At 32.2% G+C, this 72,089-nt stretch overlaps 7 protein-coding genes across 7 annotated transcripts; 4 read left to right on the top strand and 3 right to left on the bottom strand.

Moving 5' to 3' along the window:
* On the bottom strand, positions 10,593–12,383 carry LOC105159150 (cyclin-D3-3). Its single transcript, XM_011076106.2, has 4 exons — positions 11,689–12,383; positions 11,399–11,600; positions 11,166–11,296; positions 10,593–11,028 (listed from the first exon to the last, which is right to left on the bottom strand). Exons 1-4 carry the CDS (start codon positions 12,172–12,174, stop codon positions 10,756–10,758), a joined length of 1,092 nt encoding a protein of 363 aa, XP_011074408.1. The 5' UTR covers positions 12,175–12,383; the 3' UTR covers positions 10,593–10,755.
* On the top strand, positions 25,654–28,334 carry LOC105159149 (F-box protein At1g47056-like). The gene has a single exon (XM_011076105.2). It carries the CDS (start codon positions 26,019–26,021, stop codon positions 27,627–27,629), a length of 1,611 nt encoding a protein of 536 aa, XP_011074407.1. The 5' UTR covers positions 25,654–26,018; the 3' UTR covers positions 27,630–28,334.
* On the top strand, positions 31,826–35,332 carry LOC105159146 (protein RER1A-like). Its single transcript, XM_011076104.2, has 3 exons — positions 31,826–32,315; positions 34,717–34,897; positions 35,009–35,332. Exons 1-3 carry the CDS (start codon positions 31,951–31,953, stop codon positions 35,063–35,065), a joined length of 603 nt encoding a protein of 200 aa, XP_011074406.1. The 5' UTR covers positions 31,826–31,950; the 3' UTR covers positions 35,066–35,332.
* LOC105159145 (transcription factor EMB1444-like) lies at positions 38,118–40,402 on the top strand. Its single transcript, XM_011076103.2, has 7 exons — positions 38,118–38,641; positions 38,838–38,891; positions 38,974–39,105; positions 39,211–39,319; positions 39,408–39,449; positions 39,530–39,586; positions 39,686–40,402. The coding sequence occupies exons 1-7, from the start codon at positions 38,499–38,501 to the stop codon at positions 40,235–40,237; spliced, it is 1,089 nt and encodes a 362-aa protein (XP_011074405.1). The 5' UTR covers positions 38,118–38,498; the 3' UTR covers positions 40,238–40,402.
* On the bottom strand, positions 40,987–44,662 carry LOC105159144 (low-temperature-induced cysteine proteinase). Its single transcript, XM_011076102.2, has 5 exons — positions 44,085–44,662; positions 42,375–42,610; positions 42,137–42,277; positions 41,540–41,989; positions 40,987–41,453 (listed from the first exon to the last, which is right to left on the bottom strand). Exons 1-5 carry the CDS (start codon positions 44,569–44,571, stop codon positions 41,358–41,360), a joined length of 1,410 nt encoding a protein of 469 aa, XP_011074404.1. The 5' UTR covers positions 44,572–44,662; the 3' UTR covers positions 40,987–41,357.
* On the top strand, positions 58,235–60,428 carry LOC105159143 (probable WRKY transcription factor 7). Its single transcript, XM_011076101.2, has 3 exons — positions 58,235–59,077; positions 59,237–59,362; positions 59,869–60,428. The coding sequence occupies exons 1-3, from the start codon at positions 58,356–58,358 to the stop codon at positions 60,026–60,028; spliced, it is 1,008 nt and encodes a 335-aa protein (XP_011074403.1). The 5' UTR covers positions 58,235–58,355; the 3' UTR covers positions 60,029–60,428.
* LOC105159282 (uncharacterized protein At4g06744) lies at positions 68,572–70,212 on the bottom strand. Its single transcript, XM_011076293.2, has one exon. It carries the CDS (start codon positions 70,104–70,106, stop codon positions 68,802–68,804), a length of 1,305 nt encoding a protein of 434 aa, XP_011074595.2. The 5' UTR covers positions 70,107–70,212; the 3' UTR covers positions 68,572–68,801.

Below are 72,089 nucleotides of genomic sequence, written 5' to 3'. Positions count from 1 at the left end.
ACGCCACGGATTCAGAAGCTACATTTAATACGAATTCTTAATATAATTTTATTCTGCTCTTGGGTTACGGCTGGCGACTGCCTTCCCACAGTTGCGATGCGACTTATGAGGAAAGCAATTACTCGCCTTTTCAAAGTGTTTTTCACGAATAAAATCTAATTCCAAACGAATTTATTTAATATAAATATAATATATTTGTAATATAATTTAAAAAAATAATTAATTATATAATTAATATATTACACTTAGTAAATTATTAATTTGATTCAATCATAAACTTTTACTTTTCTATTGACTTAAGCACAATTTGTGAAATTAGAAAAATTCATAAAATCCTATAAAAGTTGTGTTGATATTTGAAAAATGATGTACATTGTCCCTCTGCCTAGGGGTTTTTTGTATTATTTTTTAAATACCAAAAGGTTTTATATTTCCTTTTTATGGGCATTTTTAATTTTATAGAGACATAAATTGCATTTTGTAACCTCTTTTCTATTTCACGATTCTTGTTTTTCTCTTTTAAGGAGAAAGGAAAAAATAAAAATGCATTTGCATTTCTGGGATTATTTTCACATCATCACGTGGTAAGAAAAGTAAGAAGTCGCATTCAAAATAATTTGATGAAGATACGAATTTGATAGTGGACAAAGGAATGGCCACTAACTACTTTCAAGTTTGTGTGTTGCCAACCTCATTTCCACCACCTTCGGAGGAATCTAGAGTTTGACTGACAGGGTTCTTTAGATTCTAAATCTTGTGTTCAAGACATCGTCGAATACAGCTCCTTAGTGCCCCCTTATGATAAATGTGCGTCAAATCAAAAACATTCGACATTCATGGTATCAGATGTAGCATGCAATTAGCCGCTTTGACAGAGCTAACGCCCCGAACTTTAGCATGCCCTCCACTATTTCATACTATTGATTTCAGAGTTTATTATCTTTACTTTTCCTTTTCTTCATAAAATTAGTTGTCAACTCATACTGTCAGGACGAGCATATAAAAAAAATATGATATAAGATGGAGAGAAAATAGATATAATCATAGTATGAATAAATTAATTAAAACGAAAGAAGTCCATGAAAAAAAGAAACGTGGAGTAAGGTGAAAAATAAATAATAAATTATAATTGTAGGTTTTTTAAAATATAAAAGTTTGTGGAAAAATAAATGGAGAAGTAATGTGGGAGAAAAATGTGGACTAATCATGGGTTAGTGAGGAAACAAATTGTAATTGTGAATTATTAAAGAATATCGACATTACTAGTTTGATCAAATTTTTTTAACGAAAGAAGTAAAATTAAAGGTAAATTTGGGTATTAAAAAATTGGCACCATATATATATATATATATATATACATATATTTATAATAGTATAGATATCACAAATTTCCTAAAATTTAATCCCACAATTGAAGAAATGTGTTATCCTACTAATTAACACACACTTCTGATTTCTTATGGCAATCAAATTAAATGAAAGAGTTCATTAAGATATTAAATATTAGTCAATGATTTTTTTTTCAAATAGTTTAACCTTTTTAGATGATTTATTTTAAAGTCGAGCTAAATAAAAAGTCTTGTATCCGAATACCACTATCATCCATTTATAAAATAAAGATTTTACATGCAGGATTTGCACATAAAGACAACATGTTATTTAATATGATATATATATTTAAAAAAGAAAAAAAGTTGTTAGTAGTGATGGTGTCCTACGTAATTAATTGGAGTAGAGTATTAGGATGGGATAAGGATGGTGATTGGTGGATTTTTTGTTAAGAGAATGATTAAGGTGCCACGCAAGGTTTTAATTATTCTTTTAGATGATGTCGGAATCGGTCCAAATTTTTAATATCATTAAGCTAAGGAAAGCGAAGCAACTTGCTTTATTGTTAAATTGGTGATGGGCAGTTGCGCATGGTACGTAGGCAGAGTTCTAATGCGAGTCTGCGTGCATTGAATCTTGAAATTTCGTGTAGAGATTTTCTTCCATTTGATGTAAACAGTTGGGGTTCTTATGTTATTATATGTGTTACTCCTTTTTTTCAAATTAATTAACAGTGACTTCTTGTTGTGTTCATGTTCAAATCGGGTGGTCCATATTTTAATATCAAGATCAACATCATTTGATGTGGTGTGAACAACTATGGTTCCATATTCTTATATTCAATCAACACATCATTAATTTTTTTTTTATTTTATGTAGAATAAGTGCAGAAAAACTTACATAACAAGACGCTACTCGTAAACACAAATGTTAATTTCATAATCAGATAATGAGAAAATTTTATATTTCTGTCGGATAAAAGATGAACCCATAACCTATTGAGAGAAGTTCAGATGAACATTTGTATTTGCTTTGTGTGTTTGATGGGTATAATACCAACTTTTTAAATATTAATTCAAAATACTTACAAATGATGGAAGATTTTTCTTTTTAAAAGTAAATTGTTTATAATTATATAGTAAATTTTAATCATATACATGTAAAATTAATAGTATAAAATATGTATCACTTCACTAAGTAAGTCCAAAATTTGGAAAGTGTGAACTTCAGTTTATCCTTTTGGAAATGGAGGAGGATGCAGAAAGCAGATATGAAGATGTCGGAATAGAGTTGGAGGAGGAGCAATGAAATGATGTAATCGTTGTAATGTTGAAATTCTTGTCCTAATTTGGTTTTAATGAATTAATTTAATTACATAATAAATATGATTATTTATTTTATAAATGATAATTTTTTAAAATTATATACTGATTACATAATAAATATATTGCATATATTATATAATTAATTTAAATTTAATTGAACTAAAAAATTTTCATGAGGTGGCTGTCAAATCAAGTTTGATAACGTGCGAGAAACTAGCATAGTGTTTGGTTTTGTTTTTAACTTGTTTTGGGGTGTTTTGTGAAGATAGAGAGAGAAAAATAAAGATAAATAAAAATAAGTTAGAGATAGTGTGTATGTTTGGATTTGTTTTTGGAGATAATATAAAATAAGTATGGTATGTTTGATGTTGGGTAGTGGGAAGACAAAAAATACTGTTCATTGTCAAATCATGTCTCTTTTATATATATTTATATATATAATTTATTTAGTTGTGAGTGATTAAAATAAATATTATTTTTTAATTAATTATATTTTTTGAACAAAAAGTAATTAAAACTGTTTTAAAATAATAAAAAAAATATATCCAAAACTTACAAAATCAAACAAGACAAACATATACTATATTTTGACCCATCTCAAAGACGGGCCAAAATTGAAACCTAACATACTGTAGGAATCTGGGTGGGATTCCTGGTGGGGTCCTGAGCTTGACAGAGACAGTATCCATCCATGTGCTTTTTAAGGTACCAATCACGTGCCCTTGCTTCTTCCCCTTCATCTCTGCTTTCTGAATCAGCCTCTTCAACTTGTTAAATTATATAAATTAACAAGATTTTGTGATTAAAAGCTTGCCGGGTTTTAAGCCTTATAACTTTTGGTATTTATTTCATTTTTACAGTAATAATTCGTATGTTTCATTTATATTGGATCTATATTTTATTTAAAAATTATTTATATTGTTTGTTAATTTTTAATGTTTTCGATACATATCTATCAAATAATGTAATATTACATTTATTGCTAAAAAGTTGCACGATTCCATTTGTTGTCCTTACACCAAATATTAGACAATAATGAATAAAAACAATTAGTATATATTTATATTTTTAAAACTAGAGGATACACTAGGAAAATAGATGCAAATTTTTATTATAGTTAATAATTATCATGATTAAAAGTTAAAAATTATAATAAATAATAATTAAATTTATAATTGTGCAATGATTATTAACTGTTGTTTTTGCAATTATAACTAAAACATTAATTATAACTAAAAGTTATAGTAAATATTTTGATCATAAGTATAACTATGACAAATATTCATTAATCATTGTCAAAACTTATTTTTTATGTCGATCTTATTTGGTTGATGATGAATAGTATTGATTAACATGATTTTTATACTATAGTGTTTTATATTGTAAGAAATAATTCATTTTTATAGTGATAGTCAATAATATAACCACCACATCATTGATACAATTAGCCGTAGTCGCATATCGTCCTTGTGTGCATATAATATAATAAAATTAGTATCATAGTATCATAACTGTCATTTGTGAGAGAAAACAAAAGTTTTCTTTTTATATTAGTACTAGTCGTCGTGGTACACCGTTCCTGGATGCATATAATAAATAATATTTTATGTTTTAAAATATATTATGAATAAGAAAAAATGTTTATAAACCAACACATCACATTTCTAACTTAGAGGTATTATTGAGATAATAATAAAATTGGTCTTGCGATGTCATAAGCGCTGTTTGTGAGAGGACAAAATACCTTTTTTTTTTATATATAGCATAGATATAGATAAATACAATATTACGATAGAGATTTCTCACAATAAAATGGGAATCATTAAATATTCGACAAAAGATGCATAATATTTGAAAATGATAAAGATGAAAAAGGAGGATAACAAAAACTAAAGTGTATTTAATGTTTATAAGGGAAAAAACTGAATGTTAATTAAAGTCTGGCATATTAAACTGCAAGAAATAATAATAATAACAACAACATATTAGGGAATTAAGGGCAGACAAAGCTGAACGTGCGATGCCAATGTATTTGGTCCCAATAATCTTCGTGATCTGTTGCTATACTCCTCGAATTTCTCCTCTAATTAAATTTATTTATATTATCTCATCAATTCATATGTGCAGGACATTTTGGTGTTGAATAAATATATGTTAGTGTCCAAAGGTTGAGCAGCCACTTGTGTCCAGCAATATACAATATTATCATTACCCTCATCCCAATATTAAATATAAAATATTTTTTATTATTATCATCTTTTTTTCTGTTTGGGGATGAGAATTTAGAAATTCGTGTTGTATTCTTGATTTTTGCATGTTGCACTTGTATATTCTATTCTAATTAACATATATATAAAAACAAAAATATTGATGTGGCAGGCTCTAGGTCGTAATTGGGGCATGGGGGGTCTCCGTCAGCCTGGGCTTTTTCACCTATTATTATCAATTATTGAGTGTGTAAAACCAAGTACTATAACTAGAAAGATAGAGAATGAGGAAGAGGAGTGGTAGCATGCGCAGGTATTTTGATTGTAGACGCAGCTATTTACCAGTAGGCTGGGAACTAGGACTATGCACCACCATTCAAATCTTAGTGGACTTCTCTAAAACATGTAAACGCCCCATTGGGCTGGACAAAATGAGAATCCAATCCACTAGTCTGGACTAAAACCATCCAAATTTAATTTTTTTGTCTCTTCACCAAAAAACCAACATGCCTTATTTACTTACTAAATATTAATTGCTATAAATACTATTACCACTATATGTTACTTAATTTTTTTTATCATGTAAACAATTTTTAATAATATACATTGACAAAATAAATTTAATCGCATAATTATTATGACATTTTTTGTTGTCATTAATCTGTCGTTAGCAATATGCCAATAATTGTTTTTTAAAGGACATCTCAATGGTTCCAGAACCAACATTTTATACGCAAAATTTATATAGTGTCTATGTGAGTTGATATTCACATATGTATGTTAACCGGCAAAACAAAACAAAAAAAAAAAAAAAAAAGAATTGTCAATATCAATTTTGTATTGCTAATTGTCCAAATGTTTTTTTTTTCTTTTGTGCATTTGCTCATAGTACCAACTGAAGCAAACTGGTTTGAGTTCCCATATATAGAACTATTTCTGCACAGTTTCAGTATTTATGTCTGAAACAAAGCACTGAAATTAAAATCCCATAACATTCAAAATTACAAAACGGGTACCCGACCCATGATCCAGGACCACACCCGATTGGACCACATGTACGGGCCAGCCCAAAACAAGAACTACATTGCTTTTCTCATGAAATTTGACCCACATTATTGTCACAAATTAAATCGTCTTCACAAGGTTATGTTTGGCATTACGTGAAGATGGAGAGACAAACAAAAAACCCATAGGATTCCCTAACATTTATCAATCGGTTAGGAAACACAACATATAGCAATTAAAAATTTCAAAAAAAAAAAAATTCTTTGTACACAACACACATAATAAAAAAATTGAGGAATTAATAAAAAAGAAAGGTGTCCTTGGATAATAATGGGAATCACGGCAGGAATGTGTATCCCCTGGCAAAAGAGATGGATGAAATTGCCTTATCTTTCCCAAAGTCTGGTTCCAATCAAATCATTTTCCGTCTGAGGAGATATGGGCCCTTTCTTAAATTCTTTTGCAGCCTCTGAGGTGTTTTTTTGGATTTCTGCATCTATAACACCTTCAGTTTTGGGTACTACCCTCTCTTTTGTCCACTTTGTTTTATTTCTCAATTCTCAATCACATTATGTCCTTCCCAAGGTTAAAAATCTAAATTCTATTTTTACCCTCTTTTCTTCAAAAAAAAAAAATAAATATCAAAAGACTGTCGATCCCGATCCCAAATAGAAATATGATCATTAGATTATAGGGATATTATTTTTTACTGTTGGTTTTCACTTTAACTCAATGATAGTGAATGAATTAAGAGTATCATTCGAGAATTTCGTTGATGTTTTTACCTTTGTATTAATGCCGAGATTCTTTTGGTATTGTAATGTCATATCAAAATCGTGCTATTACCAAATGCCAATAACGACTTGAGGTGAAGGCTGAATTCAGAACCAAAATTCCGTTCATCAATTCTATACGGACAACTTTGCAGTTGTTATGTAGACATTTAAACCAACTCTTAGTGGGTATTTGGTACAGAATTTGGACTTCATCATCCTCATTTTATATATAACAAGACCTACTCACCCCTTGTTTTATGTTTGGTTTGGACTGTACTTATAGAACAAAGTCATTTCTCCTATTCAAGTCACAAATCTACGTGCAAATGAATTTGTTTTTAAATCGATTCGATCTCTTAGTAACTCCTTTTATAAAAAATTCAAAGAAGACGTCCCACTTAAACTATTTCCTTGTTTTCACAACAGTCATGGAGTGTTTACGATAGTTTCTATAATGTGGTGAGAATAAAATACAGAAACTGTTGTAAGTCAAACTGTTACGAAAGTTTATTGTTTTTTAAAACAAAAGTGAAAAAGTTGGGAAATAATTTAATATTTATAATTTTATCAACAAATTGCAAAAGCTGGTAGAGAATTACTTATAACTTTTGATTTAAATCAACTTATCGAAAAACATAAATTCTGAACCAAACATATCTTTTTCAACATATTTTCTGATAATCGCTTAAAATAAGCTCAAACCCGCACCCCGACCCCCACCCCTAACACAGATAGAGACATAAATGTGTACATTAGGTGGGGATGAAAGGAAAGGATTGCAAAATTTGGTCCACAAACTCTGACTTCTCATAGGAACTATGGGAAGTGAAAAAGTTGGAAGTGGTGAGTGCAGGGCAAGTTGTGTGACTCAGAGGGAAGTGATGAAATCAAATATAGCTCATCTGCTTTCATTAACAAATTAGCAAATTTCAATGTACATGTACTCTCTGTAGCATGTGCATTGGCATCATCAATCCATCTTAATTTCTTCATCAATCTTGAGCAAAATAATCATTTCACAATTAATGCCTCCTTTCTCTAACTTATTTTTAAATTGCTTTTGCTTTTTGATCCATTTCATGATTACAAATAATTACCGGCTACCAATATTTATTTACTATCAAAATTAAGGTTTTTTTCTTTTTTTAGTTTTTTCTATCGAGTATAACAAAACTTTAACATTAAAAATAAATACATAAATCATACCAAAGTTAAATTTGTAAGGAGTGTTTACGTGCCGTCAGAATTAATTATAATGAAAGTTATAAATTTAACTATAGTGAAAATTTAGAGTTTTAAATACAAAAATGAAAAGCTGAAGCTAGAACGTTTTCGTAAAATATATTTTTTACTAAAAATAAAAATTGATAGAGAGTTGTTTATATAAGTGTTGAGATTGGGATAGAAAAAGAGGAAAAGGGAAAAGTGAGAAGCATGAGCAATGAGTAGGTCCAAAGCGAAGAATGAGCAAATAGAGTTAAACATAAAGAGGCAATAATATTTATAAAAGGAGAAAAATATTAACTGGAACCAACTCTCCATCTCATCTCAGACTCAGACATTGTCTTTCCCTCTTTAAATTATGTGTTTGAAAAAAATACACACTAAAGTCTATTCTTCTAACTACCAAAAGCAGTGTATAAAAGGGCCAACAAAGACATATTGCCCTAAATCAAAAGATATTGTCCCCCAATTTCAACATTTCTCTTTGCTTTTTCCCCTCTTTGAATCTAATCTTTTCTTTCTTATTTAATTCCCCTCTTAATCAACCTTTATTTATGCCTTTAATCCTAAAAATACTAATTCTTCCCTTTTCCCCACTAATTTTCTACTTGGATCCTTCTTTTCTTTGTGACCTCATTTTGCTCATCTTTTTAGCTTTTTCTTATCCATCTTAATAAAAAATTATTGTACTTGTCGCGATGATAATAAGTTTGAACATTCTTATTCTAACGGGTTATGGTACTAATTACTGCCTTTTATTCGTATCATACATTCTAGCACAACGAAATAATTATGTAAAAAGCTAAAGTTGCCCTTTGTCTCCTCATTATATTGAAATTTAAACTGCTACGAGAACTCTAAAATTTGAACATACGAAAAGAATCCAGCATTTATTTGAGGATGTTTCTTCTACTAGGGGCTTTATTAATAATTTGTGAAATAGCATAATGTAAACAAGATGTTTAAATGATTGAGATGAATACACCCCACATAAGCAATATGTGCATGCGAGCTTATTATAAGTCTCCATAAGCTAAGCTTGTCAGCATAAAGCTCCACACAAGAGAGCAAAACAATGTAAGAAGACAAAAAAGGTGTCCCATTTTGCTTTAACAAAAACCTATTGACATGCCCAATTTCCAACTCATAAAAGCCTCAATCATACAGTCAACATGGGCAGAAATGAACTGACTTTATTACACACACATATACATATATATATTGATATACACATACAAAAATACTTTTATTTTATGTGCAAATCTTGCTCCGATATTCACGGTACTTCAATACCAATGCTTCATTATTAAAACTGATTCAATTGTCTGAGCAGTTTGTAAGCTAATGAAAGAGTTGTGTTAAGTTCTTTTTTTTTTAATAGTATGCTATTATTACATGATCCAATATATTCTAATTTTAAAGATTGATTTAATAATTCAAATCAACGAATACGTTCAAACGAAATAACGAATTAAAAAATTACAATAAAAATAGACATACACTTACATTCGTAGACTCAAACTTTTAGTAAGACCTTAACCGTGCCAATCAAATAAGACCCTATTGACAAGTTTGTTCCATTATTCATAATTTAATTTTAACCAGAGAGAGAGGAATAAATAAAGGCAGGTCAGGATTCCTCTATAGTTTAAGGTGGTTATTAAAATAAGCAAATGCAGCATCTGTTTCTGAATGTCTTTTGTGCAAAGTAAAGTTCGATGTAGACAGAAATTTTGTTTACTATTTTTCATGAGACCTAAGAAATCAAATAGTGTATTAAATTGGAGTAATTATGTATAATATATATGTAAGATGTTGTTCGTCTGAATATTATTTAAATTCGAGGGTTATGTAAATTATCTAATTATGCATGATGATAATATAAGTAGTGAATAGTCCAAGAGTCAACTCATTAAAAAACATATAATTTTAATTATAAAAAAAAAACATAGAATTTATTTGGGTAGCATGTTATCTAAACCATAACATGAGTTAATGTACCATTCATATTAACAAATTAATTTAAATTTCCTTTCTTTTCAAATACATGTGTTTCACCGTTACTAGTTTAAATAAAGTAGATATTACTTGGTGCAAGATTCGAATATAAATATATACCATATTACTAGATATTAATATTCATTTTATATTATTTATATATAGCCATAATTTATTTAAATAATATAAATTCTACTAAATACTAATATAATTGTGTGGAGTGATGTTGAAATAGCTCACAAAATCTGATAACACAAGTCTCACAGTCACAGCGACGTATCGGCTCTTCCTACGAGGTCAAACTTCACTAACAATACCACAAACCCAAATCCAAAATCAAAACCTATCATCATCTACAGACTGGGTGGCCGACAAATTCTCCCTCCCTTCACATGCAAACAAATTCGACATTTTTCTCATCTTATTTTCCTACACCAACACCCGTCCCTTTCCCTGTCTCAAATCCTAATGTAATACCAACTAACAATTTTCCTAGCTACCCCTCATAAATGCATACTACACTAAAACAGACACAGTCACAAGAACCAAAAGGAAATACCTACTTAAATTACCACCACTCTTCATTTCTATGTCCAAATTCTTGGCTTCAATGCCAACCATCTTTGCTTCTTCTGTATAGTCCAGCCAGGGTTTTCATACCCCACCATTCTTTCAAGACAGAAATATTCACATACATAGGATGGTTTGATCATTGCCATGGATGATGATGGTCCATATATGATACTCTTACTATGAAATGATGAAATGCAAAGATGGTAGGCATTTCAAATTAGAATATTCATACAAATGTTATTCCAACATATATATAAAATAAAATTGACCTATAAAATACAAAAGGAAACAAAAGGGCTCTAGGAGATTGGAATATTATCAGAAAATTGCATTCTTTGGACTCTGAGTCGTCTGAGGCTTCATTTTCTTGGACAAAGGCTCTGCTGGTGAGGAGGAAACTGATGAAGCAACTGAGCTGCTCACTGCCCATGAATCACAGGATGAGGAGCTATCAGAGCTGAAACACACATCCATCACTCCTTTGGGGCTCCCGGGGACTACTACTGACCCCATCTTCCTTTTGTTACTTGAGTGGAAGTCAACACTTGTGGCCACTTCTTGTATTAGCCTACAGCAATCCTCCACTTTGTCCTGTTTCCGTTCAGGGATCAATTCAGGTAAATCAAGATTGCAGACAAGGGTTCTTGGAATCATGTTAAGACAACATGGGAAAAGTGGCATATATGTATGGGGGAAGAAAAGAACAACAAATTATGTAATATGTATACCTTGTTGACTCCAAGAATGCCCACTAGCTGATCTTGATATTGCACTCCAATGCAGGGCTCTAGGCTGCTAATAACATACAGCATTGTAGCAGTGGCCAATGCAGAAGGCAGATAGGACATGAATCTGTAATCTGCAAGTGATATTATAACTATAAGACAAACAAAACCAACAAAGGGAAAACCTTTTGAGAGAGAGATTTTACTCTAAACAAAATCAGAATGTACTCACTCACCAGAAACAAGAGACAGAAGTAGGCACTCGCATCTCCTAAGAAACTCCCTGCAGAGATGGCTCTTCAATCCTAGCCTCCTTGCAATGTAATCAAGAAAAGAAAGCGCGGTGACTGGATTCATCCTCCATTGAAGTGTGGATAGAATCAAAATTTCCATTCTTTGTATGGTTTTGGACTCAAAAACATACTTTGACGACTCCACCTGTTAAGAAACAACCCCATCTCAGTTAAATCTAACCACATTGCAGAAAATTTGTTGTCTACGTATAAAGATTAGATTTTTCACATACTTGCAGGTCTAAAAGAAGAGGCACTTGTGTCTCCTCAACTTTAGCAGCCAAAGAAAGACAAGCAACAGCAGCTAGTTGAGTCATCCATGGCTTCTCTCTGTGGGACTGGAAGCTGTGGAGAAACCTATCCAAATAGTTAACTGCAAGAACCGCAGTGAGAGCAGAAAAAGAGTAGTGTCCAGTGACCTTAAGCATCCACTCCACTGCCTCACTCCTTGCCATAGCCAAAGATGGGCTCTCCTGAAGCCCATCGTACAGTTCATTTTCCTGCTCTTTGTTCAGCAAAGAGCTCAGCTCTTCATCTTCCCACAACAAGTCCTGTCCCAAGAATTCCAGAGAAGGTTTATGGTCTGAAGAGCTATCCCCTTCTCCTTCTATCAAACAGTTTAGAGTTTCATGTACGATTTCCCCGTTATCCCAATGCTCTTCCTCACAGTACAAAGCATCAAAGAAGAACTGAGGTTTGTGTTGATGATGAGAAGCCATCTTCTCCCGAGAAGAAGAGTTCCAAGAATGCGCTCATTCTAGTCAAATAAAGATAAAAGAGAGAGAGAGGGTCAGAGATGTGCTTTGAGCCATATCAATAGGAGAAGTGGGAGTAGGAGGAATGGTTGAATAATGTTCTTTTATGAGTGATTTTTGCTTTGTGTTTGTGGGCTTTTGATGCTGTGAGTGAGTGTGCGTATGTATATAGGTGGAATAAATGTGTGTGTGTGTGTGTGTGTGTGTGAGAGAGAGAGAGAGAGAGAGAGTGGGGGGATTTGGGCTTCTTAGGCCCTGATAATGAATGGGTCATGCAACACAATAACTCAGCACGTGAGTGTTTGTACGTGCGAATTTGTATGCAGAGGGCCCATCTGAAAGAGGGGCCCCACGAGCAGAGATTTCATGTAGTTAGCTGAAGTAGGGTGGATCAGCACAGTCGTGGACCCTCCAATGAAATGGCACCTTCTAGCATCATAACATGCAATTTACCGTGTCACCCGGGGAGACCCAGGAGACCTCATTAAAATTTCTAACTCAATTCTTTGATTGAATTTGAAGTTTATTATATAATATATTTATTATATAATTAATTTATAATTCAAAATAAAATAATTAGTTATATAATAAATTTATTTTATATTTAATTTAGTTCGATCAAACTTAATTTTAACATGAATTATTCAAAAACTTACAAACACCGAGTACTATAGTGAAATCCTTTTTTCTTTTTTGTTTATTGATTGATTTCAATATGTTTTGTCCGTAAATGGGAGTAAATTCATGATAGTTATTTCTTCTTCTTTTATTAATTTAGTAATTAGTAATTTAAGTTTAATATTTTAAGTACAAATTATTATATCTTTTATAATATAAAAAAATAAATAATTATTTTATTAAAGTAAACTGATACTTATATTTATAGAATAAAAATCATTACCTCATAACTAGATATTACTTACACCAAATATTTCGAGAAAACTAATAAAAGAAATCCATGTCAATATAAAAAATATTTTTTACATCGGGCTTAATCCAGTTACTTTTTTTTTTTTTAAAATTTGTTTGGGCTAATTGTAATATATATAAAATTAATTTTTGTCCTTAAACTTTAATTTATTTTACACTTTTGATCCTTCCGTTAACTTTTTTTTGAAACTTAACAAAAATTTTATTTAAAATGAAAAAACTTGGTATATTTTATCCCATTTTGTTGTGTTTTTCAAATTGTAATCAAATGCACCCAATTTTGCTATTTTTCTTCAAACGTCAAAAGAGAATAAACCAAAAAGAATAAATCTAAGCAATAATTTTTCTAAATAATCATAACAAAAAAAGATTATCAATAATAAAAAAAATTGTTAATAAATTTTATAAAATCTATTCACCCATTCCTATAGAATTTGGGTAGAAAATGATAACCTCAGCAAAAAAATAACATAAATTTAAACAACCCTGGATAATGTTTTTATATACTTGTAACGGGTTAAATATATTATATATAAAATCAAAAGTATGTAACTGATATAAAATATTATTCTTGAACTATAATCAATGTATATAAAATGAGTGTTTACAATTGAAAATTTAATCAACCTTTGATTTTTTTTCTTCCTATGTATGGAATAAATATTAATATTATTATTGTCTGTATTTTTTAAAATATGTTGTTCAAATACTTTAAGTAAATAGATGAGTCACAAAAAATAAAAATGAAAAAAATGACATAAACTCCAACAAAAATAAAAAGGAAAAAAGATAAAGATAAAGAAGGAGAGAGAGAGGATAATATAGAGTAGAGCGGCGTCATAAAGAGCTCCATAAATCAAAGCACGCACCTATTGCCTCTTTTCCTCTTCCAAAATTCTAAAAATGTCACGCCTTCACTTTTTTCACATAAATTAATTCACTCAAATAAATATATAATTAATAAAGAAATGGGTATTCCCTAAATTAAGAAATAATGAATGAGCACGCTTTTCTCATCACCTGCCAAAAAGGAAAGAAGAATACAGTAATTACTTTTTACTATTTTCAACGCCTCTTTTGCGACTTACTTCTTTCTTTACCAAAAGCGTGTATGAGTAAAGCAGTTGCAGGCCTTACCCCTATTTTCCTCTCCTCATCCTCATCCCCTTACACACACTATCACTAAATTCACCATTTCATCCCTTTTTCACTCTCATACATTCTATATACGTCCATAATTTTTAAAATAAATTTATTTATTGTATAGTTAAAAAATTATCTAAAATATGAAAAAAAAATAGGTAAATTACATCTATTTTTCTTAAATTTTGTATAATTATAAATATCCTTCATTTTTTGAAAAATTACAAATACTCCTCAAATGAAGAATAGTTATGTAGTCCTTAAATGTGATGTAAAAATTACTATTTTACTCTTGTTGATTTTTTAAAATAATATTAAAATAAAATAAAATTTAAGGGTGGGTTAAGTAATTAATCAATTAAAAATTTTGGTTTAGAAAAATATTTTATAAAATTATAATTCATAATTCAAAATAGCACTTTAGGTAATTAACAGAAATATTGGATGAAAACATAATGGAATGGACTCGTTTTACACGCACGTTAAAATTAGAATGTATTTATAATTTTCAAACAATGAGAATATATTTATAATTAATTAATTTAAATATTTTAAAAGAAATAACAGATCAAAATCAATTTAAACACCAAAAAAAACTCCTCTCCAATAATATATAGTATAAATAGATAGAAATTCTAAAATGATTGCAACCGTATTTATGTTTTTACAGCGTCGACAGCGACAAGTATTACCTAATTTCCGTCCATTTTATATACTATTTCATTAATGATAACATGGCAATATCTTAAATATTGCATTTTTGGGAAAGAAGTTAAAGATGGCAACTATATAACCAGTTCAAATTTTTTAATTGTTGATGCTACAATAAAAAATTAGAAATATTATATGAAAATGGTACGCAATGGGCCACCACAATCGCTAATAGCTACATCAATTCTGATATAATAGTTATACAAGAACAATATTAATTTTTCTCTCTTCCTCATCGTCTCGCCCCTCCACTCCTCTCCTTCATCTTCTTCAGATCTGTGATGGGTCCTGAAGAATAAAACGCCAGGCTAATCGGGTTCGTCCCCGATGAAAATCATCCGACACTCAAGTTAGTTGGTGGTCGAGATAGAAATATGTAATTTGAAGTCAAAGTAATAAACGTCAGTTACCTCGATTGAGTCAGATTTGGAGTACTTATAGGATCCAATTTGACACTGTAAATCAGTCCACGTGTTCTAATCTGAACCTTCCCTAGCTTCAATCGGGTGGTGCTTATCCATCTTCAGATTCCGGGTCAACCCGACCCGCGACCTCATGCGCGGATCTTAACGAAATGTCTATTTTGCCCTTAATGAATGGCTTTTTCGTCTTTCAATAAGTAAACCCCAATGATATATATACTGGTTAGAGAATCTCATATTCCCTAAATGTATTTGGGGTCATTCATTGTAATTTTGATAGATGATTTAAATTGTGTCATTTAATCGTGTTTTCTTGAACTCGAACTGTTTTATTGTCTGTATTCATATGAGCCAATTATGTGATTTAATTATATAAAAAAAAATATTAGCTAACAATTAATTATATAATTTACCATATCAAATAAATATAAATTAATAGTGTGTTAAATTGCATTTGGGTGAAATTTGAGTTATTTAGATCCTCGAGCATTAACACGGTCTATATTATGTGTATATGATGTAACTTGCATGACCTCATTTTAAATGCGTTTTTTTGCGCAAAGTATTTTTTATTTTAGTTTAAAACTCAAATTTTGAACTGAAAAAGATATTTCATTGGAAAGAAAAATTTAAAGTTTATATATTACTCAACTCTCTAATGTCAGACTGTATATTTTGTAAATATACAAATAATATGAAGTGTATATCAATAATGCGTATACGTGTAATGCAAATATAATTTGATGCAACAAAAATTGGGACTGGGTGGAAAAAAAAGTAAATAAAAAAAATAAATAGAGCGATGGGGTTGGGGGAGTAATGTATAATAATAATAATTATCAAGGATAATTACTCTTCTTTTCTATGAGGTTTGATATAATTATATGAAAATTTTTTGGAGTTGGAAAAATTACGGTTAGTATTCCTGGAATTTCTTCCGTCAAACAAAAGGTTCATCAGTTAATCAAAATTCACTGAATTTTTTTATATTATATATATAAAAAACTGAATGAAAATTGATATTTATACTCAATTGACTTATTGTAGGTCAAACAAATCTTTTGTGACTAAACTATACCCTTATAACGGTGAAAATATACATGTGAGGATGTATATATAATGATAATTTAATTATAAACAGATCTATTTGACCTGCGATCAGGGGTAAATATAATTTTTTATCAGAGTTGTTTTGTTAATATCATCAAAATTAGTAAATCTTAAATAATGGATAAACTTATTTATTAGACGAATGTAAACCACATGGATACTAGATGTAATTTATGAGACTATAGGGGTTTACTTACAATTATATAAAATTTGTAATAATAATAATAATTGATGGTTTGTCGAAACAGAACCAAAAATGAAGCAGTAGGTAGCTAGGATGAGGAGTTGCTTTCTTTCTTTTTCTTTGGGTTGCTTTTTTATCTTCTCACCTTCCGCCCTCCTGTCTTTAGAGGCTCAATCTCCAAGACAGCCCCTCAACAACCTCAACCTCGACCTACATATATTTTAGACACAGATAGAGCGACAACAACAGGACTACTACTACTACTGTTGATTTTTTGTTGTTTTGTAGAGAGAGAGAGATTAATAATGGTGTGTTGAAGTTCATGAATGTGAGCATGTTGCCTGCATTGCTGCTGATTTCATGGATTACAGCCCTAATCCCATTATTTGTAGGCTGCATAAGTTGTTATTTTCTCAGAATTTATCAACACGTACGACTTCAATTATTTTCATTTTTCATACAAGAATTCGTCTTGTATATAAGTATGATTACAATTTGTTGATTAATTATGTGTTTCGATAAACGATGATTCATGGTATTATGATTAAGGTTCAAATATAATTTTTGAAGCATCAACAATTATCAGATCAATTACATCAAAATCACGTATAAAAAAAAGATATGTAATGTCCACTCGATATATGAACTAACAAACACTATAAGATATATGACTAATTATTATGATTAAAAGTAAAACATCATGGTAAATAATAATTAACTACGAGTCTATGACTGTTCAACAATTATTAGTCGTTATTGCATCATGTGAAACTAAAAAATTTATTATAGCTCGAACTGTGCACAACAAGTGTTTTGACTATATATAATTTTATAAGAACCATGACAAGTACTTTGACATTAAGACATGTCAAATTTTCTTTAACTGCAATTAATTTAAGTTTTTATATTATTAATTGATTTAATTATAACTAGTAATATTAATCTATCATGATTTTTCATTAGCAAAATATGAAACAATCAATTTTTTATAATGAGATGAATGAACATATCAGGGATTGAGGCTGGTCTAACTTAAATAAATAAAATTATAAGTAATAACATTTACCCTTGACTTATAATGAAAAATATTGATGTCAGCAAAAAATATCCTTAAAAACTCAAAAAAACCAATTTTGACTTGATCAGAGATTTATCTTATTTTTTATAGAACATAAAGTCCCAGGGATGTTTTCGTAATTAACAAACTTTAGTGGGGCACATTAATCATATGTATCCAAGACTCTCCTTAATTAATTATAATTAATATGTTAATTAATTCCCAAAAGTGTTTAAAGTATAATAGAAAATAATTAAATTAATTCTTAAAAAAAAAGAAAAGAAAAGGAAATGTCCTATTGAAAATTTTTACAAATGGTGTTGGTGTACAATGTGGTATGGTCAAAGTTAGATGCGCTCATCAACCTCAGAAAGTAGCACACTGCCACTGCATTGCGTTGCATGCTTCCCATACTTTCCTCTTCTTTTATGTGTATATGTAAATCAATGTTGCGGGAGCGGGACCAGCTACACCCTTTATTGGAACTCAACAATCCTCTTCCGCCCCATTCATCATCTTTCCCCTGCATGGCTATCCCTACACCGTACGATCTTAGCTCATCACCACCCCTACTCTATCAAACACAAATCTCATATTTCTACGGTGTAATGTATCTAATCCACTGTTCTATTGAGGGGTCCACTTAATAGCAGAACTTTTTTCAAATTAAAAAAAAAAAAAAGAACACAAGGAATTATTTTGCTACTTCAACATTAATTCTGTCTCTTTTTATGTTGTTTTTTAATAACCAATATTGTGTGCTAACAACCTCATTAATTACTATATGTTCATTACGTATGTGAAATGAGCAATTAATTGTAGGCCAAAACATTATTATATATAAGGGAAGGGTAAATTACAGTAAAACCTCTATAAATTAATACTCTATAAATTAATAAACTCTCTAAAATAATAAAATCCTCCGGTCCCGACTTGGGCCTTTGTAAAAAATCATCAAATTCGATAAGATAATAAAATATAATTTTTCCAGAAAATTCCTTTATAAATATTAGGTCCCATTAAAACTCTAAATTAATAATTCATAAATATTACAATTATAAATATTATGATAATTTACTAAAATATGAAATCTGTAATGCTTTACGCATTTGATCATTCATGGATGATTTTGCGATGCCTTTTAGATGAGAAGACATGGTTGGGTGTTATGAACTATTTTATTATCATATTGAGATTTATGTAGTATATGTTTCATTCATCATGCATGAATATATTTAATTGGTTATAATAGTTATTTAAGTGCAATGAATTAATATAAACATGTATATTTAAGTAATTCCAATGAATTGATACATGTGTCTATGAATATAATAGTTCATTGTTGCATGAATATAATCAATGAAACATATATGAATTTATTTATTTTCAATACATATGTACTAAATTTGCTGAATTTAAAAAGTCTCTCTTTTAATTAATAAAATATTAATTTATCGATAATTTAATATCTCTCTAAATTAATAAAATTCATGGTCCCAAGGTTATTAATTTATAGAGGTTTTACTGTATAAGGTATTTTTTTAATTTATAATAATTATAAGTATTTTTTATTATTTAAAATATGATAAATAGTTCTACTGGAATTAATAGCCGTCTAGCAATACTCCACTCATAACAATCCATTGTAGGAGAAAATTTGTTAAGCAGTCGTTAATTTCAGGGGTATTTATAATTTTTCAAGCAACGAAAGTGTATTTATAATTATGAAAAATCTCAAGGAGCCCGTAGTAATTTTTCTATATATAATTTGTATCATTAATATTTGAATAAGATATGATACGAAATAAACGGGCATAAATCACGGTATCAAATCTATTTAAATTGTATATGTCACCAAATTTAGATTTTTTTATTTCAAATCATGTTGCATCTTCTATTCCAATCAACATATACACGGTATATGTATAAAATATTTTTTTAAATAAAATAAATGATGTAATCTTAGTACGTGTGCACACATGTGTTAAATGTACTGAAGATGCAATGGAATTTAAAATAAAATATTATATCCAATAAATCACATCATCTACAATTAACTAGGAGCATGATTCTCGACATCAACTTTAATGAAGAGCGACTATAAAAAGAATTAAATCATTAAGGGGATGGTTACGCGGTGAAATTACTAAACTACCCTATGAGAAGCTGCTAGATTTAGCTCAAAGGGGCAATGAAAGCAATTTTCCTTAATTACCAAATAGTATAAATATGCCCTCCTTTGTGGCGTGAGGAATTGGGAGAAAGCCGACGTGTCTGTATATACACACTAGTCCGAATTATTTATTTTCTGTTATATCTAATTTATATATATCTCGTGCATATTTTGAATTTTAAAAATAAAATTCAAATTCATTTTAAAAGTTTGTGATAATTACACTTCCCTTCCCATGAGATATGGTGTAATTATACATAAATTCTCTGTGATTTTGAAAATTATATTTAGTAACTCTAAAGTTTGCTTCCATGTAACAAATAAGATCATCCATTAGTTAAAATTCATTGAATTTGTCGATATTAATAAAAAGAAGTTGAATGAAAATTGATAATTACTCTCGATTGACTTATCACTGACTTATTGCAAATCAAATAATTTTTTCTAACTAAGTTACCCTTACAACGGTAAAAATATACCTAATCGCATGCATTAAATGTGAAGATCTATAAAGGTAATCTGATCATAAAAGTTTTGATTTGACCTCCAATAAATCACTAGTATATCAATTGGGGTTAAATATAAATTGATAAATAAAGGAACTGATTTGTTAGGTGAAACAAATTTTAGTAATAGTAGATACAATTTTTCAGACTATGTATAATTTACATATAACAAGACCAAAGTTGAGAAGAGGAAAGTGTGATTATCCCTAAAAATATTTGATTTTGGAGGGGGGGTGGATTCAATAAACCTAAAAATCCAGCTGTGAGCGGTGGATCCGAGTCATTGCGGGTTGGACCACATGTATTTGTTCGCATAATTATGGCAGGGTTTAAAGATACTGCTCATTATTATCACTAATTAAATGTTAATCTTTACGAACAATATATAGCAGTTGCAATTGACCAAATGAACTCATTCCAATCATTAATGTTATTAGCTATGGAGTTGACCTCCCTTTTATTACCCATCACTTGCACCTTCAACCCTCCTATTTCTACAGTTGCTGATGTTGTTGTGAATTGTGATGCATATGGTACTACTTAAATACCAAAACTCAAGAATCACAAAATTACCGCTGCTGCTCCACTCATACATTATCTTATCATAATAATAACAACATAAATATGTGAAAATTTTAATAAAAAATAAGACATATATAATGTAATGAGGTGGTGTATCCGTACACACAGAATTAACAGAGGCAGTACACTAATAAATAGAGACCATAAAGAGAGAAGTTGATTTATTCCATATATTTTTGGGAAAATAAATGGTGCAGTGTGCAGTGTGCAGCAGCGCATTCGTAACTATCGGTCTCCCATTAAACAATTCATCAACAAACGCATACAGGCACAGCTCCAGCTCCCTCAATCCTACGTATATAGAATCAATTATGCAATTCCTTTCTTGAGAAAAGGTCAGCAGTAAACCCCAAAATTTCACCATTTTCCCTCATCTCACCTGCTTTTAATATATATATTTTGGTGCAGGAGTTTCACGAAAACGAGCAAAATTTCTCAATCTCTCACTTGTTTTGGCTATGAATCCAACCAAACATTAACCTCAAAACCGGCTCTTGTTCATGACTAGACACAACAACAAGCGCTTGTACGTACCATGATTTCCAAAGTTACAGCCACCCGGGTTTTGGCTGATGTTGATGTGCCAGGCCAGCTCCCAAGACTCCACCCTGGAATTCTTTTTTTTTATTTTTTGAATTTGGTGTGAAAATATGCAAATTGCAGTGTTTATGGTACTATATGATACATATATATATGTTAAAATATTAATATTAAATGATTCTCATTTTTAATATGTTAAGTTTTTATATAAATTTTTGTTTATAAGAAAAAATGCATCAGTCATGAAATATTTTACTATCAATACTCTATAATTAATTTATTTTTTCTTGAATTATACATCAATATTATGCAATAATTATATTATATTTGTTGTATAATTAACTTAAATCTAATTAATTTTAATTTGAGCTAAAAATTAATTCCCAACATCTTTGAGGGGGAGGGAGGGACGGTAGGTGTGGTGGATCAGAGTTGGAAATCTTTGGCTACTGTGTTGTCCAAGTGTGATGTGACCCATGCTTCAGGACAATTTGCTTAAACAAAGTCATAGGGGTAAATTGGCTGTCGTACCATAAATTATTGTCACAATCGGCTCTAGTCCCATCCCTCATCCCCCCCTTTTACAAAACAACCTTAAATACATACGCCATCATTTTCACCACCATTTCCCATTCATATATACATTTATCATCACTTACTTTTTTCGCAATTTTACAAATTGGTTCCTGTAACAAAAAATGGTTTTAAGAATAAAAGTTTCAAGATTACTCAGCAATTGGTTTGTGTTAACCCATTGATGTTACTCTTGTGCCAAGAAAATGTTGATTCCTTACAATTACCTGTGGTGGGCAGGGAAACAATAGAATGTTCGGTAAGGATCATGCCGGCAAGAAAAATTGAATTACCCCAACTTACGTTTTGATCTGTGTATTAATTAATTTTTATTTAATAACGTTCTGATTTTTTATGATAGTACATCGATTTAAAAACCATGCCTGCATGCAAGATCGATACATAATTCTTCTTGATGGGTTTATGGGATATTGTGTGTACTAATTCTTTATTTTTTGTACCAAATTACAAATAAAAATTGTAAATTGTGAAAAGGGGATAGAGGTGTTTTGCAAGTTCTTTAACTGATAAACGTAATTTTCATGACACATATAATGTGACCAGAAACATTGCATCATTAAAAGAATCGCGTGGTAATAATGAGACCAAAGTAGCACTCAAACTACCACTACTTAAGAGTAGCCACAGCAACCAATTCCAATGATTCACTCACCAAGAAAACAGGTACGTCTACGTACTCCAACCAATTTCCTGTCTCACAAAATAAATAAACACGGACTTATAATCTACCACATTCAAAAAACTCGGCGCCCCCTGCACGAACCTCAATTCCATTACACACCACAATTCCTCTACTAATATTGCTCATGCTTCAATTGCAATTTACTCTTTAAAGAAGAAAAATACGATCGAACAGAACAAATGTTTGTGTAGTTTTACCCAAATCAGATCATATCAGACGTTCGTATTGTTTTACCTCCAGATTAGATCATATCAAAGTGTATATGATTCGATATGAATTCACTAATTTCAATTAGTATTATTTGTTAAAAAGTTACTAATTTTGACACGTAAATTTATATATGATTTTAAATTCAAACGGCCTAGAACTTTAGAAAGTTATAATTGGGCCACCCCAATAATTCTAAGGAATTGGTTTTTCAGGCACACGAAACAGTTTTTAATCGAGCAGTCATAAAGGAAATTTTAATATCTGTTCAAGAGCTTTCAAAGTTACAAGACAGCTTATAGTACAATACGAAATGCCAGTTGGCCCAGTGGACAGATTACAAACTACATTGATCATCATCATGCATGATGTTATTACTGTGTATTTTTATAATTATGATGTCGGAAAACCAGAATCTACTGATGACAATAGATAACCTAAATCATTGTAACATTCTTAATGTACTCTCCACCCATGATTTGCATTACAGCTCTGGTAAGGTAAATCAACAGCACATTAACGTGTTTGCTAACTTCAACCAGGTTGTGAATGAGAAGATTTCATGTAAAGATACCAAACCAATTAATCTCTTAGATCAAAAGGGAAGTTTTAATTGGGTCGGGTTAGAGAATATCCAAATTAATTATATTGTATATAAATAAATTATACTCAACGTATAATTCATTCTATGTAATCACACCTAGTCTGAACACAAGAATTTGTATCAGACAATGTGGAAACCAACAATGATCTGAACAGAAAAGTCTTAGTCAAGGGCATTAGTAAGCCTAAATTGTCAACTTGCTAGTTGTTCACCATACATTTGAGTGTGCAAAATGAAAATATCCATAATACTACCAACGGACATCATTAAAATTACTTTTGTTAATTCGAAATCGAAGATTTAGATATGAGTGTATCAATGCAAAAAATAATCAGATTTTAATTTTCAACACATGATCAATGGCTTACAAAAATGATCTTCAATGCAGTTTTTCTACTGAAATTAAAGTCCACGAATAATAATGAGTAGTATTCAACATCCTCTGAAATATGTATATAAAGACTCTACTCAGATTAAGGAAATTAAAAACACTAATAAAGGATAAAATAGCAGGTAATCAAGTCTCAAATAAGTCCTTTAATCATATAAAGCAGGGTAAAATAGAGAAAAAGTATAGAAGAACATAAAAACCCCTTTGTAAAGGTCAAAATACCAAAATAGGACAAGATCAGCTTATTTCGACATTAGGGCGGATCCAATCCAATTTGATCCGACCCGCTATCCTATACTAAGGACAGTTAATCGCTGAGTAGATAATGGCCAAGATCTCACAACGTGAATTTATTATACGAGTACGAACGCTTTGGACCCTATGTAATTGGGTGAATAGTCATAAGGGCAAGTATATTGTTTTAGAAGGCTTCTTTTATGAAGTTTTAGCTTTTCGAATTCTTTCATCCTAACATTAGACTGATATAGGTATTGGAAAATTATCGTTAAGGACCTCGTAGGGAGTCTAAGGTGTGATCTTTTATCAAGTATCGTGTCACCTGTTCGAGATCAGAATCGCCTAAAAGACCTGGAGTCGGATTAACATAAATCAGCTGCAAAATTGAATGAAACCCACGTCCAATCTCATCTTACCTTCAATGAATGAACATACTTTGTTATTGGGCTCAAGTATTTTTGGATGTGAGAGGCCCACTATTTTCGAACTCCAAACAGCTATTGGCTCCACGATGTTTGGATGTGAAAGGTCCACTATTTGTAGAAAATTGGAAACCCAATAGGATGGTTTTGGGCTGAGAAGCATTTATTTTTGAATCATGAGAAGCCCAAATTAAATCGACGTTCGCCCTATTAGATAAATGTTTAGAAAATTATTTCTGCCCTATTATTAAAAGTAATTGTTTACAGTTAATGACACATCACTAATAAAATAATAATTTCAGAAAAGAAAAAAGAAAACTAGCTGGAGGAATCCGTGAGTCAAACTCAGTCACTTATTCTTTTCAAATTTTCTGTAGTTTATAAAGAGGAAAAGGACAAAGTCAAATGACAGAATAATATAAGATTAGGTATTAAGGTTGAACAAACTTTACTATGATTTTGTCCATAAATTATAGTGGTGGTTCCAAGTCCAACTTTAACTGCTTCAACTCTTGGTGATATTTTGTGAGCCAAAACAAACAAGCACAAGCATTAATCAATGGGAGTCTTCTATGCTCTGGCAGCCATAATTGAATAACTCCACAACACGAACATAGAGTTCAATTCGTGGGGGAATATTAATCATCCTCCACACCCAACCTCTGAAAAATTATAAACTCACTCAACCTCTTCTTTTCAAAAATTGAAATGCCATAAGAAGACTTAGAATTTATGTTACATTTTGTCAGTTTTATTAATTTCAATTTAATAGCCCATCTAGGCTACTAATAAAATTTCATTCCATGCTTATTTATCTTGGAGTCGAAAAATAATTTTTTTTCTTTGTAAATTTCTATTTTAGGAAAAGAAAAATAGAAAACAATTACAAGTTAAATAAATCGGACAAGAAAAGAAAAAAGAAGAAAATGGTTTTGGGTCAAATCAAATGAAAATTTAGTAATATTTAGGGCATACGGATATATCATGTAAGAGGAATTGAATATGGAGTGGAACTAGAAGGGAAGCTAACACTCAAGCAAATAGAACAAATGGGATTGCCCGCACTCAACTCCTAACCCAACCCAGATGCCTAATGATGATCACAAGAATTTCCTGTCAAGAAAAGACAATCCGAAAGTTAGAACATAAAGCCCTTTTTGGCAAAGTCTGAATTGATTGCCTTTCCTTCTCAGAACCAAGAAAGAAGACAAACTACTGATTTCTGCAGTTGCCCACCGTAAATAACACCGTCTGGGAGCAGAAGAAACGGGTCAAAAGCCTTCGCCTCCGCCTCCGCCGCGTGCCCGCCGGGAATGGGCCAGTCAGCTTCTGTGTCGAGGCCCAGATTCTCCAAGTCCGCCACCGTGATCTCCCCGCCGGCGATAGACACGGTTTCGGCAAGTCCTGGTGGCGTTATGTCCGACTTGGATGACGCCGTCGCTGGAGAGGACTACACTTTGAATCTCCCAGATGAATGCTTGGCCTGTATTTTCCAGTCACTTTCCGCCGGGGACCGGAAACGCTCCTCCTTGGTTTGCCGCCGTTGGTTGACAGTCGAGGGGCAGAGCCGCCACCGTCTCTCGCTCAACGCACAGTCGCAGCTCGTTAACGTCGTTCCGGGATTGTTCTCTCGCTTCGATGCGGTTACTAAGCTAGCCCTAAAATGTGACCGCAGATCTGTTAGCATTGGCGACGATGCGCTGATTCTGATCTCGCTCAAATGCAGGAATCTCACGAGATTGAAGCTTCGGGCCTGCCGCGAGCTCACCGATGAAGGGGTGGCTGTTTTCGCGGAGAATTGCAAGAACTTGCAGAAATTTTCTTGTGGGTCTTGCACCTTTGGGGCTAAAGGGATGAATGCCTTACTCCAAAATTGTGCTTTTCTTGAGGAACTGTCCGTTAAGCGGTTGCGTGGCATTACTGATGGGGTTGCAGCTGAACCCATTGGGCCAGGAAAGGCTGCCGGAGCTTTGAAAATGATTTGTCTAAAGGATCTTTACAACGGGCAGTGCTTCGGGCCGCTGATTGCTGGGGCAACGAGTTTGAGGAGTTTGAAGTTGTTTAGGTGTTCTGGGGATTGGGATAAGTTGCTTGAAGTCATTGCTGATACAGTTAATGGGCTTGTGGAGGTTCACTTGGAGAGGCTTCAGGTTAGTGATCTTGGTCTCTCGGCTCTTTCACATTGTACAAATCTTGAAATACTGCACTTGGTAAAAACACCTGAGTGTACGAACATTGGACTGATGATGATCGCTGAGAAATGTAAGTCGCTTAGGAAGCTCCGTATTGATGGATGGAAAACTAATAGAATAAGTGACGATGGATTAATTGCTGTTGCTACTCATTGCCCTATTTTGCAAGAATTGGTTTTAATCGGTGTGAATCCTACGCATTTGAGTATAGAGAAGTTGGCTACAAATTGTCAAAATTTGGAAAGGTTAGCATTGTGTGGGAGCGAAACTGTGGGAGATGCAGAGATCTCGTGCATTGCTGCAAAATGTATTGCGTTGAAGAAGTTATGCATAAAAAATTGTCCAATCTCGGATCATGGCATGGAAGCATTGGCTGGTGGCTGTCCTAATCTGGTGAAGGTTAAGGTTAAAAAGTGTCGTGGGGTGACCTCAGAGGGAACTGATTGGTTGAGGTCAAGTAGAGGTTCACTTGCAGTGAATTTGGATGCCGTTGAGCCTGACCTGCCTGATGTAGGCATTAACGAGCAGGAAATTGGTGGTGCTGATATTCCACCAATTGATGGCCTAAATGGGGAGGTTAATGTTGCATCAAACAGTACCGGGAGGTCAACATCTTTTAAGATGAGGTTAGGGTCTTTTTCAGGGAGGAGCTTGGTGGCTTGCACCTTCAGAAGGTGGTCAAGCTTTGGTGGCAGGTTCCGTAATAACTTGGGAGGAAGCAACGCTGATTAGCATTGGTGAATCTGGTTCACCATACTTATTGTGCACGTTATTGATGCCTTCCTACATTCATTACCATCGACAATTATGACCAAGCTTACCCCTTCTGCTTGTTTCTTAAGTGAATCCTCTTGATGTGAGATTGGAAACATTGGTTTCATAGGTTGAATAGGAAAGAAAACACGGCACTGAGATCTCTTTGTTGTTGAATTTATGCAGGATACTGTAATGACTTGCATGATTTACCTTCTTTAGAACTGCCGAAGATGTCATCATATGCTAGATAATTTGGTGCTGAATCTTACTACTGATTCCAATACTTTCAAGGGGGAGTTATAAGGACAAGTGAGTCCATTCTTTTGTTAGTCTGAATTTCTGCATATGGTCACTCACAAAATATAAAGCAATTCTTCACTGGGATTAGTAGTGATGTATTCTGCGGTTAATTTTCCACCAGAATCAACAGCTCCAATCCTCTATGTATTGTATGAAATTAATGTTCATTTTCCTCATTTCTGTCACCTGGTGAAACAAGCACTGAATAGTGATGGTCGCTTCTCTGAATCCTTATATCTGGGATGATGTGTCATTCAAAATTCTATGTTTCCGTCAATCCACTTTTGGTTGGTTTGAGCCAACTTTCGCATGTTCTGGAGAATGGTTCGTCCCAGACTTTGTGCTAGGAAACAAGCTAAATGGTCTAAAGATTTTGCACAAGTGTTCCCTCTAGTTTTCTCACTAGTTCATAATTATGTAATCATCCTGAGATGTTTTTCATCCATCAAACGGAGAATAATACATCAGGGAATGCAATAATTGTATCCATCTTAATTGACTGCTCTAGAAAGCACTGATATCTTGTAATGAACGTGTATTCAAATTTTTTAACTTAACACAGAGATAGTGATTGTATCTTGTAATGATTGTGTACAGAACTAATTTTATTAAAAAAAATGACTAAATCTACCAATCGAGTAAGTTACATAGCTAAAAGTGCTACCGACTTAAAATTACAGGACAAAAAATGTAATTTTGCCTACTTAATAAGATGATGCTTTTGAGACATTGAAAAGATTAATCATGGAAGCAACGGTAAGAATACCGCTCAGTGGTGCTCGTTCCTGGATGCTGGTAAAGACTCTCACTGCGAATCAGACAAATACAGGATGAGAGTTCACGGACTCTGTTATTTCGCAAAGGTCATAATAAGATACCCAATAAACTCAATCATGGAACCTCCAAAGTTCATTAAAGAGGTCAGAAAGCTAAGTTCTCCAGTACTTTTGTTCTGCTCAAACAACAATCAGAACTTGTTACAACAAAGCAACATAAGGTGTAACCCTGCTTGCAGCAGCTTTGAAAAAGAACTGTGACATCCAAAAGGAGATATTAACAATGTTAACATATCTGCTGGTTTTGCAGATCAATTAGATTGACAGATAGATCCAATCAGAGATAATCTTTGGAACAAGGCTAAGGTATTCCCATATGCTTGTCTCCACAAAACACATCTTTATATTTCTCAAAGTTTTACTAGAGATATATAACTTTTCCTTGATCAATGGAATCACACAATGTTTTGGCTCTGTACTTTACAGGCAAAATTTATGTTTTTTGAACTTGTTCAGATAAGTTTCTAGGTCCACCTAAAACTTATTAGAGAACGGATGCTTGAACCACACATGACACTTAGATTCACAATCTAAATCGCCATCTAATTCTAGAATATCTGATATTATGGTGAAATAATATCTGATAAAATAATGAGAATTCAACCCACCTTGAAGCTTGCCCATATCTGTGGAATCCTTGCAAAGAAAAAAGATTGCGTGCTGGGAAGCCTGTTGAATTCATTTCAATGAAACCTCAGTTACAAAAAATTCCATGTATTTGAAGAATAGTAGACAGGGGGTAGAGAACTTACATATAGAGCTTCAAAAAGAAAGGGATTAATTTGACCAGCTAAGATGGTTGGAGCTCCCGCAGAGTATCTATCGTTGAATTGTTCAGCTGCCACCCATGCAGGAGAACCCTAAGAGGATGAAGTCTAATCGTTATTGTCAATTCCATGTAGATTAGGGACATATCATAGAAGATTGTTACAATGTGAAAAATGAGGTAGAAAGATTGATTTAGACACGACAATTTAAGGAATTTTTGGATCACAATTCAAGAAAAAATGATTTTTTGAAGAATCAAGATGGGACAGTGATGACCTACCAACAACAGGAACTATTTGCACCATATCCTGAATCTGGCAACAAGAATGATCGAGTAAATGTGGTTGAGCATCAAGGAATGGAATAATTAGGGAAAAAAGGTAGAAGACCAAGAGGTTTAATAATTAGAGGCTTCAAGATGTATTAATTTCTTTAGGATCTTTTTTCAATAAATAGAATGTTAATCTTTCTTATCTCAATATCAAATAAAATCGTCTTTATTACTACATCACCTTTGAGACGGACCGAAAATGACTTTATTGGGGTGTCATAAGCAACACTTCCAAGTCAAAAGGAAAATGCTTTCTTGATGTGTCATAAGCAACATGCCGAAATCAAAGAAAATTAAAAAAGAATAACTTCCTTGACCGTGTCATAAAGGACACCCTGAAAAATGGCTTTCTAAGGGGTCATATGTAATAACCTAAAGACAAAGAAAATAAAAAAAAAATGGTTTTCTTGAAGTGTCATAAGCGACACCTCGAAGACAAAATAAAAACGACTCCCTTTAGGTATTATACACAACACCCCGAAGTTAAAGAAAACAAAGAAAAAATGATTTCTATGAGATTTCATAAGCGAAACCCCGACGTCAAAAGAAAAACCACTTCCTCGAGGTGTCATACATGAAACTCCAAAGTCAAAAGAAAAGCAAAATATTCTCCCTAAGGTGTCATAAACGCCAACCATAGTCAAAGTAACTATCAAACAATTTTATGATTTCACCCCAAAAACCATTCATTGAAAATTATGAACCACATCAAGAGATAAAATCAAGAAAGCGGGAAATAAGGAGGATTGAGGAGAAACCTTTTTATCATGACCAAAATTCAGGACGAGGCTAGAAGTCCCTATTAAATGCAGGTCGAGGAGCACGACGTGACATAACACAGTGCGACGCAACACAAGACAGTGCAACGTGACGCGACACGACACAATCCTCAAATGTTGGCTCTAGACGACACAGTGCGACACGACACGACATAGCAACTGACGCGATGCAACCATATGGTTTGCTAGGCCCTCTTTATCCTTGTGGTAACGTGCGAGGTCGGGGGGAGGAGGGAGCAAGTGACGTTGCTCGCCCACCTTCCTTGATGAGGGACAAAGACGAACACGCGAATCGTGCTCAAGATCAAGCTGCATGTGGTTGCATTCAACCTTGAAGCATTTGATGTCCTACAATGAAGCCTCGACTGGGGGGCTATAAACGACTCAAATCATCACTTCGGACAATGACGAGGCTAGAAACATTTTCTCAACAAATTCGATTCTATCAAAATTTCAAGGGAATCCAAATGACTCTTGGACAAATTGCTAATAGCTTCAGTAACCTCATCCTGAAGATCATCAATTTTTCCAAGCCCAAAGAAGAGTTCGAGATCATGATTTAATTTCTAAATATTCTACAAAAACTTAGGAATTCTAAGGATTGTTGAAGAGTGAAATATATCACATCAAATAAGGCAAAAAAAACATTTCACAAAATAAAGATCCAATGTCAAACTTATCAAATCAACATGGCACAACAAATTACTGAAATAACCATAATCAATGAATCTCAAGCCTCAAGCAAGTAGTATTTTACTTTATCTACCTTAAATAGCATAAATCTTTATTAGTATAAATACCCCTCTCCATTCTCTCATTAAAGAAAAGGATGGAAGATTTGTATGAAACTTGGGTGTATATGTGTTAAGTCGCACTTCTATAATACAAATTTAATGAATGTTGTTTTTTTTACGACAAGAATATGATTGCGGTATACAAAACATTAGATTTTGGTTTAGGAAAAGGAAAGATTAATTAAATTAACCATAACCCACTATTTCTAGATAGTCCATTTGAGATGGGTAAAAATTGTTGTATAGGTAAAGTAATGGGCCTGTTGTTTGAAATGGACCTAACTGGACAAGCCCATTAGGACGTCCATAATTTGTGACCGTCGGTTGCCTCTCTGTCAGTTTTAACAGTTAAAGAAACAGAAATAAGTCATGCGAAAGAAAAGGCGTTTACGGTTTCCTCTCTATAATACTGTTTCTCTTTCCAAACTCATTTTCCCAAAATTTAAATAAATTAACCCAAAAAAAGATAAATAAATAAATTAAAACAAAATGAATATGGGTGGCGGAGCAGGCGTTGCCGACGACAATACCGCGCCGTCTGCCGTCACGCAATTCAGCCACGCGGTCTGGCGGCGGTACCAGCACTTGCTGGACAAATCGACGCCCCTGGTGCTGTACCGATGGATCTTTCTAGCGGCGATCGCCTTCGTATACGCGCTGCGCGTCTACCTACTGCAGGGGTTCTATATCATCACGTACGGCCTGGGAATCTACATCCTTCAACTGCTGATTGCGTTTCTGTCGCCGCAGGTGGACCCCGAGATCCAGGAGCTGACTGATGGCCCCTCCCTCCCCACGCGCGGTTCCGACGAGTTCCGCCCCTTCGTCCGCCGCCTCCCCGAGTTTAAGTTCTGGTGAGATGAGATCTCTATTCTTAGTCCATTGATTCTGCACATGATTGTCCTTGATTGGCGTTTCTGTGTATTGGTCGTACGTAAATCAAGTTGCAATTAAATTAATCGAGTCTTATGCTTTCTCTAGGATGTATAAGAGTCTATCCTAGACCAATTTGAGGCGTTGATCGATGATGATTTGAGTGGAAAACTGAGGCACCTTGAGTTATGTGGTGTGCCTTGGGAGTCATTTTTGAGTTCAGATCATACGTTTGGGTAATTTTAGCTGGGAGAAAACGTATCACATATTCGAATGTCGATCAGCTATGCACCTTGAGATGTTGGGCTAATCGCCTGGTGACCCTTTCCTGTTTGTTTGAAGATTTCATAGGTCGAATACAAGGTCTTTTGGTCATGCGAGTATGTGTTTGAACAATAAGTGTTGAGAGAAATCGGTGTTTCTGATGTATCTTTGTATTGGTTTAGTTAGTATACTGAAATGGTGAATAGAGGACTGGGAAAATGTGGAAGTGTTCTTGACATTCACTGAAACTTTAGGGTGATCCTAGTTAATTCCATAATATTTTGACATGAACAGGTTTCTCTTGAGGAAACCTTATTATTTAACCAAGAAGGTTTCATTGTTTATTTTATCTGATGAAGTATTTCTAGTTCCATACATGATGAGCCAAACTCTATGAATTAAAATGGCTGTGAGAACCGAAATGATTTAGGAAATGGACTAGAAAGAGACAAAAAATTGAAAGCTGAAGGAGATGGAGAGGAAGAGAAAAAGGAAGATCATCATGCATTTGATTGACACATTTGTTGATGGTTGGAATTGGCATCAGATTTTAATTGAGAATTCAAAACTAGGTATTTAGTAAATGTGTTCACCCGAAAAAGAATGGTTGAGAAACCTAGTTATTCATGCTTTACTTATAGGCAATTGCTTGTTTGTAAGGGAATAAATATTTGGAATGAGAATACTTAGCATACACATCCAATGATCGCAGCATGGGACTTGATTAAAGCGTACACAGGGAGAAAAATATGGTGACTAACTACTTTACCAAATTATGCTTGATCTTTACCCATATGTGAATCATATCCCGTCTTTGACTGAATCCATGCAACTCGAGCCTATTTTATATGTTGAAGCGAGGGTATAAGTATCATTAATGTTCTGTGACAAGAACATAGTGGTATATGTGATATCAATGAATTGAGGTCGCAATTTGAATCAGTCAGACTTGTGTCCTGAAAAATTTGAAACGACAAAGCTAATATAAGTTTGAGTTTTCAAGGTGTCATACTTACTTTGGGTTTCTTACTTGAAATTATAATGTCTAATACTCTGATATATATTTTAACTTATACCAGTATCAAATGTCAAATTCTATATCTTCAGGACCTCAAATTTCATAAGTCACTGTCTGATTGCTATCAACATCACCTCTTTGAAATCCTTAAGTAGCCATCAAGTTGACTGCCTGGTGAAATTTCCCTCTTTTCCTTCTAATTGACTCCACTTAACAGCCAAAACGATACATCCACTTGATAGGAATAGAAAGTGTTCATTTGGTAAAACCAAACCAAAGCACAAATTCAATACTCCAAGACGTCATACCAAATAGCAAATTGAATTAATCAGTTTGATTACTTCTAAATCTTTTTATGTATTTCATGTGGTTATTCAGTTCAGTTTTTTTTTCCTTAAAATATTTAGCACTACTTTATCCGATTTTAACTTCAATGTCTCTTGTCTTTAGTTGAAGTATTTGCTTTTTGCAAGCCATCGTCTCTGTTGCTCCTTAAAAGTGTCTCTGTCATCTCTGCAGATGGTTAATATTTTGAGTGAGCTATTCTGAAAATTTACCACATTCATTATAGATTGCATTAATACCATGCGAGGTCAAAATAATCCCTTTTATATTGCAAATCTGCTGCGTCTATGTAATAGCATTTTTAAAACTCTTTGTTATTTGTTTCCTTGTAGGAAATGATCTTGTTAAACAGTTTGCACTCATCTTGCGTTATGTTACTGGCCATGAAAATTCACTTCATTCTGAATTATATTTGTTTAATCTGCTCTCTAAGAGCTTAACTTTTTAGATAAGGTGGTCATTTAACATGGTATCAGTCACACCAGAAAGAGGTCCTAGGTTTTAATGTCATTGCCAACGCATTTATGAAAGAAATGTTTCACGAGCAGGGTTTGGAATCACATGAGGGAGGCGTGTTAACATATTAAATATTAAATGATTATCTTATGTAAGAGTTTAAGCTTTTAGATGAGGTGGTCATTTGACAGAAGTTACAAGATTCTAATTGAGTTTTTATCTTTTGACTTTTACTGTCATGAGGTTCTGATCTTGATCTATGAAACGGATAATTAATCGTTTGATATCGTCAATTGCAGGCATTCGCTGGCAAAGGCTTTCTTCTTTGCTCTTGTGCTGACATTCTTCAGCGCCTTTGACGTGCCTGTTTTTTGGCCAATTCTGCTATTCTATTGGTTGGTTCTGTTCATTTCAACAATGAAGAGGCAAATAATGCATATGGTTAAATATAAATATGTCCCTTTCACGTTTGGGAAGCAGGTATCTCTCAGTTACCTATGCTTATAATTCACTCTATCTGCTGTTTTAATTCATGATTTTTACTTTTTTCATGTTCCTCTTTTGTTAAAACATTCCAAATCTTCTCCTCAGCGTTACGCCGGGAAGAAGGCAGCTCCAGCCGATGAGACAAACAGTGGCAGGCCTTAATTTCCATGTAGAATAGGGCTTTAAGTTCTGAAGATTACACTTTTTGTTAGGGTCAAAATTTGATTTTCAGTATTGTATTCTTCTAGCATTCTGTTTAGGCACGATCAATTACATCTGTAATACTAGTGACTGTTATTTTAAGTTCTTTTTCTTGTGTTTAAGCTGCCCACTACCTTATCTCCTGCAGTCGGTAACATATGTAACTACTGCCACGATTTTGGTCATCAAATTGCTCTCAAATGTGATAACTAAGTGGTTCAGTGAGAAGCTTCCGCTAGATTACATTTGTATGTGCTTCCCTGCCTTTAAAATTCTATGAATTTGGAAAAATCTGATGTATTTGATTGCAAACTGTGGTCCTGTATTTAATCCCAAAAAAAATGTAAATTGTCTACTTCATTGGTGTTGCAATCGCAGTTGGTTGTGCTGCTTGCAGCCTTTCAGACAAGTGCCTTTCAGCCTAAATATAAAATTTAATTGATATTGCATTCTTGTTCTTAGCCTGAGAATTGCTGCCTCCGTGGGACATGAATGTTTCAAGTTTTAGGCGGCTTTCCTGTTATGGCACACCCCTCTTAAATTTGTCGTCCAGATCTAGGGTATTATCTCATGACTGGCTGAAAAGAATGCTAATGCATATATGAGCTGTGGCAGTGACTTACCTATGTCTATTGTGTGGTTCCGGATCAGTTAGGATTTTCTGATTTAAATCCACGTAGCATCTTGTTTTTGCAATTTATATGCATATTCCTCTTAAATATACATATGGCAGAGATTTATGTCTGTAATTTGTATATGAAGTGAAATACAAGATGCATCATTAGTTCATGTATTCAGAGTACATGAGCCGAACTGCTTCTGAATGCCATGTTTCTTACTAGTCGGATATGGTTTTCTGTACAAGTGTGGGAAGATCAAGATTGGTGTGATGGCACCAATAGGATATTCTGATTGAAATGCTGCATATCCTAAAAGATAAGGGAAAGCAGGGCAAGGTATTATTGGAGGTACCCAAGGGCCACGGCATTGATGTCCCTATAGAAAGGAGTGGCACGCTCTTCTACCCTACAACCGGTAGTCGTCAAAGTTTCTTTACTAGCCTCCATATTCGGGTGCACTATTCACCCCTTGGGCTATCATTTTCAAGGTACCATATTTATGTAGACCTTACAAACTCATAAAACATTTAAGTCTTGCTAATTGCATACAAAGCAGTCTGCTGATGGCCCGACTCCTTAAAGACGATATTTCTGCCTTTAAACTGCAGCTTGTTATGAAAATGATGAGGCGCTGAACAGTTGCACTTGCTCTTGAATTTGTAGCAAAAAGATAGAATTCAAAAGGTGAATGGGGTCTCCTTACCATGTCTGTGATGGATACTCTGCCACTCATTGATGGACTTGGTGGAGGACCACCATTTACTGCTCTCGTGCGACTGAACCCAACTTTCCCTGTGCACGACTTTGGAGTCTTGTTCATACTTGTGCTTTCTAAATTGTATATTTTTACTTCTTTTTTTAATATTTTTTTTGGGGTTTTAATACCTAATTTTGCTGTTAAATGTTTTTATCTGTTTTTTCTTATCCCTTCACTGTTTTTAACTTCACTGCTGTCTTAAATAAGACAGACTAGACTGTATGTAGTAACAGTGTTGTCACGGTAGCAGAAAGCAAGGCTGCAATGAAGCTCTAGTTTATGGGCAAAAGTTGTCACTCTGTTTGAAGAGATAAAACCAATCCACTTTTATAGGACCACAGCAACTACGTGCCATATGTTATCAATGATGCAAACTACTGCTAAACAAAGGCTTCTTTTTCAAGGTTGGGGTTTTTATTACTGTACATTGCAGTTTCTAAACATGCAACAAAAAATTGACAAGAAGATAATTTACATAGCTTGAGCAGAACTGGAAATATCTCAATCTGTGGACGTTGCTTGGACCTAAATCTACTTAAAAATCTTGCAATTTAGACAAATCTGGTCCACAAAATACTGTCACTCTTCTTGCATTAAACTTGCCAAGTTCTGCCTGTGCTTTGTCCCTGAAAGTTAGCTCATTTGTTTTGAGGTTGATGAACATTAATTTTTAGGCATTAAGTGAGACAGGTTAGTAAGGAACATCCTGCTGGCTCTTTCCTCATCATCTCTCCCACTTTTGCTTGTTTGCAAGTGAATGTATAGAAGAAAAATATGTCAAAACTCTAGTTTGTTATATAAAAGTTGTCTTTTTTTCTTTGGCCTATTGTTGTCAGTGTACTGCTCATCGGAACTGTTAGTGAATGTTGCGGTTAAACTTGTCTTCTGCAAGAGAACATAGTACTATCTTGAACTTCCTTACATCCAAGCAAGAACTTTTGTGCCTTCGGTCACGATATAATGATAGTCCCAAAAAGTCCATGTCAACATGTTGTAACACAGCGTAAATCGATACTTAACAGCTTCATCAACATGGTTCGTACTTGTAAAACTTAGATCATATTGTCGGTTGTGAAACACCGTGATTTGTTTAGTAACTTCAACTAAGCTACAAAAACCTTATCATAAATTCTTGGTGCAGACAGGAGGAAGCAACCTGGAAATGATGGTGTCCAATAACCACCAGCATGTTAGCAGCATTCTCTTATTAATTCTGATGGGATCATTATGCTGAAATGGAATGTTCCGAAAACAAGATTGATGATTGATTGACAGATGATTTGCCCACATGATTATTACACTGTTAAGGTTTTAAGTGAGTTTGTTCTGTTTTGGGTTTCTAGCTTGAGAGAAGCTGGAAATATGACCACATGTTGAAGTTAAAATTCAGAAGTTACAGTTTGTGAGCATATGAGAAGAAGACTGTAATGAGCCCTCAATTTATATATATGAACAAAAAATTGGATAGAAGACTGTAATGAGCCCTCAATTTATATACATTAACGAAAAATTACATCCAATCTACTAAGATTATTTGTTGCCTTCTAAGCTTACAAACTTAAAAGTGGTTCATTTCCAGTGTAGGAAAATTGCGCCACATTTAAATAAATAATCAAGAATTAACTAATCCAGACAAACTTTTTGAGTCTGGGAGAAAAATGTCACTGTCAAGATGTTTGGATTTCCATTTATTTATTACAAGGCATTCCTTTCCTTTTGAAGCCGTGATCAAATTCCCACGACACACAAAACAAAATGCAAACGAAACAAGAAAAAAGAAAGATGTTCAAGAAAAACATTAGCATGTAATGAAGTTTAGCAGTTTGCTTATGTAAATTATTGTCTCCAAACGTACATTACAGAGTTGGAAATCCCAGTGGGCTGGCCACATAATTTTCTCTTTCTTTTGCTCTTTTTTACCCCTTTAATTCCGGGCAGAACAAACACTCGCAAGTTGGAGTTTCTGTTATCTTAACTTGTGCTTTTTCTCTTCCTTTTTTCCGTCCATCATTGAGCAATGGAAGGTGGGCTTCCCATGCTTAACTGCTTGCTGCAGCATACACTCAGAAGCCTCTGTGCATGTTCAGATTCTTCCACCCCTTCAAAGTGGGTTTATGCAGTCTTTTGGAGAATCCTTCCAAGAAATTATCCACCTCCAAAGTAAGCACCTTCTCTCTCTAAATATACATATCTGTATGTGTGTGTGAGAGAGAGAGAGAAACTGTAGCAAATGTCAATCAATAAAGGAACCCCTTTTGGCATCATGCTATTTTCACTGTTCTTGATTCTTGATTCAGTTGTTTCAAAGGTTGTGAGGTATTATCAGGGTTCAAAAATGTCCTTGGATCTTTTGCAGGTGGGATCATGGAGGAGGCATGCTTGATCGAGCTAAGGGAAACAAGAGGAACTGGTATATTTTCTTGAAAAGTAGGCTACTCTACGTCCCGGTTTTTACTTCCCATTTATCATTTGCACTTTTCATTTTGGTTCAGGATTCTTGTGTGGGAAGATGGCTTCTGTGACTTTTCTGAGTGTGAAAGAGCTGGAAATGGATATGGAAAGGGGATGTTTGGTGCTGATCTTTTCTTCAAAATGACCCACGAAGTCTACAGTTTTGGAGAAGGGTTAGGACTCTGGCTTTTCTTCTTGAATAATTGATAGACAGACAAGGATTCAAGAATACTAATACAAAGCTTTAATGTTTTCTTATAATGTCGTTTTCTTGGCAGATTGGTGGGAAAAGTTGCCTCAGATAACAGCCATAAATGGGTGTTTAGAGATAGCTCAACAGAGAATGATCCCAACTTTATTTCTTCATGGAATGTAACCATTGATCCTGTAAGAAAATATGACTTACTAGGAAAACGGGTCTCCTTTTTAAATAGTTTTCACTGCCTGATTTCTTGAAATTTTTGCCTGTTAACAGCAACCAAGAGCATGGGAAGCTCAGTTCAGTTCAGGCATTGAGGTTAGAAATAAAATGGCTGTCTGAAGATTTCTGCTTTGTTCTGTTACATCAATTTTTGAGATAGTTCCTATATATGGCAGACAATAGCAATTATATCAGTGAGAGAAGGTGCCATCCAACTAGGCTCATTTCATAAGGTAGAGTGTTGTACTAATATGCTCCTTTCTTCTCTATTTGTCCATGAATGTTTCCCGCAATCTGCAGAAACTTTGAACAAAGGTTGCTGATTGATACAGGTTGTTGAAGACCTCAACATGGTACTGAGCATAAAAAGAAAGTTCAGCTACATACAGAGCATACCGGGGATATACACCATACAGAGGCCGTACCTACCTGTCCAGAATCCTAACAACTTTAATCACGACAATCCCCATGGACTAATGCAAACGAACGGAGCATTGTCTGGATTTGATGATAAGCAACAAATGATAGGTTTGAAAAGGCAAAACTACGAGAAATCAGATGATTCACCTACTACGTCCATCTACTTAGGGTACAACGGCACACAGAGTGGCTATTCCGGAGCACTGCCATTGTGGTCTATTCCACCGCTTTTGCCCTCCATACCCTACAACCTTGGAGCATTTTTCTCCAAGATTCCTTCGGTTCCAGTACCATATTACGCTCCCGGAGTCATTGATCATGAAAACACATTGCTCAATAGCACAGATCATGAATACCGTGCGACATTTGATGAAATCCCGGCTGTTTATGTTAAGGTGGAAGAGACACCCTGTGTACAGGAAGAGGAAGGTGAAGAAGAAAAGCCAAGAACCTTGAACCAGTAACTGAGATTGAAAGATGGGTTGGTGGGTTTAGGATCAGAACCTCAAAATAGAGGAGTAGAGAAGTGTTGAAATTCTTGATTGATCAGGTTTGTAGCTTCATGGTTTGTAAGCAAGTGTTGATATTATGATAGAGTTATGATAATAAGAAGTGATTATTGCATCAAACCTTCTTATGCTATACATATAAAACAAAAAATGGAGATTTAGGAATTTGTCGTCCAACAAGAACACAAGGCATAAAACAGTTGCCCTTTGGATTTTGAGGGAAGCGTCATATAACTTGTTTTAAGCTTTAGATTTGATCTATCTGCCCATTTCCTCATTTGGAATATTTGGAAGGACAAAGGAAACAGAAAGTGAAATAAGCTTCTGAGTTGACACCCGTGATCCCTACCTAAATGTGATTCTCATGATCAAGAAAATTAAATTAAATGTAGAAGATATATCTAGAGTTTTAATTGTGACAAATTACATATGACTTGTATAAATCTCAGAAACAAAATTAAACATGCAGGAGTCATTGTTTCATCTCAATATTACTACAAGTGTGATGTGCAATTAGTGTAAAGCTGGGATTATGAGGACAATAAATTAGAAATACATAGTATTACATTATCGGATGCGTATTTTATGTGATTACGAAATGTATAAACTTGGGAGAAGCTTCCGCTTCCTTTGTGTGTATCAAGAATTTGGCATTGATGTCATTTTGGACATTTTTGTGGAGCATATGATAAAAGAAATTGAAATGAGGTATTCCAAATAGAAAAGGGTCTTCCCCATATATGAATCAAGTACAAATTGGAGTACAAACACAATTATGGATATGAGCTGCTTATTACCAAAGCAGCCACTTCTTAATCATAAAGAAAATGGAACTGTACAGGAACTAATCAGAAACTGTAGAACAAGGACCTGTTTCAGTTGTTCGGATTCAAAGGCAGAGAAACACAGACAATAAATCATGTACAAATCAGCTTCTTCTTAAAACCGACGATTTCACCTCAGCAGCAGATGAAGTTTCGGAAACACGGTACCTGAAAACATCATCTAGTTCCTCCCCCTATGATCTGAGTTCCAGGAACCTCCTCACCTGCCGGGTCAGACTTCAGAGAGTTTCTCAAGAGCTGCTCTTCCTGCCTTCTTTGCCAAACGTCCCAACTGGTTTGGCAAGAATGCGTTTCATTGCCTTCACTCCAAGCGGATTGTCCTTGCTCTGCACCACATTAACAATGTCATTTCATAAGCAAGAATGGAAAATGTACCTTGTAAAAACCATAGATAGGATTTAAGGTTACTCACAATTGAGCAAGTTCCAGACTGAATGTGGCACACGGGGTACTCATGCGGACAGCAACTGTAGTGGTCTTCGCAGCAAGTGGCACCCTCGAGTGGGCAGCATCCCCATGCAAAGCAGTAGCCAGAATATTCATAAACGCAGCAGCAGGTGGTGCTCTCAGGGCATTCGTAGTAGTCATCACAAACAGAGGGTGGTGTGACAGGAGATGGAGGAGACGGACCAGGGTTAGGAGGATTTGCGCCTGTCTTGGTTGGGTAAGAGGGCTCTACAGCAATTCCACATAGACCCGTTCTCACTTCCACATTACGCTGCATCCGAATGTAGCCCTTCTCCCCCCAACTTGAACCCCAGGAGTTCCTCACAATCCAATAGTCCTTACCGTTTTCGCTGCCATACCCAACAGCAGCCACCCCGTGGTCCAAGGAAGTTCCACACTTCCCTGTGAATATACCCTGTGGAGAATCGCAAATACAATAACAGATTCATAAGATACACTGACAAGAGGACTAACCAAGCGACTCGAAAACGAATTAAGTTCCACAACCACAGCAACATCAAACTTCCAGGAACACCAACACGTTATTGTGGCAGAAACTTACTGATTCATAGAGTTGGAAGTCCCTCCCACCGGCTTCAATGGCAACACTGACAGGTTGATTAGCAACCGCCTTCTGCAGTGCCTTTTCATTGTTCTCAGGTACGTCTTCGTAACCATCGATCGATACAACTTTAGCATTTTTCTGCATATTATAGCAGGGGAAATTGTTATATCCCATCTTTCGTTTTGATAAAACAAGTGTATTAAGAATTTCCAAGAAAGAAACCAAACAAACTAACCCTGAATTGGTCACATCTGCCATCCCTGGCTTTGTAAGGATAATCTTCCTCGGAATCAATGCCACCATTTTTGATAATGAACTCGAAAGCATAGTCCATGAGACCCCCATTGCACCCTTGATTATAGGAAGTATCACAATCCACCAGCTCTTGCTCGGAAAGTGAGGTCAAGTTCCCAGTAACTATCTGGTTTATACCTTCAACAGCAGCAATCGTAGAGAACGCCCAGCAACTCCCTTCAAAAGTTCAAATAATTCAGTAATACAATAATAATTAAGATTCTTGATTCCAACATTTCAGCAACACACCCGACATGGAGCCCGTATATAGTACAAGTAAAAAATCATGAAACCCCTGAATGTCAAGGAAATCACAAAATAATAAAGCAATCTTCGCATTTTTATTCAAGCCAAGCCGACACCAATGATGACATGGTATCAGGTATGACCCATTTTCAATTCTACTTTCCTGATTGAAACCCAGAATTATAACCGACTTTCTTTACCATAAAAAATAAATAAATAAATAAAAGGAAATCATCATTTAGCTAGGATCGATATCATTGTCAAGATTTTTTGAAGATACGCTAGAGCCAAAAACTCATCTGCCTAATTGTTACAATAGTTCAATGAGTTCACCTACTAATATAATAATTCAATACATATTATCAATAAAGGAAACTTATTATATATATACTGAATAGAGGGAACATTGTCGAGGCCTTTATTAAATGGGGTGGAGCCAATGTACCACAACACCCACAAAAACAAAGACTTTATGTATGATAAGTGGTGGTAGGTGGGCGCCACCAATGCTCTCTAAACAACAAATATCTTAAGCAGATAATTATAACAAGAGGAAATTTTAACAAATCACACGGATATTGTGTGTGTATTACATTTGTTGTATAATTAATATATAATTTATAAAAAGCGATATATTTGCTACGTAATTTATTTGATTTGAATACATATGATTTGAATAAGAATTTTTCTTATAAGCAAATTCTTCACCCCTAAATCTGCTCTCAAAATCAATAAAACAATTACCTCTAAATTTTCCATTTTCTTATTTTTGAGTAAACATAAGTGCTGGATATAACCAAACTCCAAGACTTGTTAAGTAATGGTAAAAACCAAACCTTTGACTAAACAATTGTAATATGAAGTTACCAACAAACATTAAACTTGCAAGAAATGGTCAAACAATTTCAATTTTTGTCTCAACAAGAAAAAGGGAAAAAAAAAAGATTATAAAAAGAAATTAGCGCTTTTTCTAAATCAGTTTCGCTGTCAATTTACACTTAATTATTGTGTGGAAAACGTCCATCTAATAGAGCACTAATAATATTTATTTGTCAACATGTCATTAATCAACACTTGGAGAAAGTGGCACCCCAATCATGTTCCATTTTAAATAATTAGAAGAACAATTTTTAGGTAAAGTAATCGCGAACCAGCTGTCATTTACCATAATAGCCGCACACCAATCAATGATGTTCCATTTATTATTTTAAATATAATATTTATAATAAAATGTAACGATAAAGTAGAAATAATATAGCCGTCAATCACATGAACATGAGATCGTCGTGAAATCGCTGTAATTAGCCCAAAATTTAAAGTCGTCGCAACTATAATTGTCAAAACAATATAAATGTATATTTGTACAGGTTCAAATAAAAATGAAAAAGGGAAGAAAAATGGTTACCGCAGCTGCCTTGATCTTTAACGGGAGCAACAGCGCCTTTGGCTCTCCAGTCGATGGAATCTGGCAAGCTCTCCCCGACCTTGGGCGCATAGCGATCGCTCTTCGTGCTGGTCAAGCGGCGTTTGCCGTCGGGTCTGGCGCCGAGAAACGTCTTCCGGTACTCCTCGTTGGTCAAATCGGCGAAGCGATTAAGACCGAGCTTGTATGTCCGGCCACCCAAGGCGTTCTGCTCGTCTATGTACCTCAAGTTATCCTTAAAAATCTCGAACCTCCTCTCTTTCTCGCCGAGAGCATTGTAGGACTTGCCGTGCTTCATCAGCCACGACTCGTACATGGACATGACCTCGTCGTGGGACCGCAGGCCCGGCCCGGCGAGGTGGTTGTTCTCGTCGTATGTTATGATGGACATATCGGAAGCCCATGATGTGGCGAGGAACAAAGAGAGAAAAAGAGACAGCGCAAACAAAGATGGAGAGTTTGTCGCCATGGTTCTGATTCTTTTGGGGTAAGAAGGAATGGAAAAAAGTGGGGTGGTAGAGGGAAACTATAAAGGCAGAATGGAGGGACACTATGGGAAATTAATAATGAATCGTTTCCCTTGATGTTTGGGATTCTTTTAGATGTTGTATTTTTAATACATGAATTTATGGGGTAATTATTAGTGAAAATAAAAGGAAGTGGGTGGGGTGGGGTGGGGGCATGTGGATGAGATGTGATAGGTTGAGACTGAAAATTGAGGCAGCCAAGTTGGAGCGGATTGAATTTTTTATTGTGAATTATATTTTATTTAACATATATACATATTATATATAAAAAAAATTATTAAATGAAATATATAATATTACTCTTATACATATAATATATGTAGGTTGAATGAAGTAGGAATTTGAAATACGATTTCCAACATATATCTAATCCTAAGTTGGAGGGGTGTGTTTGGTTTGGCCAACCAAAAAATGAAGAATGTAGAAAAATTCCATAAAGTTTGGGCAGAAATTTAGGAGGTGAAAAAGGGGTGTCCTGCGGTTTATCCCAACAAAATTACTGTCCGGTAAAAATTTTGGGTACTCTGCCCTACACATTTCTCAATTTTTCTTGGCGAAAATCTAGTGATTGCATGTGGCTTATACACTTATCCTTTTTTTGGGTTTTTACCATAAAAAATGTTTCCTACATTTTCGTGAGGATCTTGTTCTTGCTGGGGAGTAATTTTAGCCTAAAATTTTTGATGGGTGTATTGTATTTATTATGTAATTAATGTATAATTTTCTTTAAAATAAGACTTTTTTATTTGTGCAAGAAAAGTATTTGGAGTATAATTTAATGGAACGCCTTTGCGGATAATTTTTATTTATTTACTGCACATAATTGCGAATGGATATTTTATTTATACAAATTAATAAAGAAAGTATCACAAGTTACTCTATTTTGTAATTTAAATTTCAGATCTTGACTTACTTATTATTAGGATTCGAGATGATTCTCTTATTTTCTTAAATCATTCATATCTGGTCAAATAGTCATTATTACAATTAAAATTAAGAAATCAGATCAAACAAACCATCATAGGATATGAAAAAGATTATTTGTTAGATAAATTAACTAACTAAAAAACTAGAAAATCAGATGGCCACCTTTGCGCAAATTTGAAAAAATAAAATAAAATATGATTGAAGAGCAAGAATCGTTATTCTTTTTTTCTTTTTTACATTTTCCTGTTTTGAATATTTATTAAGTCAGGGGAGGAAAGTCGACCACGTTGTTAAACAAGTTACATTAGATTGATAAAATAAAGAAAAAAAATAATAAGTTATCAATTAATGTAAATTTTGAAAAAATAAATAAGTTAGTTATTTTGTATGAATGCATTTTTTATTTCACAAGAAATTGGTACGGCAAGGTTATGAACCGTCGTTTGTGAGTTGAAGGACTTTTCTTTTTATATTAGTATAGATAAAAGAAATATAAAAATACCAGAAAATCAATCAATTATATTAATTTATTATATTTACACAGTGTAATTTATATTATTTGATACATTCAAAATTTGGTTCATACTAAATCTGACTATTTTTCAGACAAACTTTTAAAATTTTTTGGTAGCTATTTAAAACGGCTGCGTCGCACTATCTCCTACTTCGCTATCATTGATGGCATAGTCGCCTTTTACTTTACTAACTTCTTTAACCGACTTTTTCCCCCAAGAGAAATAAATTCCTTCTTTTCATCAAAATAATACCCCATTTAACACTGTGATTAGTCAATCAACTACAATTTAATAATAAAAATTTAATTACTCATTAAAAAATAATTAATTAAAAAAATAAGTCAAGTACTTAAGATGTACGTTATTTGGTATATATATATATATATATATATTTGGATTGAGAAAATCTAATTTATTCGCGCAGGAAATGCGTGTTAATAAATTATGTATGGTAACATTTTTTTTTTCCAGATTTATAATGAAGTGTAGAAAGTTGCTATGGAAAGTGACAACTGGAGACTACGACAAATGCTGGCCTACTAATTTATTTTTAATTCAAAAAATTATTAAGAAAAGTTGCAAATAATTATAACAGTATTAAAATACGGGACAATTACATTTTTAAGAAAGGTTTATTTATATAAATTATTCATAATTTTTAAAAAATTATGTATACATTCATAAAAAATATCAATATTGTTTATACAAACTATCCTCGTTTTTAGAAAATTATACATATACCCTAAAAATATCAATATTATTACATAAATTATTCTTACTTTTTGACTGTAATGAATAATTTATATAATTATTTAAAATACAAAAAAAAATATAAATAAATCATAAATTAAGGAATACAAATATAATTATTCTTTAAAATAATAATCGTGGGTTTAGAGCAAGTTCAAGGTAGGTGAGGCCCATGACTACGAGGCAGCGGCCAAGCCCCTAACCCTAATTTTATTAAGCTCCCCCAAAACAACGCTGTTGATGTGGTTGGCTATTTGCACTGAAATCCATAGATTTCCTGCAATTTGCACCATGACCTCAGATACTTTTTTAATTTTTGGGTTGAGACCCTTCTACTCTCTCAATTATTTTTATTTTTATTGTTTCGAATGAATCAGTACAATGACATCATAAATTTCAGTTATTAATAATCAATAGACATGAATTATTAATATTAAATATATAATATAAGTGATTAATAATTCCTATTAGAATAGATTAAAAATTACCATTAAAATAGACTAATATTCGCATATTAGTGAAACTCGAAATCATAATTTTCTAGTCATATGGTCTCAACTTTGCTAATTAAATTAGGCGTGGTTGGCTCTACTCCCTCCATTTAACCATTAATTAAGTATAACATTAACTTGTATGCATGATGTATCAATTAATTGTTTGAGCTATTAACTTGTAGTTGCTTCTAATCTTTACACCATTTGCAATATTACGTGCACTTCATTGATAGTGACGTTTAATTAATAATTTGTAACAATACATAGAACCATCTATACTTAAAATTAGGACTCTCTATATTTTCACCAACTCATGCCTCAATAGATTAACCTATTTCTGTAAATCGATTGAGCAGTGCCAAAATTGAACTTTCAAATCAATTTTCGATATGATTTTTTATAAAAAAATTCATATCCAATTTGATTTATGTTTTGGTTATCAATTAACCAAATTGAATTGAATATTGAATTGTTTTTTCACACATATACACTTATATAAAATACCGTTTATACATACATATATATATATATATAAGTGAAAGAAGTGTCAGACCTGTTTGACACTTTTAAGGGCCCTAATCTCTTATAAAGTGTAAAAGACATAAACAATGAAGCATATATAGATGATTGAGTTTTTGTGTTGGATGTTTTATTCGTTTTAATTGCTTTTATGTATGTATATATATATATATATTGGAATTGTATTTGATTTTAATTTTAAATTGAAGTCTTGAGTTTAAGGATTTTTTTCCCCTAAAATTCCATTCATTTGATTATTAAATTGAATCAAATCAAAAATTTTAGTTATATATCAAATCAAAAAATTTAATTTGATCAACACATGATTTTAGCATACCAAATTTTGAGTTGAACAGATTTTGTATACGGTTGTACCGAACACGGACCCTATGAATATTCATCAACACATAAACGGTCCCAATAATGAGTGGACCTTAGTTCTTTTCTTATTCCTCACAACCATCAAACATAAGGCAACGTGTTCGTCTTTTTAAACACTAGTGGTTGTGGCATGTTATTCTTATGTATTATTATAAGTAAGATAAAATATAAATTAATACTTTACATTAAAAAAATAATTTATCAATTAATGTAAAATTTATAAAATTGAATAAATTAGTTATCTTATCAGTTAAAATGCAGTTTTTACTTCAAAAAAAATTAATGCGACAGTATTATTAACCACCATTTATGAGTGTAAATGATCTTTTTTTTTTATATATTAGTATTTATAAAATTTTGTCCTACTATAATATTTTTAGATCATTTTATCGTAATATTACTTTCCTGTCCAATTTAAAGGATGAATTGCTTTTCTATTTTCAATTTAATATATATATATATATATATATATTAATATAAAAAGAGAAGTCATCTTTTACTTATAAATGATAATTTGTAACACAACTACATTACTTTTTTTGTGTTCCTAATACTAGAAGATATTATTATTATCTTTTTTTTGAGACATGTGATGTGTTAGTTTATATATTTATTTATCTATAAAATATTTTAATGTATTAATAATTATTTATTATATGAAAGCATGAACTACATCTTATATCATTTGGTATTTAGACTATTATAAAAAAAAATTTTTTGATTGAAAAATTGAGATAATCATAAAATAATTTTTTTGTGATTTTTTAAGTTCTAAATTAAAATCGAATCAATAGTATGATGCAATTTTACTTTAAATTTAAAATTATAATTTAAAAAATGAATCATGAAACGATTCAATTCCAACGATTTTGGAAATCTTTTCTCCCCCCCACCCCCCCCCCCCCCACACACACACACAATGAACTCACTATCTTCATTTATGATTAATTACCATAAATAAACAGCATTTAAATCTTTGGTAGAAAACCAAATTGTATACTCTTGATGAGCTTCTCAAGCAAACAAGATAGAAAGCGAGAAATATAATATATATATTTTTTAATAAGTAATAGCATATTATTTAGTCATAGATGGAGTTGACAAAGACAATGTCTAATATGACAGCAACAGCTAATCACAGAAGATCCATCGATCTGACATTCGACGGCCAAATTTTAACAAAAGGTCACATCGCATAAACGTTCTTCACTTTTAAAAAAATCGTTAAAACGATTACACGAGATATTTTAATTCTGACAGAAGATACTCTTTGTTTTAATTAATGATGGTGATGCGACTTTAGGCTTCCTTGTATTAGCTTCTTATTAAGGTCAGAAATTTCGACCAAGTAGGCCACGTTCATGGATCTAAGCAACGGATTAGATTGAAATTAGTTGCGTCACTTTTTGTAATGTTCTACACGCATTCTCTGTTTCTGGCACAATGGACCAACTTCATACATTTTATTATCTAATCGATGCATTCATTATAATTTTAATCTCATTATGGGGAGAGTATGTGAAAAGATTCCATGTGCAATGGAAAATACCTAAGTTTTTAGTAGATGAATATGTTAGTTCAAATTGTTCTTGTCTGAAATTTGATAGTCTTATGAAAATAATATAAATCGGGCCAAATTGAATATTTTATACATACCAAATTTTTTCTGTACCAATTTGATTCGTTTGATTTATCGAATTATATACGCTCTATGATATATATATCTAAATGAATATGCACAACCACTGTACACGTCTATACAATAATTTAAATGAGGCGAGACTAATTAATAAATATTTCTCATATTCTTTATAATATATACATAATAAATCAACACACATCTAGACAATAGTGTTATTAAAGCAATAATTATATAAAGATTCACATTAAGTGCGTTGTTATCATAAAATTATAATATTTTTATCATAGCTTTAAAGCCTAGAATGCTTCTTCTTTTAATTTTCTAAATTTAAGTAGTAACAAAATGTCTTCCACAACACATTTTGCATGTTTCAGTTGTAGTTTACTAGCCAATTATTATAAAAAATATTGAGAAATTGAAACTCTAGAATTACGATATATTATTTTTTGTTAATTAATAATTAACTATCTTAATACTCTACACAATTGAATGTGACCATGTAGGCTAATTATCCAGGGGATGTTTTTTATTTTCATTCACGCCTTTTGGAAAGAGCCGCTAAATTAAGTTCTAGTTTAGGTGAAGGAAGTATGACCGCCTTACCAATAGTTGAAACTCAATCAGGAGATGTTTCGGCTTATATTCCTACTAATGTAATTTCCATTACTGATGGGCAGATATTTTTATCTGCCGATCTATTCAATGCTGGAATCAGACCTGCTATTAATGTGGGTATCTCCATTTCCAGAGTAGGGTCTGCAACTCAAATTAAAGCCATGAAACAAGTAGCTGGTAAATTAAAATTGGAACTGGCGCAATTTGCAGAATTAGAAGCCGTAAAATATATACACCAAGATATAACAACTCAACAATTCTATTTATATCATTTATTGCATATGATGATTATACGGAGTCCAATTCTACGATATTATCAAGTTGGTTGCATATTAATACCAGTGATCATAATAAAACCAAAAACGAGCCAACACAACATATGAGTGAAGAAATTATAATATCTTAGTGCCAATGTCATTTGTGCAATTGTGGGAGGGGCAACTATTTTTAATATTTGTATTTCTCGTAATATTTATAATAGTTGATTGTGTTTTTTTAATTAATAAAATTTTAAAATTTAGTATGAATTATAATTAATAAAATATTTAAATTTATAATTATTAATTAAATAAATAAGTAAAGAATAATATAATAAAAATTTGAAAAAAAAAAAAAGTTGAAGTCGATGTGGCATTGACGACTTCTACCTAAATAATTAAAAAAAATTGCAAGTCATTATTGACAATGACGACTTGCATTAAATATGTTATACCCCTTAAAATTACATTATTTTTGTTAATTTTTTGTTTGAATTTTTTAAATAAATAAGTCTAGTGGACGATGAGGTGATCATTATTATCTTTACTCTTATTGATTTTTTTTGTAAAAAAAAAAAAGAAAATTGAGGATGGATAAAATAAATAATCTATAGAAAATATTAGTTCATAAAAATATTTTTAAAAATTTCTAAAAATAATATAAAATTATAATTTATAATTCAAAAAAATATTTTGATCAGTTCACCACAAAAATTGAATAAAAGTTAAATGAGGCTAATGAAAAAGGCTCGTTATTAGACGGATGTTAAAATCAGGAGGTATTACTTTAAAATTTATCAAACAACGATAAAATATTTATAATTATATCAAATCTAAAAAGAAGTGACTATAACTTCTCCTATAATTTATTTACATCACAAAAATAAAAGTTATTGCGGAGTTCCCTGTAGTCTTCACATATGACAAACGAGCATCTTAATTTTTTCAGAGTAAGCTTACTTTGCAAATTAAAGCAAACCTGTGGTCTTAGGGTCAAACAACAATTCTTGAAGATGCAATGCTTAAGAGTTAAGATAACCCACATGTGACTTTCGTCCTAATTAACATCTTAGAAAGACAATTATGCCCCTGCATGGTCCTTTTCAAATATAGATTTTCTTTTATTTATTTATTCTTCAACTTGAAGTGAACAAAAAATCAAGGAGAAGATTCCAAGGACAGTGTGTGTGTGTGTGTGTTCAGACACAAGTGGATCTCCAGTTTCCAAATTTTATAAAAATAAATAAATTGAGATCTCTTTTCTTTTCTTATATATATTATCCAATAATAATATATAAATATTGCAGTAATGAGAGGAAGTGTGGCAGGCAACTTGATGATCTTCTTCTTATCAGCTCTGGATTCTCATCACTTGAAGGTGTTTGTGAGGCTGTGGCCATACGCATTTCAACCTTTCTCTAGCTGTCAAAACATTGAAATTTTATTAAAATATATTATCTTTTTGGGAAGGAAAGAAAAAATAAAAATATATAAACTGCATAGATGAGGTAGGCATAGGAAGTAACAGTTGTTTCGATTCAATTTTCAAGTTATTTGCTGGAGCTACTAGCTATCTTCTTAATTGTGAGAAATTGACCGCTATTAGTTATTTTTTTCACTAATATTGATTGTTCACCTTGGTAACTGCATTCTCACCAATAGGGTAGTATCATAATTAGTCTTTATTGGATCAATCATAATGTGATGGCATAACATGCTCGTATAAAATAGTGAGTTTTATATTGAATATGTCATAACACATGCTCGTATAAAATAGTGAGTTTTATATTTTCAATGAGGTTCCAATCCATAATATTCAATTGAAAAATTGCAGAATTTGACGATGAAATATAATGTTTTATTACTTAATCTTTTGTTTATCTTTATGACTCCAAATAGTGAGTAAGATCATAGTCTACTTGATAAAATCGAGCACTGAATCCTCGGGCTCAAAGGAAATAAGCCTAAAATTCAAAAATATTGTTAGAGGTGATGGATTTGCTTGAGCAATTAATATAGGACTATTTGGAGGTATCTCCTATTATACGATCGACACCTTAAGGCTCTCAAATTATGCCACGTATTTAACCTAAATTTTAAGATCCTCATCAAATCAAAAATCGACCCGACCTGCATAAACATATAGGCTTTGTTTGGATTTGTTACTTTGCATTTTTCGAGACAAGATAAAACACACCCAATGTTTGTTTTTGTGTTTTTACACATTCTCTGCGTATTTTTTGTTTTTCAACTTTCTATATATAATATATATACATAATATAAAACAGACATGATTTAACAATAAATAGTAATTTTTATCTTCCAAAAGTACAACATTAAACATAAAATATTTATATATATAAATATATAATTTGACAATGAATTAGTGATTTTTGTCTCCCAAATCCCAACATCAAACCTACACCACTTATTTTAAAATATTTTAAATTTTCCCAAAATACAAATTCAAACATATCATCTATTTTTAACACACACTCACTTATCTCTATTTTTCTCTCTCTATTTTCAAAACACAAAACAAAATAACTAAAACACAAATACAAACATAATGATAGAAATCCTAACCCTCATTTGAGACTTTTTCACTAATTGAGGACAAGGAGGGTATTTTACCCTGTCATATCATTACTGATTCAACATATACAGATACGGACATAGTACGTAAGCATGGTTTTGTCTATGAGGAGACAGGACGAGCGAAGTAGTTAAAATAGATGGGGGGACTGACCCAAGTTCAGACGGAGAGTAATGCCCCTTCTTACATCCAGTACTTGTCCGCCCAAGTCCTTTTCGGATTGATTTAACAAATTTAGATTTACAGTCTTTTTCGGAAAGTTTGTTTGGGTACTTACCAATTTTAGCGACAATTTTTAGTAAGTCAACCAAAAAAACAAAAAAAAAACACTAATGTTTTAAAAAATGCGAATAAATTAAAATTTAAGTATTTGACAAAAACAAAAAAATCAAGTCAAGTATTTATTTCTTTCTATTATACAAGAAGAAATTATAACTAAATTCGTCATGGTAAAAAATAAAAATGATGATAAATAATACTTAATTATTGATAGGTAAGGGCTATTTGTTATTATTTCAACAGGCGAGACGAAAATAATAACTATAGTTAAAATAATATCAAATGATTTGGCCATGGTTAAGAACTATAATAATATATTTTTCTTATAGGTAAAAATCAAAATAAATATTAATGGTTAAAAATTAAATTTTTGCATCGAATGTTTTTAACAGCAGTTGACAGGATTAATTCACTATAATTTTCAACCCTTAATTATTTAATAATAAAGGAAATCTTCTATTTTTTAAATGGAACTTTTTACTTTGATTATCAATACTAATACAGAACAAAGACTTATTTTCACTCACAAACGATAGTTTATAAATTGCAACATTAATTTTTTTATTGTGTTGCAAATATTTTTAAATTAATTTTATTTTTTTAATAAAATATTATGTATTAATTATTTATAAAATAAATAATTATTTATTATATTCAGCGCGACTGGTAGCGGGAAAACAAGAAAGGAACAGCCGAAAGAAACGTGGGTGGGCCGCGGAACATGTCAATTTTGATGGGTTGATTTGTTTAGGGGTAGCCCACCCAGCAGCATTAGTCCATTGGTTTTTAAATGGATCCTCAAATAATGAGTAAACAAGTAGAGTGTGAAAATGATGATGGCGAAATCCAAAATCAAGAAAGAGAATTTTCTGATTTTGATCTATAATGAATACTAAATAATCTAAGTAGAGGAATTAATAGTAAATAATTTTAAGGAGGAAGTTGAGCCCGGCCCAAAAACAGACGACCAAGGCCTGGGCCTTGCCCACCTATTCTCTCACTAATAAACTACGCCTCTTGCCCCAATCAACTCATATTTACATTTCCTTTAATTTGTGTCTATAATTTTTTGTTTTGATATATATATATATATATATATATATTCTATACTAATCTATATCTATACTATATAATAAAAAAATATTTTTTTTATCTCACAAATGGCGATTGTGACATCACAAATCAATTTTATTATTATGCCAATAATATCCCTAAGTTGATTTTTTTTTGTTGCTTTCTTTCTTTCTGCTTTTTAGAAATATGATGTGTTAGTTTATATATAAGTTTTCTTATTCATAATATATTTTAAAATATAAAATATTATTTACTAATATAATTTTAATAAAACATGACCAAATTTATTCTTCATTGTTTCTGAAAAGTAACCATATACATTAAAAATGTATTTGTTACATTATAAAATAAAAAATTCATAATGTATACAAAATACTATATTCTTCAAAATAAATCATGAGATAAATAGTTGTGTAATTAATTTTTTTCATAAATTATTTGTAGAAAATTGAATTTTGAATATTTTTAACCGTAATAATAATAGTTATTTGTTTATATTAATCTTACATAATAGTTTATTATAAATTATTATTAAATATTGATATTTGATGTGTTCATTAAAATTATAATATAATTGTATACTTTTTTATTTTATTTTTTTTTAAAAACTTTGCATGATCACATGGAATTACAAGTTTTGACTATTTTTATAAAATTCTTCACTTTCCTTCTATTCCTTATTAATTTAAAAAATATTAATATAAATATATTTGGAAAAATTTATTTCTCATAAGAAATATGAAGAAATAGAAATGTAAAATTAGTTGGTGGTATATAGTCAACTTGATCGACGACAATAAGTTTAATAAAAGTCAATACACTTAATAAAATACAACCCATATTCAAATGAATGATTTATACGAATATCTTTCATCAATTTTAAAATATAATTAAGAATGACATACATTACAAAAAATATAATATTTAATTATGGCTAATTACCATAGTTAAAAATAGATACTCGTAGCAAATAGTCATTGATCACAACTATGCAGTGGTTGTTGGTCGTGGTATATACGAGGGTAGCTAAAACATTTTCTATGATTAAAAGCCATGGCAAATAACTTTTTTTTTAGTAAAAAATCTATATTGATTTTATTTAACCATGATAAAAAAAAATTATTTACCATGATATGTTATAGTAATATTTTTTCCTAGTATCATGAATGACTATTTTACCCATAATTTAGGAAATTAAACATAAAAAATCCATTTAAGACCCATTAGAACTCATATAAAATTCATAATCTATTTAAATTTATTTAAATAAAATTATAATGGATTCACGAAATATTAACCCAGCCCAATCCAAAATTAGGTGGATTGAATTGGAACTATAGGTTTCCACCCATATTACAACCACATATATAATTCAATATGTTTACCTTATTGTCCTTTTATGCGCTTAAAAAAATCACAAAATTATCGTGACCCTTAAATAAAAAAAGAGAAAGAAAAAAAAAAAAAGTATTACAACAACTTCTAGAAATATAAGATTGAGTCTTAGAAAAGGAATTGTGTTGAAGAATAAAAAAGTCAAATAAAAGGAATAAAAGAGCAAATGTATGAGTCTTGCATGCAGTATACTTAGTTGAATTGAAAATTGGGATGAAGAGTCAACAAAGATCATCTCATGCTCAGTCGTAACAGAAAAGCATTAGGATACACACATAAACACGCATCATGCATCTTGTTTTTTTCTCTTCATTCTTCCTAGTCAAGACAAGTACCAGAAAGCATCAACATAATGTTCCCAATGTTGCAGTGTAATCAAGGCAACCAAACTCTTCTTCAACACCCACATAATTTTCCACTTTCTCTTTCTCATACAAACTAACAATGTTTCCCTTATTTTGGGGGATCTTTTTGGTAATTTATATATATATATATATATATATATATTTACGTTGTATTTGGATTGATTTTTTTTGAAGAAATTATCATTTTCTTCTTTAAATCTGAACGTGGTTATAAAATCGGAACGTGTTTCAGTAATTCATTTATTATAAAATAATTATAAACATTCAGAATTCGCTTTAAGACGAAGAAGAAATTGGTTCAAACTTATATAATTTTTCAAACTTTTGCTATAACATTCGGACGCCGTTGATTTTATTTGTTGAATTTGAGAATCTAAACAACGAGAGTAGTTTTTAAAGTATCGTATATTAAATATTATCCGAATATATTTATTTGTCAAGAAAATGGTTAAACAAATGTCAAGAATAAAACTAAGTCAAACTTCCTAACCTAAAAAGTACATATAGTGCTTCCCACTAAGGTTGCTTTAAGTTACAAAAACACTAATGAATTAATCACCTTGTTTTCTTCAAAATTATTCTCTTTTATGTTTTAATATTATGGAACTTGATCCTAGAAATCCAATTCCAAATTCCTCTACACATAACTAATGTTTGAAACTTTCCAATTTCTATGTTGAAATTTTCTTTCCAATTTCTATTTTTAAATTTTCAAATATTCATCCAAATTCAGCCTAACCTAAATTCGTATCATGATGACACTATTAACAAACAAACTTCCTAAAGAGACAGTCTACTAATTTGAACTTCAAAATCTCTTTATAAAAATTTGGGGTTTAAACTTTGGATGTGTACATGAGTGGATGCGTGCATGGCAAAAAGATGTAAATTACAACCACCTTCTATTGATGTTTGATATAATTAAAAATGCACAATCATTATTTAAAAAATTACAAATACTCTATAATTTTAACATCATCTAACCATGAGTCTATTTTGTTAGTCTTACTTAAATTTATATCTATTTTTTTATGATAATTAACAAAAATATTAAAAGTATTTATAATAATATTTAATTTAAAAGGGAAGATGGTTATTTTGTTAAAACAGAAAAACAAAAGACTAGTAAGAAACAACGACTAGGAATGCATTAGGTATGATTGATGAATACACGTCATAAATAATGAAAGAGGGCAAACAACACATACATATTGTGGTTGATGGAAGTAAGTCAAAAGAACCTCAAATTGTGAGAACAAAACGAAAAGTCATTCTCTTCAAAGAAGAGAATCCCATGTGAACCCACCCCCCCATCTCCCTTTGTACCTTTGTGCCTTCAATTTCAAACTTTGAAAAACATACACGTTAATTAAAAAAACAAAAAAAAAAAGAGTTTGAAATTAAAAAAGAAAAGCAACCGGTTACCGGTAAAGCCAAAGGAAGTGGGACCAAACTCCTCAACCCCCCAAATGGACTTTTGTATTTAAAGCTGTTAAAAGGTCAACTCTACCTCACTGGCACCAACCTAACTTCCCCATTTTACCCTTTCTCTAATCCAACGGCTAATTACAACCCTTTTGACTTTTGTACCCCATCATCATCAATTCCACCACCGGTTTACCCGTTAACCCGTCCCCACCACCATAAATTAAAGTTGGTCAATACGTTGCTCAGTTCTTTTCCTCTCTCTTACATGTGTACGTGCCGCGATATCATTGGCTATTGCCTTTGACGGCAAGCAGGTCAGAATCGACAATACAAATACATTAAAGATAGAGAAAGAGCATCGTCAATTTGACACACTCTCTCTCTCTCTCTCTCTCTGCCTTCTTATTTTATACCATCTCTCCTCCTTTCAGCTTCCCCTTTTCTCAACTCTCTCTCTCTCTCTCTCTCTTGTTGGATGGTCTGTGAAAAATGGCTGTAGAGTTGATGCCGGGCTATAGTTTTACGTCTAAAATGGAAGAGAACGCCGCCCAAGAAGCGGCTGCCGCCGGCCTTCAGAGTGTCGAGAAGCTTATCAGATTACTCTCTCACACCCATCAACAAAATTTCTCAGAACAATCATCCCCTAAACTTGACCCAGTCACCACAGCCGATTACCAGGCGGTGGCCGATGTCGCCGTCAACAAATTCAAGAAGTTTATTTCTCTACTTGACCGCACCCCGCGTACCGGCCACGCCCGCTTCCGCCGCGGCCCGGTTTCCAATTCCACTCCGCCACAGCAGAAGATCGAATCAGCTGGTCCTTCAACCCAACCTCCAAAAACCGAGGATAGTGCTACTGCTCCCGGTTCAAGAATTTATTGCCCCACGCCAGTCCAGCGGCTGCCGCCGCTGCCGGTGCCCCACCACCACCAACAGCTGGTGAAAAACGGGTCCCTCGAACGGAAGGAGTCATCAACCACCATAAACTTCGCCTCGCCGGCGACTTCTTTCTTGTCTTCGTTGACCGGGGACACGGAGAGCCTGCAGCCATCGATGTCGTCGGGTTTTCAGATCACGAATCTCTCTCAGGTTTCCTCCGCCGGCCGACCACCTCTGTCCACGTCGTCGTTCAAGAGGAAGTGCAGCTCCATGGATGACGCCACCGCCAAGTGTGGCAGCGGGTCGTCCCGTTGCCATTGTCCCAAGAAAAGGTACGGAAAACAAAAAGTCAACTCCAAGAAAGCGTAAGATGAAATCATGTCGTACTTAGGAAAAAGGATAGAAAAATATGAACACATAATTACAATCTTAATTAATCCAAATCAAGAATTAATCATCTAATGATCTTACGTTTTGATTGTAATTAATAGGAAATCAAGGTTGAAGAGAGTAGTAAGAGTTCCAGCTATAAGCATGAAGATGGCTGACATTCCACCTGATGACTACTCTTGGAGAAAGTATGGTCAGAAGCCCATCAAGGGTTCCCCTCATCCTAGGTAACCTCCTCTCTTAATTACCTTTACTTAATTTAATTCTCCACTAAATTCTTAATCTGCAATTTAAGCAACCTTAAATCATTTAAGATTAATTCGACAATGTCAATATTTCTACTAAAATCATGAAAATATCATTTTTAAAATTCCTTCCCTTGACTTTAGAAAGTATTAATAATCACTCAATACATCCCAAGGAATTGATAATGATGAATAATTAATTAAATGATCAATTTTTCAACTCGTAGTAATAATTTATAATTAACTAAATACTATAATTGAAATACATAAATATTCACATATTAATGAAATTTAAACCATGATATTATATTCATACTGTGAAGAACGCATATTTTATTTCATTCTGCAAAATAATTTAATTGATTAAATTAAAGAATTGTTGGGCGGAAAAAAGTTGGTAATGAGTCCAAATTGAAAATTATGAAATCTACATCATATGTTTGTCCAAAATTGAATTTCATAACGTTTTGCTTATAAATCTACATCAGGGGATATTACAAATGCAGCAGCGTGAGAGGGTGCCCGGCCCGAAAGCACGTGGAGAGGGCATTGGACGACCCGACAATGCTAATCGTGACCTATGAAGGAGAACACAATCACGCCCTTTCCAGTACAGAAGCGCCTGCACTGGTTCTTGAATCATCTTGATCCCATCGATAGAAACAAAACCCCCACCCGAGTCCCATCACGCCCAACGGCCTAGATTCTGCCCCCACCCCACAAGAAATGGAACAAGTTCGATCACCGCCGTCCAACGCGTGGAGAGATGGTCAACCCCCTTTATCAACTCCCAAGACAAAAACATAAATGTGGGGTCCCATTTTGTTTGTTTTTGTGACTCTTTTTTCTTCTTTATGTTTTTTCTTTAATCACAGCCGTTGAAAAACCTTTGATTCTCTCTGTGGAAAAAGAGTGAAAAAGGAAAGAAAAAAGAGAGCGGATTGTGTGGGTTTGGTGGGAAGGGAATTGAATCATCCAAGTGCTGGATTTTCTTCTTTCTTCTTCTTCCAAATTGACATATAATATATATATATATATTTATACTCTTCTATCAATAATCAAATCCTTGATAATTAAATTTGATTGAAAAAAATACAAGATGATCTCTAAATTTTACGATGTTGGCTGTAAATACATCATAATGTTACATCTGTATTTAATTTTAAAAAACTTATTATAGAATACTTATAAATAAAAATAAAGTATGGAATATGCCACTACCACCCGTGTTAATGTATGGAAAACATATAAATTGTTGTTGGTGTTGATGATGAAGAATCTCATTGTGTTGCATTTGTTAAAGTTTAGTGGGTTGTTTAGCATAAATGCCAACTTTTACTTGTTCCAATGAAAATGTTTTAAAAATAGTTAGTCAATGGGAGAAAAAGAGTAAAGAAATGGGGTGTTGTTTAATGGGAACGTGACGTGTATGGGACGGGACGGTTGACAAATTGGACCATTATTTTGGAGTGATGATGAAATTTGAATTGGACTTTCTTGGGAGATTAATGTTATTTAATACTATGCATTAAGTTTTGATTGTCGGAGTTGGTCATGGTTCATCCCCCACCTCAACTCTCTCTCTCTCTCTCTATATATATATATATATATTCTTTATATGTAATTATGTGTGTGTATATGACACACGTAGCAATTTGAATTACAACAAATTAGATCTTGATTTCTTTTAATTGATTTTTGAGAAAATTGATTTAAATGATGTCTAGATAGATTTATAAATTCTTTAAATATTTTATAAGATGTTAAAAAAATTATGAGATGTTGCATTTGATATGTATATATACATATATTATAATGAGTAAGAAATTAGAGTTTATAAGCTGAAAAAAATACGGAGTTTTTAAGTGTTTAGTTAAATTTATTTTAAACATCTTATAAACTCATATATCTTATAAGATGTCTTAAAAGTTTAAAGATATTGAATTTTATTTAATTAAAAATAAGTTATTAAAGTGTATCAAAACTTATAAGGTTTAGAGTGTTTGGCATTAAGTTCTCTATATTATAATGATGATCGAAAAATCCATAAATGTATTATAATTCAAAATCATATAAATAAATAATTTTGCTTAACGTTAAACATATGAACAGTAATAGCAAAATACTAACAAAATTACGAGCGTATTTTTATTTATTGGATGTTAATTAGATTAAAGAGATTATAAGAAATTTTAAAAAGAAATGGGCGAAAAATTGACTTTTTTAAATGAACATCTTATTTTAAACTCATTAGAAAGAATTTACCAAACAATTTTTAAGAGTTTATAAACTCTCAAACACTTATAAATATGTTCCAAAAAGCTTATAAGCTCAATCAAACAACCTCTAAATTAGACTTTAATAGCTCCTTCGATTCTAATTATCTTTATTATAGAACTTCTAACATCTTATAAATTTCAAAGCTTTATTTTATTTAAATACTTCAAAATTTTATTTTTGAAATAAAATTTACCATCTTACTATAAACATTAAAAATATCTTATATGAGTATATAATTTTTCAATAAATTCAACCAAACACCTTTTTAAATAAACTAATTGTAATTCTAACAATCGAGCGTGGAAAACACACGCACACAAACTGGACGACGGATTCCACTCCACCGCAGGCATGACCACACGATTATAGTATGTATATGACTATTTACAAATAAGGATAGATAATTGAGATGATAAAAAGGACAAGGGATGTTGGGTTGGATGAGTTTGTGGAGATGTAGGGTTGACGCCACTCAGCGCAAAAGGCGCAGGTGGGAGGAAGTGGGGGATGGATGCAGGATATCCCAACTCTAAAATCACAAGGAACTAGATTGTGTGTTGTTTCATCACACTGCACTGCAATATCACACACACACACTATATATATATATATATATATATATACTTTTATTTTATTCTCATTTTTTTCCTCTATCTAATAATTTTAAATTGGGAAAGATTAATATTGGTTGGTTGCTTGTTGTGTATATAGTTTAATTTAGTTATGACCCTCCACATTATTATTATAGTGTAAAGTCCAGTAGATGTTGCAGCTGTCTCACATGGGGCCAAGGGTGAGGAAGATGATATTTTTCTTTCTTTTTTATTTATAAATTTCTAATGTGGTCAAAATTTGGCAATGCCTCTTTTTAGTGGTATCCTATGCCATTTTTGCTTCTATTTGTGCTTGTCTTGCTTCCAAATGAATTTTATATATAATGAGGTTCGGGATAAATCTATTTTTCGTCATTAATGCGATTTTGGTTCTAAAATAATTTAAGATTATAATTTTGGTCATCAAACTTTAATTTTTCTAAATACTTTTAGTCCTTCAATTAAATTTAACAAAATTTTCATTGAAAGTGGAAAAAATTGCTATTTTCCTCCCATTTTGTGGCGTTTTTCAAGTTTTAATCTAATGCATCAATTTTTCTATTTTTTTTAAAATTTCAAAAGAGAATAATTAAAAAAAATAAATTTAAGGAACAAATTTTCTAAATAATCTTAACAAAAACATGTCAATAATAGGATTGAGCAATAAATTTTAGAAAATTTATTGTTTAAACTTATTTTTTTTAGTTTATTCTCTTTTGAAGTTTGAAAAAATATAAAAAAAATAGATGAATTAGATTATAACTTGAAAAAACACCACAAAATGGGAGAAAAATAGTAATTTTTTCCACTTTAAATGGAATTTCCCTTGCGTTTAATGGAAAGACCAAATGTACAAAACAAAGTTAAAGTTTGAAAATCAAAATTACAATTTTAAATTATTTAAGGACCAAAATTATATTAATAATTATATTTGAAAATAAAAAATACATTTATCCCAATGAGGTTCGAGTACAAGAAAAAGATTTCTTGCTAAATAGATTAATCCCATGGATATAAACATAATAAAACCTTATACTATTGCCGCAAACCCTACGACTGCGATGAAGTTATCTTCCTCTCTTTTGAAATTGATGTGCCCAAATTATAGTATTGCAATTTTGTTGTGGAAAGAAAGAAAAATTATATTTAAATGACTGCAAAACCCCTACATCATTCATTGGTTGGGGAATGTTTGTTTTAGCACATGTATATTTATGGACCTTATTTTATTTGTAGTTTTAAATTTATACAAAATTGCACCCAAAAAGCTGCATTAATGATAGGGATAAAGATATAGAAATTACTATTCATTTGGAAAATTATATATAGTATTTTTTATGTTTTAAACTGATTTATTTATTGATAAAATTTTACTAAATTTGTTTATATTAGTAAAAAAGTTGAATGGAATTTATATTTAACCTTAATTGACTTATTAATGACTTATTTTAAAAAATAAATCTTTTATGACTACACTACCCTCATAAGAGTGAAGATATACCTCCTCACATATATTAACATGCGGAGATGTATAAGACAACTTGACAAAAAGAAAGATTTTTTATTTCGTCTGCAATAAGTCTGTACTAATTAATCAATTGAGGATAAATATGGATTTTCATTCAAATATTTGCTTATGTCTGCAAATTCCATTAATTTTTCTAATGAATGAATCTATTTGTCGGATAAAAATAAATAATGAAAGTACTAAATATAACTTTTCAAACCACATGATATTTACATATAATTAAATTAAAAATTCCGGGGAGGATGGCGTAATTAACCCCAATGCTTAATGATAAAAAGTGTATATATAGTTTTGTCTTACCATATATTTCATCAATGTTCTATATTTTTTTCTTTAATAAATTGTGATTGATTTATTATAGAGAAGTGGAGTAATAAAAAATAAAACAGAAAAAAGTCACGTTTCTTTATTAATTTTTTGTGGGTTTTTAAATGTAAACTGAAGAACAACTAATAAGGTTTGAACATTCAATTTTAGAATAGAATTAATGTATAGGTGCCATCATTAGAAATAATAATTCAGCAGATTTGTACTTAATTTTCAACGGAAAGTAGCGGAAAAATATAATAATAGGGCTAATTAGAAAAATGTATATAAACTAAAGTCAAATTAGGAAGCTTCTGCTGTATTGTGGTGCCATTTCTTTTATTACTTAGACGAATAATGGCCTGCAACCGCAACCCGTCCCACAAATTTAAGTCAATCCTATTTTAACCAGTTTTATTTGGTGTGGGTTTATTATACAATATTTAATTAAATTGATATATTTGCTCAATTGCTAAATTTATTAAAATAATAATGTAATTATATAATCATTGCTGCTATAAAAAATAAAAATTAAAACAATAGCCATATTAATTTGCTAAGTTTAGGACTAATATGCCCCTGGAAGATTCTAAAAATATGCTTATTGCCTCCCATTGACTTGATTAAATAATTCTTATTCTTGTTTTAGGAATTTCTTTAAACAAGATTAATTCATCTCATTTTCTTAAGATGGTGATTTAATCTATTTTTTTTTCTGAATGAAGTTTTAATATTTCAAGAAGTCAACAGCCCGCTAATGTGATTTTTAATATGGTATTTTTATCTATTTTCAATGAAATTTAATATTTCCAGAAGTCTACGGCCGGCTAATATGATTATTATACTTCGCATTTCTTAGAGAAAGTTTTCTCTTTCCAAGTTTGTATTTTAAGGTAAGATAGGATTAAATGAGCAAACGGAGGATTGATTAACGGGATTTTCCATATATGTCGTAATTTTAAAGGATCGATGTTTCTTTCCTAATTTCTCCTTTAGACGACTGTTAGAATTTCGGTTTATGTCATTCTTACTTGAGAATTTGATTTCATAAAGAATTTTTATTCAAATTAAATTTAATTGAATCAAACTAATCATATAATTATATTTGTAATATAATTTTTTATTTTTTTTAGATTGTATATCAAGTTAATTATAATGTTGTGAATATTGTGTGATTTGTGTTTATAATCATATCTTAAAATAACTTCATATATAAAAGATCATTATATATTTCATCACAATTACATTAAGTAAAGAAATAAATAAAATTAACTTAGAAATTTAAAAAGCTGAATTGATGGGGAGTCCCGACACTTGTCGCTGTTCTAAAGTAATTATTACCTCCTTACATGCAGATTTTAATGGCTGACCATGACTCCATGATAAAACTCTATAAACTCTCAGTAGTATCTCATCATATTGCACAACCACAAAGAAACTAGGAATCGGTCCATAGTCACGTTGCCAAGACTCAAAAATACTTGCGGGAGTATAAAATAATTATCAACTTCTTTCTTACAGATCACCTCAAATGACCTCTTTATATAGATGAAAAATTATGTAGAATATTGACCTATTAAAATATATTACAAATTGAGAATAAATTTGATTATAAATCACCATAAGCGGGTCATAAAATGAATATCAACAGTCATTAGTGAAAATTATGAAATAATTAAATGTTGAAAATAATATAAAATATTTTTTTAAAAAAAACTTATTTCAAACATATAATTATATTTATCATGTGATTAGTTCAAATTTGATCAAACATGATAAAATTTTTCTAAGTTTATGGGCTTCACTCATACGTGGGAAAAAAGAAACTATAAGCAATGATTATTAGGGCTAAGGCCTTGTGAGTTGTGGTTCTTGTCCATATTGGGTTGCTTTTGCACTATAAGTCAGACCAAGTGGCAGCTCAGTATGAAGTGGGGACCAAGCATTTATATTGTTCTCAATCTGGCCCAAAATGCTTTGGTTCATTTTCTACAATTTGAGCCCGGATTCCCTAATTTTTAAGCTGTCTTCTCAATTGGTTTTTTTTTTTTTTTAACCAATTTTATTCTTAGTAAAAATTTTAAGCACAATATTCGTGATGTTAATAGTAATTACATTATCAATTGTTGCACACCACATTTTAGAAGAGGTGAAACAATTTTTACTGAACTTGATTTGGCATATCCTGTTCATTACGTGCTAAATATAATAATATTTTCTTATGTGATACAAACAAAAAACAGTACTTGAGTCCAATCTGAGTGTAAAGTAATGAGATAAAGTAAAAGTATTTAAGAGAGTATAGACTGGCGAATTTGGGAGTGAAATAGGCCTGGATGAAAAAAAAAAAAAAATTCAAAAAATTATTTTATACCCAAATCCTATCCATTCCATTATATCAAACTGAATACCCATGGGTCTTATCTGATCAAGAACTAGTTTTTGGATAGGGTTAGATCCAAACCCAGTTTTTTTCCCCCTATAAATCATACTAATTAATTTATTTTTTTATTTTTTTCATAATTTAATTATTTAAAAGATGTACTTGATTAAAGTATTAAATAATAAATAATGTTATAGTATCTTAAATTTTTTAGATTTGTTCACTTGAATGTAAATCTTAAGGTATTCAATTCAGTTAACTGAACGAATTGAAAGTTTGGTTAATTCAAATTTCGATATGCCAAAATGGCGGATTGAATACCGAACCGAAATATTTGATTTGGTTCAATAAAACTTGAACTTATTTCAATTTTGTTCGGTTTTGGTACCGAATTAATAAAAAATAATAAAAAATTATAATATTAATATATTTGTAATAAATTATCAATAGTTAAGTATGTATTAAATAAAAAATTATTATTTTTTATTATAAATACTTATACTGAGATACTTAATATTTATATATTATTCTTATTATATTTTGATTATATTTATATATATTTTAAATTCATTATTCGATTAAGTTCAGTTTATCTGCATAAAAAATTAAAAACGAATTGAGTAATTGAAATCTAAAAAAATAACCAAAATCGAATCGAATGTTTTATTTAGTCGATTTTCGTTCGGTTAACCAAAAATTACATGCCCCTAGTAGATCAAATGATAAATAATTATAATCAATTGAATAAAAAAAAAATATTTTCTTTTTTTGGTACACAGACCAATTGGGTATTGATGGGTAGAGTCTCTACCCAAACCAATTCTATATTTTTTTTATGGGTCTAGGTTTAGGCTTGGGTTTACAAAATATTCAATGAGTTTGGATCTAGGTCTTTGAATTATGTTATGGGTTTGAGTATTGTCTTACCCTACCCATTGACACCCCTAGAGTGAAATTACATGTTTCTTATGTAGAAAAGAGAGAATCAAATTGAAGTTTAAAGGGTGAAACTCCAAGTAGGAAATTAAAATCATAATTCTAACTAAAGTTGGGGTTTTTTTGTTTGGGAAACTCTCAATTTATAGGTTACTCTCAGTAGAGGGTTCCTAGGATTTGATGGAGGGTTATCTTTTAATAGTTGGAGACCAGCGATTCTCGAGGGTGGTTTGAGTCCACAGCAGATAGTGGTATCTTCTACTGTTAAGAATGTCCTTCAGGTATTTACCATTACCGAAAAAAAGAATGTCCTTCAGGATTTTTAGCAAATTAGTTGAGTAGATACCTTTCCTCAATCGGATTTCAAGTTGAGACAAATGATCCTTATTTGATTTTGTGGGCTACGTGGATCCCAGTTAGACCACCCCGCCACGTGACATAAGTTTCTTTTTTGATTGGGATTCCAAGCCTCTAAGGTTTTTTTGTGAGTCTATGGGGCCGTTTTGGATTTGGGTCTCATTAGATATAAACTATTTAGGCTTTTTGATTAATTTACTTCCTAAACTCCATGGGAGCTCTATTCGTATTGAGCTTTCCGGGATCACCTTGGATCTTTATTAGAATTGGGCTTCCTAGGATATTATGTGCCTTTTAAGTGTTTTTGGATTTTGCATTTCCTTAAACTCTTGTAATCTCTCTTTCTCTCTTTTTTTCCTTTTTTTTTTTTTTTAAATCAGCCCTTTTGAAAGGACATTATTACATATTTTATTGAATTGCATGGTTAAATACAAAATAAAATTTTCCTCTAGAAACATTGATTGGCCCAAAGAAAAAAAAAAAAAAATCTCACTCAAGCATAATAGCAATAGTCGTGATTGGCCACTCTCACCCCAATTCCAACCAGAAACTATACTAAATTGAGCTAAGTGGCTACTCATAATGATTGATAAATTTATCCTCGGATGAATTCAGTGATTGGTGCATATTATAGATCTTTCCCTGAATAAATCACAAACTCTTCAATTTTCTCATCCCATTAACTTTAATGGAGTTAGGCGTCAACCACTAGAAAAAGCGTGAGAAACTACAATCATTCTTACAAGGGCCCTCTACACATATTTCATGTTTCACAGCCCATATTATTGAATTTCAGCACTATCTCAGCTGTAATAATTCACTCCTTGCTTTCTTCACATTGGTAATCAATCATAGTACTATTTCCACATTTTATAATTTAGCCTAGCTCTAGAAGATTATTAGTAAATAAAACAGAAATTCACGCTGATGATTTAACCACATCAAGATATAACTCACACACAGTTCTTGTCTTTTTTAATGGAAATTCAATTGTAATTTCACAATTGAAATTCGACTATGATCATCTCCATGGAGTGATTAGGAAGGTGAAGGAGCCAGTTCAGGACCTGATGCACCGAAAGTCGGAAGCCAACAGGGAACCTGTGAATACGTATCCATGTATGGACAATTCCTTGGACGCGCAAAGAACGCTGCGCATTCAGCCACTGATCTCTGAAATGGCTGCCCTGGAATGCAATTTTTCCTCACATCAAGCACCCCATTCTTGATCAACCTCATACAGGAAGGGCCAGCCTGCGTAAGATAGTTATCCGACAGAGATAAATTCATTAGATTTCTTAGCCCGCACAGCACATCCGGGACAGATCCGTACAGCAGGTTGCCAGCGAAGTTGAGAACCTCCAGCTTTTCCAAACACCCCAAGGAAAATGGCAATGGCCCCGTCAGGTTATTGTTCCCGGCGTCAAAAACCACCGCTTCTTTCAGGAGTCCCAGTTCGTATGGCAGGCAGCCGCTTAGCATGTTGTCGAGCAGCAAGATCTCTGATAAACCCGACAGGGCCTTGGCAATGCCACGTGGTATCGGCCCGAAGAATTTGTTGTTGGCTAAGGTGAGATACTCGACATGAGTTGCTCCTATGTCGTCAGGCAACCTGGTCATGAAATTGTTGTTGTTGAGAAAGAGGGCGTCGAGGTCCTTGGCGAATAGTTCTGGGGGGACGGAGCCGGAGAAGAAGTTGTAGCGTATGTCCAGGAATGACAGGCCTTCCATGGCTAAGATTGCAGTGGGAAAGGGCCCTGAGAACCTGTTGTTGCTGATATCCAGCTCGTATAGATAAGGGAGCTTGACGATGTTTCCAGGAATTGTACCGGCGAAGTTGTTGGAGTTAGCGTGGAAGAGGGCTAAATCAGGGAGCAGATCCAGGAACCCGACGAGGGTTGGTGAAGATAACTGGAAGCCGTTGAAATCAATGGAAGCAAGGGCAATGGCTGATTTGTTGTCAGGGGGGCTTTCGCAGTAAAAACCCTTGTATTTGCATATATCTGTGCCGATCCATGAGGAAGTTATGTTTAAGGGATCAGAGGTTATGAGATTCTTGAATCTCTGAATGACGGGATACACTATTTCCAGCCTTTGATCAGCGAAAATCAGCTGGTTTTGTAAGGGGGAGGCGACTGGTGGCAGAGTAACTTGTACTGATACAGCAGCTGCCGCGCCACCACCGGCGATGACTTTAAGTGGCCGTTGGCTTTTCACTAGAGTACTCTTGACGTCAACGGAAAGTAGAAGGATCATGCAGATCAGAACTTCCATTCTGATCAAACTATTTATACTCATTCTGCGATGGAGAAGCACTCTATTTATTCTTGCTGCAGCATGCATACTGTTAACTACTGTGGAATTAAGGTTTTTTTAGGTGATCCATAGAGGAATATGTAATTTTATTGCTATAATTCAAGGGGTTATATTTTTTTTATTGTTTACGGATTGATTTCACAACTTAGTTATGTAATTTTAAAATTTTGACAATTTAATTATTTTTCGACCAATTTGACGAGAAAATTTCATATGACTTGCAAATACCCGATTAAATTACAATTAATTATCTTTGATTTTTACAATATTTATTAGAGATAATTAAATTCATACCCCTTACTTATTGTCTTTTTACATAAACTATCGCTATATTTTGAAAAATTATAAAAACCACCCATGAGAGTATTTAAAATCCAAAAATATTCCTGTTAACTAGGTCAACTTTTAAAATAATTTTTCAAGGACAGAATTGATCTTAAGGATATTTATGTAATTATCATAAGACAGCAAGGGTAGCAAAGTAATATTTATGTAATATGACCCCATATTTATTTTTTAATTATTTATACCATTTTTAAATTTAAATTTAAATTATTTTATTAACTTTTTTTATTGAATCTCATTATAAAATGCACCTTGTAATAATTAAAGTGTTAAATTAATATACAAATAAAATTAGTTAATGGATTATAAATTTGAATTAAAAAATTACCACACTTATATAAACTATTTGAAATTATTAAAATTAAAAGATTAGTTATCCTCTATTTTTATTTATAACCAAGTTTTACTAAAATAAAAATTAAAACTAATTTATGTATTTTATATAAATTTTAATTATAATTAATAAAATAAACTAATTTTTTTATTAAAAATATATTTTAATAAAAAAAATTACTTTGACATCCCTTCCACCTTTTGATAATTACAGAAACGCCTCTAAGACAATTTTTTTAAAAGTTGACCTAGTCAACAGGGGGTATTTTTTGGTTTTAAAAACTACTATGGATAATTTATTTAATTTTTTTAAAAAATAGAAATAATTTATATAAAAAAGCAATAGTTGAGAGGCTATAAATATAATTATCCCTATTCATTAATAACTTTCAATATATGTAGCAGCCATTGGTACAGAGAGTGAACATGGAAAGCAATCATGAGAAAGATAACAATTGAATCATCACTTTTATAGTGCCAGACTTCATAATATGCAGTACTGTGCAGGTATAGTGTGGGTAGGCACTATTTTTAATAAGTGTATTTTGTTGATTATTTGCATGATTAGTGTAATGTAACCATTTATGAGGCAACCAAACTACATGCACTCCAAGTGTGAAAGTAATCCACCAAAATCTGAATCAGCTGTGGAAGACCTTTGCACCCATGTCTTGCACATTACTCTAATTTGATGAGAAAACATATCCATATTGCTCATGATAATCAATGCCACCTATAAACTGTCATTTAAAAGTTACATAATATTGGAGTAGTTAAGAAATTATACATAAGTTTACTTTTTTGATATATTATTTCTTTGTAGGAAAAAAATAATGTTGTTATGCATGGAACGAGTGGATTTCGTCATCCTACACAAGCCCATCTTTTCACCAAGTTTTCAGTTAATTCAATGGGCATATATAGTTATATTATTTAGTACTTGTTGGACCAAATTATTATTTTGATCAATTTGGATCTGAAAACTACCGAATAAGGTTTTGGGATTGGCACTGCTAATAAAATTCGAACTCGCAAATTTTTGCTTTAATGGGGCTCATTTTTTATGGGACGGATTCGGATTCAAAAATTAGAAATCGAAGCAGATAATAGATCCTAAAAATTAATACATCTCGAATTCGAAGCGATTAAGGTTTTTTTTTAAAAAAAGTTGTATGTAAATTATTAATGAGTAATTTACCTAATCCCTGATTCCCTACCCTTCCTTCCCTGTCCCCATTAGCAGGCAGGAAAGTTTCTCCTCAACTCTCTCGGTCCCTCTTCTCTTCCTCTTGACAACACCCCCAACTTTCTTAGCCTTTTTTCTCTTAGCTC

Source organism: Sesamum indicum, linkage group LG3, assembly GCF_000512975.1.
Source record: "Sesamum indicum cultivar Zhongzhi No. 13 linkage group LG3, S_indicum_v1.0, whole genome shotgun sequence".
Classification (NCBI taxonomy): Eukaryota; Viridiplantae; Streptophyta; class Magnoliopsida; order Lamiales; family Pedaliaceae; genus Sesamum; species Sesamum indicum.
The sequence above is the reverse complement of the archived record's forward strand: the minus strand, read 5'-3'. Positions and strand labels throughout refer to the sequence as shown.

Bases quoted from the DNA above. Each gene is read 5' to 3' on its own strand.
- LOC105159150 (XM_011076106.2), bottom strand. From the start codon at position 12,174: ATGGCTTCTCATCATCAACACAAACCTCAGTTCTTCTTTGATGCTTTG. The intron at 11,297-11,398 runs GTGAGTGAGTAC...TATCACTTGCAG, and splicing joins ACTTCTGTCTCTTGTTTCTG to ATTACAGATTCATGTCCTAT. The intron at 11,029-11,165 runs GTATACATATTA...GAACGGAAACAG, and splicing joins GCATTCTTGGAGTCAACAAG to GACAAAGTGGAGGATTGCTG.
- LOC105159149 (XM_011076105.2), top strand. From the start codon at position 26,019: ATGGGCCAGTCAGCTTCTGTGTCGAGGCCCAGATTCTCCAAGTCCGCC.
- LOC105159146 (XM_011076104.2), top strand. From the start codon at position 31,951: ATGAATATGGGTGGCGGAGCAGGCGTTGCCGACGACAATACCGCGCCG. The intron at 32,316-34,716 runs GTGAGATGAGAT...CGTCAATTGCAG, and splicing joins CTCCCCGAGTTTAAGTTCTG to GCATTCGCTGGCAAAGGCTT. The intron at 34,898-35,008 runs GTATCTCTCAGT...TCTTCTCCTCAG, and splicing joins CTTTCACGTTTGGGAAGCAG to CGTTACGCCGGGAAGAAGGC.
- LOC105159145 (XM_011076103.2), top strand. From the start codon at position 38,499: ATGGAAGGTGGGCTTCCCATGCTTAACTGCTTGCTGCAGCATACACTC. The intron at 39,320-39,407 runs GTAAGAAAATAT...GCCTGTTAACAG, and splicing joins GGAATGTAACCATTGATCCT to CAACCAAGAGCATGGGAAGC. The intron at 39,587-39,685 runs GTAGAGTGTTGT...TGATTGATACAG, and splicing joins AACTAGGCTCATTTCATAAG to GTTGTTGAAGACCTCAACAT.
- LOC105159144 (XM_011076102.2), bottom strand. From the start codon at position 44,571: ATGGCGACAAACTCTCCATCTTTGTTTGCGCTGTCTCTTTTTCTCTCT. The intron at 42,278-42,374 runs GTTAGTTTGTTT...TATAATATGCAG, and splicing joins GCAGATGTGACCAATTCAGG to AAAAATGCTAAAGTTGTATC. The intron at 41,454-41,539 runs GTGAGTAACCTT...AATGTGGTGCAG, and splicing joins AGTCTGGAACTTGCTCAATT to AGCAAGGACAATCCGCTTGG.
- LOC105159143 (XM_011076101.2), top strand. From the start codon at position 58,356: ATGGCTGTAGAGTTGATGCCGGGCTATAGTTTTACGTCTAAAATGGAA. The intron at 59,078-59,236 runs GTACGGAAAACA...TGTAATTAATAG, and splicing joins TGCCATTGTCCCAAGAAAAG to GAAATCAAGGTTGAAGAGAG. The intron at 59,363-59,868 runs GTAACCTCCTCT...AATCTACATCAG, and splicing joins AAGGGTTCCCCTCATCCTAG to GGGATATTACAAATGCAGCA.
- LOC105159282 (XM_011076293.2), bottom strand. From the start codon at position 70,106: ATGCATGCTGCAGCAAGAATAAATAGAGTGCTTCTCCATCGCAGAATG.